This window comes from Papaver somniferum, chromosome 7 (assembly GCF_003573695.1).
Source record: "Papaver somniferum cultivar HN1 chromosome 7, ASM357369v1, whole genome shotgun sequence".
Lineage (NCBI taxonomy): Eukaryota > Viridiplantae > Streptophyta > Magnoliopsida > Ranunculales > Papaveraceae > Papaver > Papaver somniferum.
The window spans coordinates 74,022,328-74,094,416 of NC_039364.1; the positions used below are offsets into that span (position 1 = coordinate 74,022,328).

The following is a 72,089-nucleotide window of genomic DNA, read 5'->3' on the forward strand; positions in this document are numbered from 1 at the left end:
GTGAGATAACAATACCCCAAACCCAGTAAACTGGGTTAGCTCTGGCTGGGCAAGTTTTAGCTGGTTCCTGCCTCATCCCACAGTTTTCTTTGCCTTGCTCTTCTCCCTTTCAGCAGCACAACAGCAGGTGCAGAAGGCAGTAGCAGCAGCAACACATGAGGTACCTGGACTCAGAAGAGGAGTGTTCAGTTCACATAATTGGAGGAGTGAAAGAACACAACAAGTGAAGGATAAAATATGCATCTAAGATGCACAGCAAGATGAACAGCAGCAAATCTCAGACATTCACATCAATAAATTTCAGGCATTCAAATTTCAGTTGTCAGTGACCCAATGGCCAATATGCAGTAGCAGCTGACTTAATGCTCAAGTACTCCAAGCAAATGCAGTAACAGATGCAATTGGCAAGGCCAAGACAGGGGAGCAGCCAGTTACAGGGCAGGGAAAAGCTACAGATTATGACAAAATGAGCAACTAAGCAGACAATGAGCAAAGACACAGAGCAAAGCTACAGATGCAGTGATGCTTTGCAGGTATTCAGAGCAAAAACAAAGATGCAATATGCAAGATGAAGATGCAGATAATGATGCAGAAGATGATGCAAACTAAAGATGCAATATGCTAATGATGCAGATGCTTACACTAAGATGCTTATCAGAACTACACAGCAGGTTATCCAAGAAAAGATGATGCAAGTGACAGCAAACTAAGCTACATTAAGTTACACTAAGTTACATCTAATCTACACTAAGTTACACTAAAACAGCAAAACAGAACAGTAAAAGGAACAACTTCACTACACAGCAGCCGAGTCCCCGGCAGCGGCGCCAAAAACTTGGTAGGTTTCTAAAAAGACCTACAAACTAATACCGCAAGTGCACGGTGTCGATTGAAGCTAATGTGCAAATACGGGTCGAATCCACAGGACTCGGGGGTGCAAATGTTGTTTTTCCTAATTTCCTAACCATTCCTAAACTAAATGACCTAACTAAACAAGGATATGAAAACTAACAGTGAATTGAACTAACAGAATTAAACAAGACACTAACAGGACATGAAACAGCAAATATTGAACAAACTAAACAGTGATGGATTTTTGGATGAAAGTGAGTTTTGGAAACTAGGGCTTGGATTCCCCTCTTCACCTAAGCTAAGTCCTCCAACTATGTTCTTATCCCTTGTTAGTTATCAGTGAGCTTCTAGGCTCACTGATTAACTAGATGACAGTTGCGGTTCAAAGCCGGCTGTTCATCTAAGGGTTGGTCTAGAAAGATTACTAAGAACACTAAGATGAATCTAATCCTAGTAGTAGTTGGGGCTCTCACACTGCAACTACCCGCAGAGAAGCTTGCTTAGTGTTTTAACAACCTAAAAGGATATTCAATCCTAGACAGTTCAAGCACAACAAGATCAGAGCATGGATGGGACAAATACAATTGAAATTTACAAAATAATTTAAACTAAGAACTAACCCTTGAGGCACTGGATTCCAGTCCTCTTGGGTGAAGCACTGGCTAGCCCAGGCATTCTTCAACACAACACCCACAACCCATATTTATACCCAAATTAATCAATTAGGGTTTACAGAGAAAATCCCCAAATCCCCAAATTACACAGTTGAAATTAGGGTTCGACTTTACCTAATTTGACGTGACAAATCACTCAAGAAGGTCGACCCATTTTCTCTGACTCTCCTGCTCCTCTCCATGCCTCAATTACGTTTCTAACTCGACCTATTCTATTGATTTCTTACCTAGGGTTTCAGAGAGAAATCAGGGAAGAAATCGAGAGAATAGATGGATAGAAGTTTAGGGAATATGGGTTTCGGTGAGGGATAGCCATGATGGATTTTGGTGGTTGATTGTGGTGGTTGAGGCAGTGGAGTTGGCGGAGTTGGTGGTGAAGGTGAGGCTGTTGCAGACGGAGTGGAGAAGATGGAGGTGGAGTCGATGGAATTAGGGATAGGGGTGTGTTTGGTTCTGCGGGTATAGGTGTTAGGTGTTTGGGTGTTGAGCATTGCATCAAGTCTCGATGATTCGCGAAGCTGAGCCGTGGGATGCGGAAATGATAGATTGATCTAACGTCTACAAGTGAAGAGGCTGTATCGACCGTCGGATGCCTGATACAACGAAACTGACGGCTCAAATGGATTAGGTGTTGTAGTGTTAGACAGGAGCTTCAGACTTTGATGTACTGGCGATGCTGCCACCATTGGATTCAGATGTGATCCAATCTGACGGCTGACGAAGGAGACGGGTATGGATATGGAAATGGGTTTGGATAAGGGTTTTGGGCCTTGGGTATGCCAAGCCCATATTATTTAAGAACAATTTCTTCCTTGTTAAGCCCATTTCTAGCCTTTTGGTCTTGCGCACAACATTCCTCGCGGCTTCCTTGCGTGATTCCTCCCGGCTTTTCACCACTTTTCTGCTCTTTTCGCTTCGCAATTCCATCTAAGATTTATTTAGAACCTAAAAATACAAAATTAATTAAGAAAAGTATTTATTCTTGAAAACAATGAAAATACAGAACATGGGATAAAATGGAGAATTAGAGCACAAAAGATGAGTTAATTGCCAAGAAAAAGATATAGAAATATGCACTTTTTAGCACTCATCAAATACCCCCAAACCTGAATTTTACTTATCCTCAAGTAAAACAAAACTAAGGAAATCCTACCTATGCCACTGTCGCTGGTCTCTCGATTGCATTTAGCGAATGCAATAAGCCTTTTAAACCACTAAGTGTCCCTAGTGGACGAGTTGAAGTCTCGTGAAGGTTTGCTTAGAACGTACCTACAAAGTTCTAGGACAAAATATAAGCTCAGATTCCATGAAATGTGACATGTGCAAGACAGTAGAAGCTACAGCAAAATGGAGATGTCAATCTAGCTATCAAAGGCACAATCCTAGCACTGATAACAACTAAAGACACATGATAAGAGTGTAAAGTGTATCTACACATGTTTCTAGAATGACCTGAAGTTATGACTACTAATCACCAAGACAAAGTTTTTAGGCTAAGAACCGAATTCTAAGTCAAGCTAGTTGTCCGGCTTTACGAGAATTGTGAATGTTCACCCAATGAGTTGGTGATATTTCAGTTTACCCGCGTTATACATCGATGGCTGCACCCTCCTTGCTTATTACAAGACTATTTACAACAAAAAGATGACTCTTTACATGACTCTTATTTACATTGATTACTCTCTTTTATTTTTGGAACAAGAGAGGATGGAATTGCTAAATACTTGTTTTTTTTTTTTTGATTTTTTTTTCTGATATTTTTCTAAATATATATATCGTTTTTTTTTTTTTAATAATTACAACATGGTAACTCTTTTGATACATAAGCAAAAAGAAACAAAAAATTACATGACACTTTGCAAGAGGTAGCCCTTTTTGATGCACCCAGTTAAATTCGATGGTTGTTTTTCTTAACGTAACCTCCACCTTCTATCCCAACCAACCAAAGAACAAGCTAGTCAAGTTTCGTTCAGTATTCTAAAGCGATTGGCAATCGTGACTTCCGATAGAACACCTCAAGGATGAGGCTATACATGTATTGGTAGATCGTGCGCGTGCAAGTTTCTTATCACTATGTGAATTGTGCTAGAATCAGGGGTGCCTAAATATCTAGACTAAGAATCCTTATATTTACATACATGCACAAGAGTCAACATTTCAAGGTAAATGAGCTCCATTTTTATGATTTTTTTCATTTTTTTTTTTTTCAAAAAGAAGGAGTTCTGTTTTTGATTATAGCATGTTATCTTGGTGTCTACTCTATACCCCCAAACCTAAACTAAACATTATCCTCAATGTTTCAAAAGATGGATAAAATTATATGACAGCATACGAATAGGACCATGCTGAGTAGACAAAAAGGAAAGAGAATACCCGATTTGACGAAAGAAAGAACCGAACTCCATTATTCATGGCTAGAATCCAACATTTTTCAGCTGAGATCACATTGGATTAGCACAATATATAAAAAAGAAACAAAAGATTCAACTAACACATTATCTACTGGATTATATACAAGAAAATTTCACCGTACACCAACAATCTAAAGAGTTGAGGATCAACCCAAAAGACGAAGTGTAGAGGTTTCAACAGCTTCACACAAATATAACAGGAAAGAAATGCAAGTGAGGTTGTGAAACAAAATGAGCTAGGTAACTATGTTACAAAGCCCACTATTTGGTTTTAATGGGTTTGTACTTTTCGGGAAAAATTTGGACTTGTCGGGAGACATTTGGTTTTGTTGGGAATGAAAAACATTTGGTTTTTGATGAGAAAGAGAAAATTTTGGTTTTTAGGAAAAAAGGAAAATTTTGGTTTTTAGGGAAAAAGGCCCGGCTGACAACTTATAGTTTGAGTACGAGGCCCAACTGTTCAGTAAACCAAGCCCAGAAGTTAAGTTTCAGTTGGGTTTTGGGCTAGCTGTTTAGCCAAAAGACTAAGCCCAACTGGGCTTTGAAAACTTTTTACAAATTTTTGTTTTGGGTTAAGCCCACAGTGTAGGGGTTTAAAGCTCAGTTGGGTCTAAGCCCACAATTCAGAAACAAAATTTAAACTTGGGCTTAAATCCGTAGTTCCATTGACAGGCCCACAATTTCAAAACTTTTTACAAGGCTCAGAAATTTAGTGTGAGATAACAATACCCCAAACCCAGTAAACTGGGTTAGCTCTGGCTGGGCAAGTTTTAGCTGGTTCCTGCCTCATCCCACAGTTTTCTTTGCCTCGCTCTTCTCCCTTTCAGCAGCACAACAGCAGGTGCAGAAGGCAGTAGCAGCAGCAACACATGAGGTACCTGGACTCAGAAGAGGAGTGTTCAGTTCACATAATTGGAGGAGTGAAAGAACACAACAAGTGAAGGATAAAATATGCATCTAAGATGCACAGCAAGATGAACAGCAGCAAATCTCAGACATTCACATCAATAAATTTCAGGCATTCAAATTTCAGTTGTCAGTGACCCAATGGCCAATATGCAGTAGCAGCTGACTTAATGCTCAAGTACTCCAAGCAAATGAAGTAACAGATGCAATTGGCAAGGCCAAGACAGGGGAGCAGCCAGTTACAGGGCAGGGCAAAGCTACAGATTATGACAAAATGAGCAACTAAGCAGACAATGAGCAAAGACACAGAGCAAAGCTACAGATGCAGTGATGCTTTGCAGGTATTCAGAGCAAAAACAAAGATGCAATATGCAAGATGAAGATGCAGATAATGATGCAGAAGATGATGCAAACTAAAGATGCAATATGCTAATGATGCAGATGCTTACACTAAGATGCTTATCAGAACTACACAGCAGGTTATCCAAGAAAAGATGATGCAAGTGACAGCAAACTAAGCTACATTAAGTTACACTAAGTTACATCTAATCTACACTAAGTTACACTAAAACAGCAAAACAGAACAGTAAAAGGAACAACTTCACTACACAGCAGCCGAGTCCCCGGCAGCGGCGCCAAAAACTTGGTAGGTTTCTAAAAAGACCTACAAACTAATACCGCAAGTGCACGGTGTCGATTGAAGCTAATGTGCAAATACGGGTCGAATCCACAGAGACTCGGGGGTGCAAATGTTGTTTTTCCTAATTTCCTAACCATTCCTAAACTAAATGACCTAACTAAACAAGGATATGAAAACTAACAGTGAATTGAACTAACAGAATTAAACAAGACACTAACAGGACATGAAACAGCAAATATTGAACAAACTAAACAGTGATGGATTTTTGGATGAAAGTGAGTTTTGGAAACTAGGGCTTGGATTCCCCTCTTCACCTAAGCTAAGTCCTCCAACTATGTTCTTATCCCTTGTTAGTTATCAGTGAGCTTCTAGGCTCACTGATTAACTAGATGACAGTTGCGGTTCAAAGCTGGCTGTTCATCTAAGGGTTGGTCTAGAAAGATTACTAAGAACACTAAGATGAATCTAATCCTAGTATTAGTTGGGGCTCTCACACTGCAAGTACCCGCAGAGAAGCTTGCTTAGTGTTTTAACAACCTAAAAGGATATTCAATCCTAGACAGTTCAAGCACAACAAGATCAGAGCATGGATGGGACAAATACAATTGAAATTTACAAAATAATTTAAACTAAGAACTAACCCTTGAGGCACTGGATATTCCAGTCCTCTTGGGTGAAGCACTGGCTAGCCCAGGCATGTCTTCAACACAACACCCACAACCCATATTTATACCCAAATTAATCAATTAGGGTTTACAGAGAAAATCCCCAAATCCCCAAATTACACAGTTGAAATTAGGGTTCGACTTTACCTAATTTAACGTGACAAATCACTCAAGAAGGTCGACCCATTTAATCTCTGACTCTCCTGCTCCTCTCCATGCCTCAATTACATTTCTAACTCGACCTATTCTATTGATTTCTTACCTAGGGTTTCAGAGAGAAATCAGGGAAGAAATCGAGAGAATAGATGGATAGAAGTTTAGGGAAATAATGGGTTTCGGTGAGGGATATCCATGATGGATTTTGGTGGTTGATTGTGGTGGTTGAGGCAGTGGAGTTGGCGGAGTTGGTGGTGAAGGTGAGGCTGTTGCAGACGGAGTGGAGAAGATGGAGGTGGAGTCGATGGAATTAGGGATAGGGGTGTGTTTGGTTCTACGGGTATATATGTTAGGTGTTTGGGTGTTGAGCAATTGCATCAAGTCTCGATGATTCGCGAAGCTGAGCCGTGGGATGCGGAAATGATAGATTGATCTAACGGCTACAAGTGAAGAGGCTGGTATCGACCGTCGGATGCGATACAACGAAACTGACGGCTCAAGATGGAGTTAGGTGCTGTAGTGTTAGACAGGAGCTTCAGACTTTGATGTACTGGCGATGCTGCCACCATTGGATTCAGATGTGATCCAATCTGACGGCTGAAGAAGGAGACGGGTATGGATATTGGAAATGGGTTTGGGTAAGGGTTTTGGGCCTTGGGTATGCCAAGCCCATATCTTCTTTAAGAACAATTTCTTCCTTGTTAAGACCATTTCTAGCCTTTTGGTCTTGCGCACAACATTCCTCGCGGCTTTCTTGCGTGATTCCTCCCGGCTTTTCACCACTTTTCTGCTCTTTTCGCTCCGCAATTCCATCCAAGCTTTATTTAGAACCTAAAAATACAAAATTAATTAAGAAAAATATTTATTCTTGAAAACAATGAAAATACAAAATATGGGATAAAATGGAGAATTAGAGCACAAAAGATGAGTTAATTGCCAAGAAAAAGATATAGAAATATGCACTTTTTAGCACTCATCAATCTGGAAGTCACTCCAATGGTCAATGCAAGGACACACCTTCTCTGGTAACCTTAGAATACTTCCTTTGGGTGGTTGTGATATAGTACTGGGTGCTGACTGGCTCAGGCAATTTGGTAATGTAATGTTTAACTTCACTACTTTGAGTGTTTCCTTTTTGCATCAGGGTATTGAGATTACTCTCACTGGTACTTCAAAACCTCATAGTCTTAAGTAGATCAGCAACAAGGGTATCCATAAATTCTTTCAAACCAACACTCATGGTTTTTGTGCTCAACTATCTTCTATCTCAGACACACCCACTACTGTATCACATTCTCCTGAAATTACTTCATTACTACAGGAATTTCAAGATGTTTTTGCAACACCCACTACATTATCACCTCACAGATGTCTTGATCACACTATTCCTTTACAACCCAATTCTACACCAGTCAATCAAAGACCTTATAAATGCCCTCATGTACAAAAGAGTGTTATTGAGGACTTAGTACAAGATATGTTGCAACAAGGCATTATCCATCCAAGCCATAGCCCTTTTGCCTCTCCAATTTTATTAGTCAAGAAGAAGGACAATATATGGAGATTTTGTGTTGATTATAGAAGATTAAATGATATTACCATTAAGGATAAGTTTCCAATTCCTATAATTGATGAGCTTCTGAATGAGTTACATAGCTCTGGAGTTTTCACCAAAATTGACCTCAGATCAGGGTACTACCAAATCAGAATATTTCCACCTGATATACCCAAAACAGCATTCAGATCACACCAAGGTCACTATGAGTTCCTTGTTATGCCTTTTGGCCTCACCAATGCCCCTGCCACTTTTCAAGCACTCATGAATGACATTTTCAAGCCATTCCTAAGGAAATTTGTCTTGGTTTTTTTTGATGATATACTTGTTTATAGTCCTGACATGGAATCCCATTTAGTTCATCTCCAACAAGAACTCTCTGTATTGAGACAACATAAATTACATGCCAAGCTGTCCAAATGTTGTTTTGCACAAACTGAATTGGAATATTTAGGCCACATTATCACATCTAAAGGTGTTGTAGATGACCCTTCCAAGATAAGCTGCATGACTTCTTGGCAAACTCCAACAACCATCAAGGCATTAAGAGGATTTGTGGGTTTAACTGGCTACTACAGAAAATTTTTCAAAGGATATGGCAACATTAGCAAGCCATTAACTGAACTCCTCAAGAAGAATGCTTTTCAATGGTCTCTTGCTGCTAAGGAAGCTTTCAACAAACTTAAAGTGAAAATGATATCTACTCCTGTTCTGGCACTTCCAGACTTCTCAAAGAAATTCATCTTGGAGACAGATGCTTCTGATAATGGAATTGGGGAAGTATTGATGCAAGAGGGCAGACCAATTACTTTTCATAGTAAGCCATTGGGTCCCAAGGCTATGGGATTATCAACTTATGAGAAGGAACTTATGGCATTGGGGTCAGCAGTAACTAAATGGATACATTATCTACAAGGACATCATTTTACCATCAAGATTGATCATGAGAGCTTAAAATTCTTTCTAGAATAGAGAATAACTACAGGTCTGCAACAGAAATGGCTGATGAAGCTATTAGGATTTACTTATGACATCCAATATAAAAAGGGGATTGATAACAAGGTGGCTGATGCTTTATCAAGGAGATCAACTCCAGAGATTTCACTCTAAGCCATCACTCTCTCATAACCTATCTGGATGCAAGAGGTCATTAGTATCTATGTTAATGATTCAAGGGCACAACAATTGATTTCTCAGCTGCTGCTCTCACCCTCTACCATTCCTAACTACACCTACATTGATGAGGTCATCAGGTACAAATCCAGACTATACATTGGCACTGGTAGCAATGCTAAATCTTCTATTTTATCTTCCTTGCATTCATCATCCATTAAAGGCCACTCTGGAATCCAAGAAACATACAACAGAGCCAAACTACATTTTTTTGGCCAAAAATACAGCAAGATATAATATACATGGTCACAGCTTGTGATTTATGTCAAAGAAATAAGCATGAACACACTCTCCCTGCTGGTCTGTTACAACCACTGCCAATTCCTGATCAGGCTTGGCAGCATATATCCATGGATTTCATTGAGGGTCTTCCCCAGAGTGAACACAAGGATGTTATTCTAGTAGTGGTTGATAGACTCACTAAGTACAACCATTTCATTGCCCTCAAACACCCTTACACTGCAGTCTCAGTAGCTAAAGCATTCCTTCATAACATCTTCAGACTGCATGGCTTTCCTGCTTCCATCATCTCTGACAGAGACAAGATATTCACTAGTAACTTCTGGCAAGATCTCTTTCACCATTTGGGTACTTCTCTCAAGTTAAGTATTTCCTATCACCCTCAAACAGATGGCCAAATAGATAAGGTCAATGCCTGTATGGAGAACTACCTCAGATGTATGACAGGTTTTCAACCAAAGAAATGGTCCCAATGGATGGGACTTGTAGAATGGTGGTACAATACTAGCTATCATACTAGTCTCAAGATGTCCCCTTTTAAAGCTCTCTATGGTTATGATGCTCCCCACTTGGCTTTTCCAACCACCATTACTACTTCTGTAGCTGCAGTTGAGGACTATCTTCAACAAAGATCTGTCATGCTAGACATTCTCAAGGACTCCTTGTCAGTTTCCCATGACATAATGAAGTTTTGTGCTGACCAAAAGAGGACTGAGAGTTCCTTTCAAGTGGGAGACTTGGTTTACCTCAAGTTACAACCCTACAGGCAAGCCTCTATCTCTCTCAGAAAAATTTTTAAACTCTCAGCTAAATATTGTGGCCCTTTCCCTATCATTGCCATAGTTGGTCAATTAGCCTACAAGTTACAGCTCCCTCCAGAAGCAAGAGTACATCCTGTTTTTCATGTGTCTCATCTGAAATTGAAGATTGGGTCTACTCATATTCCATCCCCAACTCTGCCATTGGTGGACCATGAAGGCCAAATTATTGTCACTCCTATTTCAGCTTTGGCTTACAGATCAGTTACCAAAGGGGACACCAATATTCCACAGGTCCTGATTTATTGGTCCAATGCCTCAGCAGAAGAAGCCACTTGGGAGGACTTGTCCAACATTGCAACTCATTTTCCTACTTTTTCCCTTGATGACAAGGACAATCTGGAGGAGTAGGTAGTGTCATGTGGTAGCCTAGTAAAAACAGGGATGCACTTATCTATTCTCTGGATGCCTCTATCCTTCCTTATCTTTTGTTCTTTTTAGCCATTAGGATTCCTACATGTGTCGTGTAAGGATTGTTTACTGTTTTGTTAGTTTTGCCCTATTAATGGTGTAGGAAGGGCGGTTGTGTAGTCAAGCAATTATTGAATGGGAAAATAATCGTTTGGTCCTTTTTTAGGTGGGCCCATGTCTGTTTAGTCCTTTGGTCAAACACCTTTACTGTTTGGTCCATAATTATTTAAAAATATTAAATGGACAAAAGTACCCTTTCGGGTTAATTTCTACTTATTTTTTAAGGCAGTTCATTTGTCAAAATGAACTCCTGTTAATTTCTACTTATTTTTTCAGAAATCACCTAAAAACCAGAGTTCATTCCAGAAATGAACTCCATATAAAAACCTTAGAAAACAGAGTTCATTCCAGAAATGAACTCCATATAAAAATTTAATAAAACAGAGTTCATTCCAGAAATGAACTCCATATAAAACATAAAGAAAACCAGAGTTCATTCTAGAAATGAACCCCATATAAAAACCTAAGAAAACAGAGTTCATTCCAGAAATGAACTCCATATAAAACATAAAAAAACCAGAGTTCATTCCAGAAATGAACTCCATATAAAAAACCTAAAAAACCAGAGTTCATTCCCAGAAATGAACTCCATATAAAACATAAAAAAACAGAGTTCATTCCAGAAATGAACTCCGTATAAAAACCTAAAAAAAAAGTTCATTCCAGAAATGAACTCCGTATAAAAACCTAAAAAAACAGAGTTCATTCTTTACATGAACACACACAAAAAAATCCATAAAAATCAGAGTTCATTCGTAGAAATGAACTGCAGTAGCATCATCTTCATTGTCTTCAAATAGCAGCAGCAGCAGCAGATCCAGCAGAAAAACATCAAATTCAAGATCTTCAACACGAGCAGCAAACATCAAAAAATCAAGATCTATCGTCTTCATCGTCATCTTCAACATAAATCTATCGTCGTCTTCATTATCTTCATCGTTTTCATCATCATCTTCAAAAAGAAAACAAAGTTCATTTCAAGAATGAACTTCATCAAAATTCATCATCTTCAAAAATAGCAGCAGCAGCGATGAAGAAAAACATAAATCTATCTTCATCAAGAAAAAACATTAAAATCTTCATCACAAACCAGAGTTCATTCCTGAAATGAACTCCGTCATCTTCATCTTCTTCATCAGCAGCAGCAACTCATCTTCATCATCTTCATCCTCTCCATCATCAGCAGCAACAACAGACGAAAAAACATCAAAATCTTCATCACAAACCAGAGTTCATTCCAGAAATGAACTCCATCATATTCATCTTCTTTTGTAGATCCGAAACTTACCCAAGCATGTAAGATGATAAAGGTTCATCATCATCATAAATAGCAGCAGAATCTTCATCTTCTTCGTTTCAATCTTCATCTTCTTTGACAGCAGCAGAAAAAGTTAAAATCAAATCTTGAAATCAATCTTTGTAAATCTTTGTAATCAAATCAATTTTCATCATCTTCGTTTTAAATCTTCATCATCTTCGTCTTCATCTTAAGAGGAAAAAAAACCCTAAAAATATTGCAATAGCAGGAAGAAAAAAAGAGACTGAGAGGAGAGAGAGAGGAGAGAAAAAGTAGATCTGAGAAATGATTTCTTTTCTTACCTTTTGACTATATATATGGTCCTTATCTAAAAGGATATTTTTTCCACTACAAGATGAAAATTACATCATCCATGACGTCATCTTAGGACCAAACTATAATTTTTAGGACCAAATAGGACCAAACAGACAATTGACTAGGTCAATTGGACTAGACTCTCTCTAATATATTATTTGTAGGACCAATTAGTATTTCCTACTTATTGAATTAAGAACTTTGTTCTCAGGCTGATTTTTCAAATCAGAGTTACTCTTTTTCTGATTCAACTGTTGTTCAATTTGTTCATTATAGAACATACAGTTACAGAGACAAATCTATTTTTTTTTAATGCGAAACCAACTTTTATTACTTAACTTGCAATACTACATAACTTAGATTGACAGGCTTGCTTATCTTCCCATATATCAAGATTAATATTTTCAGGGAAGTTAACAAAGTAGTCTAAACATAGCCTGTTTGATCTAGCTGTTTTGGCAATAACATGGGCAGCGTTGTTAGCTGTCCTATTAACATAGTTTAGTTTAAAACAAGGAAAGGAGATAAGAAAATGCCTTATTTAATCTACATGAGCTTGGTTCCTCCAATGAACCGAGCTATTGGCATTCTTGACTGCATTAACTACATTAAGATTATTTGATTCCAGCACCACATTCGTCAAGTTGCGTTGTCTAGCAAATAGTATGGCTTCTTTCAGGGCTAGACATTCCGCATGTTCAGAGTCTACTCCTCCATTGATGAACTTGCACCTGATTCCTTGGCAGAAACCTGTATAATCATGAATTAATAAACCAAGCCCAATTGTTTTGGTATTGTAATCAAAGGCAGCATCCATATTTATTTTAACTTCATTTTGTAGCGGTAGTTGCCAAACTTGCTTATTATTTCGTCTTTGAGGAGTTGTAATCTGACATTGCTTGAGCATGAAATTTATTGAGTGAGATGTGCTAAGGATGTTTTTGTCTATGTTTTGAAAGATCTTAGAGCACTTATTCTTCCATATAAACCAAGCAGTTAGCATGCATTTTAAGACAGCTTGTTTATCTGACTTGGAGCTAGAATCGACTGTTGACTGAAATCAAGTTGATATCCAGTCAGCCACCTTAATCCTTTGTTGTTGAAGGACAGAAACATTTATATTCATAGATAACCATATTCTTCTAGACCAATCACAGTCAATTAAGAGATGTTGTAAGGTTTCCTCTACTTGAGAGCATCTCGGACAAAGCTTATTTATTGATGGTTTATACCTACTGAGGATCTCCTTAGTTGGAAGTATTCCTTTTAGACACTTCCAGATAAATAATTTCACTTTGTGAGGTGCTGCAGATTTCCAAACTTCATTCCAGTTAAAAGTAACTGTGTGGTTTCCTGGTTGGTACGAATTTGATAAAGCTCTGTATGTGGATTTTACCGAAAATTGTCCATTCCTACTCGGTTCCCAGATGAGCCTATCATTACCTTGTTGAGACACATGCATTTCCAAAATTAATCTTCCAGTATCATCCTCGAACAAGTTTTTGATTAGTTGTTCATTCCATCTTCTAGGGTTGTCTAGGAACAAATCAGCTACATAAACTATTCTTGCTGGTTCTCTGAAAGTATCCTTTGGAGTGGGTGGTGAATCAAGGCCTAATACCCATTTATCATACCAAACTAATATTTTATTTCCTCTGCGGACATCCCAATGGTGAAATTTTCTGACATACTGAAGTCCTTCTTGTATACCTTTCCAAATCCATGAGGTGTTGGATGGATTATCTTGCAGATGAAGGAAACTGCCATATGGGGAGTATTTTTCCTTCATGAGTTTTACCCACTGTTCTCCTTCCTCTTTACATAATCTCCACGCTAGTTTGATGAGAAGATCCAGGTTAAATTGCTCAAGATTCCTAAATGCGAGACCTCCTTCCTTTTTTTCAATGTATAAAGACTTCCAAGAAATAAGGTTTAAACCTCTGTTAGTTTTATGCCCCCACCAAAACACTCTTTGAGCCGTATCCATTTTTTTTATCATGTTTTTGGGAATTCTGAAATTGCTCATATAGTGTGTTGGTAGAGAGTTTAACACTGACTTAACTAGAGTGGACCGAGCTGCTTGATTAAGAGTTTTCGAGCACCAGCCTTGAAGTCTGTTCTCATAAGAACTTTTAATTGCACTGAAAGATTGGTTCTTTGATTTGCCCAAAAGAATTGGTAAACCAAGGTATTTATCTGAAGTGCAAAGTTTCTTGACTCCTAGATCATGAGTGAGTTTCAACTTATCTTCATGAGAAAGATCACCTGTGACGTAAGCAGCAGATTTTGAAAAATTAATCAGTTGACCTGAGATCTTACTGAAATTTTCCAAGCATAACTTAACATTTTAAAAACTACGTTTGTCTCCCTGGAAGAAAAGAATGCAGTCATCTGCAAATAAAAGATGATCAATTGAAAGCGAATTTTTTGCTACCTGAATCCCTGATAGCAAATTCCTGCTTTCTGCTAAAGCTAGGGATATCGAAAGATACTCCATTGTGATAATGAAGAGATACGGGGATAGCGGATCCCCTTGCCTCGATCCACGAGAAGGATAATATGGACTTGAGATATTGCCATTTAAACGTATTGAAATAGATGTAGTTGAGATGCACTGATATATGATGCTGCACCAATCCTAAGAGAAACCCAGTGACAACATCATTTTTATTAAAAACTCCCACTCCACCCTATCAAACGCTTTTGACATATGTAGCTTAAGTGCCACTAATCCCTGCTTTCTTTTCGATTTTTTCATTGTGCGAATCAACTTATGTGCCATAACAATATTGTCATTTATGTATCTTTTTGGAACGAAAGCTGCCTGAGTTGGAGAAATTAGCTTTTCCATTAATGGCTTCACCTAGTGCCTATTAGCTTTGATATAATTTTGTAAGTGATATTACAGAGACCAATTGGTCTGTAATCATTCGGTGTAGAGGGGTTTTTTGTTTTTGGGATGAGGCAGGTAACTGTACTATTTATAGAGGAGGGAATTTCCTTTGTTAGGAAGAAATTTTGTATGAGATGCAGTATGTCATTACGAACTATATCCCAATGGGTTAAATAAAACCCTGCTTGGAAGCCGTCTGAACCGGGTGCATTCCAAGGTGGCATACTACGTAAAACACTAATGATCTCCTCTTCTAACGGCAAAACAGTTAAAGCATTGTTTTCTTGTTGGGTAATGATTGGCTTAATGATGTCAAAAGTGTTTTCTGAAAATGTTGGCCTAGTGGTTTTTGCTATAGTAAATAAATGATTAGTAAGAAGGTTTTGGAGATTCGTGTGTGAGTGAAACCAATTTCCATTTTCATCCCTAAGAGTTGTGATGCGGTTTCTAGATTTCCTTCTATTGGCTAATGTATGAAAATAGGTTGTATTGTTATCCGCATCCTTGAACCACTAATCTCCCGATTTTTTATGCCTGAAATCTGCTTCAACCTTTTTCCAATGATTTAACCGTAAGATAGTATGATGTATCTTCATAGATATATCATCACTATATGGCTGTGATTGGAGTGTAGCAAGTTGATCCTTCAAATGTCTGACATGAAAATCAATCCTACCAAAAGATTCTCTATTCCATTTAGACAGCTGTGTTCTAGTTTTATTGAGTTTTTGATCAAGGTTTAGATCAGTAGATTGGTTCCACGCACTAGCAACAACACCTATAACATTTTGATCCATAAGCCAGCATCTCTGAAATTTCCAAACATTCCTATGTTTTACCGACTTTGACTCTGTAAGTAATAGCAATGGACAGTGATCTGATCCTAGAAAGGGAAAATGAAGCATCCTAGAATCTGGATAATCTCTTATCCAATTTGAATTGTGCAAAGCCAAATCAATTCTATCTCTCTTCTGTCCCTTCCCATTAGTTTTATTTGTCCATGTATGTTTGGAACCAGTGAAACCCAAATCCATAAGCCCTGCATTGTTAATAATTTGACATATCCAATTGTCTAAACTAGCGAGGCTGGTAGAGGCATCCTCTTTTGAGATATGCACATTAAGATCCCCTAGAACTATCCAGGATTGAAAAACATTTTCACTGAGATCTTCCAAGAATTCCCATTGTTGTTTTTTCAACTCCCACTGGGTAGAACCATAAACACAATAAAGAAGGCAATCTTGTTTGGAAGCATCTGTTGTTAGAATAATATGTACCACATTATCCTTACTACAAATGATATCATATGGGAAACCATCTTTCCATAGAACTGCTATACCCCCTGACATTCCAATTGAGCTAACAAAATGAGAATTTGGGTATTGAAGAAATTGAGTTAGCACTTTTTCCTTTGATTCAAAACATTTAGTTTCCATGAGAAAAATGATATCTGGGTCATGCAGCCTTGCAATGTCTTTCAAGTGATCTCTAGTTTCTTTTCCTCCTAACCCTTGGACATTCCATGACACTATTTTCATTTTGTGAACTTGAAAACTGACTTGAAAATTAGACGATGAATAGAAATTATACTGAAACCAATTAGAGTGAGTAAATGAAAAGAAGTTACTAATTGAGATATGTACCTGGTCATCGGTGCTTGTAGAAGTTGCCTTGAGTCATTTGGAGTGGTTTTCTCTGAAACAGTTCCACTGAAAGAAGGATGTGAATCAGGTGATGGAGACAATATATCTAGACTAACACATTCATTTCCTGGTCCCTCCATAATATGGCTAGTTGAGTGACTAGCATGTAGATTTCCTTCAAAGTGCTTGATCAACTGTTCAAAGGTTCCTTTAAAAACTGCTCTTGTAAACAAGCATCTGGGTCTAGATTACTAGAATTGTAATCATCCAAGGAGACGTCTAGTTCACCCATAGCCAGATATGCTTTTAAGAGCTCCAAATTTGACCCGTATCCATCTATCTTACCCATAGGTGTATTAAATGCAGTCATATTCAATTCAATTTCAGTTTCAGACAGACCTCCTAATAATTTATTGTTCCCAATATTGTGATCCATATGTTTAAAATCATTTTTAGAATTACTTGGACCACCTTCCTCAAGTCTGATTCTCATGCCCTGTCTACATCCTAAACGGTTTGTCTGTTTGGCAGTATTAGTAAAAACCTCTAATATACCTTGAGAGTTGCAGCCAACCACCATTACTGAAGGAGAAGAAGACAAATGAATAATTCTGAGGTTGTTGTCTGCATCCTGTTCCTGTAGAATAACCGCATCCTTTGACAACTCCACATTAAATTGCACCACCGGAATGTTTGTTGGATCTGCATGCATACTTGAGGAGGTAATCATCATAGTTTGATCTCCACTCAAACCTTGATTCTCCACTAATTTAGTCAGATTTGTCTTATCGGTAGAAGCAGAAGAGGTACCATGCGGATCCACATTTGCATGTCTTTTTGATCTGTTATCCGGGTTTGTCCAAGAAGGGGGATCAAGTATTGAAACTGATGATAGATGTCCTCGTTGTTGCTGAAGCAAATAGGATGCAATGATCTCACACTCCGTCTCCTTATGATCAATGGTGTAGCAGAAACCACACAGATTAAAAGGTTGTTTTTCATAGAACAATCTTATCCATACATCCTCATCCGCAGCATTCTTAACCCAGAAGCCCCTTCTAAGAGGATCTCTAACATCCAACAATACCAGAGCTTTTTGAACTTTACCTTTTGCAAGAATACAGTCTGGTGGATCAAGTTCTTTCACATCACCCATTGGAGAAACAATGCTTCTAACTATGTTTGGGTAAGCAAATCCAGGTTGCAAGTTGTATAAACGAATCCACAGCAGAACTTTAGTTAAATCCACTAGACTTTTTGGAATCTTTGGGTTCCAAGGCTCAAGTGCAAACAAGTCACCTTCTAGAAACCAGGGTTTGAACTTAATAACAATATCATACTCCTCAGTTGTGTGAAACTTTACAAGGAAGCAGTCATTTTCTTCTCTTTTGATAAAGATGTCTTTGCTTTTCGGCCAGAGCTTTTTTAACTTTTTATCAAGTTCACTAACAAAATATGACTTTGTGCTGTAAAGCTTGCTTAAAAAACTATACTTAAATTGCTCAGCTCCCTGTAAAAGATCCTATGTTGATATCTGTGGTTCCCTTAAAGCTCACAATCTTTCAGTTATCGAAGTACCTTCCATTTTCTTTTGGACTAGAGTAAGCTCGTTGTCCATGAAGAAAAAGCATAGGGAATAAGATACTAAAAGGGAGGAAAGAACGAGGTGAAAACCCAACATTAATAAGCTTTTGCCTCTGGTTTGGGCTGGGAATGTTCTACACCTGTAAGTAGAGTTCTTACATGACCATAAAATAATGTTTTGATTAATTAAAACACTGCTGGTTTGCATCGAAACCCTAAAGCAATACCACGAGTAGATGATACCAAAGATGATTAATATAATTTGCAAGTATTTAAACCAAAAGGATGATAAAGAAAAACACGCGTGCCATGTTGTAATCGAGAGGAGAGCCATAGGAGCCATTTCGAAGAGATTGCAAGAAAATTAGGCAAAACCATTCCAATCCTCAGGCAATTCTTCCGCACTAAGACCAGTACCTAGTTGAAAAGAAAGAAAAGGTTATTAGATTAACCATTAAAATAAGTCGGGTAGTTAAAGAGGTTGTAATTAGAACATGCAGAGGGAGAAAAATAAGATCATATGAGGAAAATTCGAAAAGAAAGATGGTGAGTCAATCCGATTTAGTAACTGAGTAGTCCCCCGATTTAGATGAGATGGGGAAAATTCCTTTCTCGATCTTCGTCTCGAAAGCATTAATTTGGTGTGTTGTTAGGGACTCTCCCAGAGACAAATCTATAATATGCTTACTCACAAACGAATTATACATGGACAAATGATGCTTTGTAATCTAGAGAGTGAAATGGTTAAGTGTTTACATTTTAAAATACCAGTAAAGAAAGCTGAAACCGAAGAAAAGATAAAAGGCAAGCATTTCAATGCGCAAAACTTGTATCTGGAGACATTGATATCATCTGTAAGAGACTCGAATTCGAGAAAGTTTCATCAATTGCAGGTCCCCTCCTGGCACTTCCATCCAAACTGTCTTTTGTGATTTGAATGAGTTCCTTTGCTACATCCATCATACTTAGCCTTCCATCTCCACCAAACAACAAACATCTAGCTGCAATGTCTGCGATGGTTTCCATTTGTTCTCGACGAAATTGTGGCTGTTCATGATAATATAATGACTGATCAACGATTTCTTCTAACTTCCTACTTCTAATCTTTGATAAAGCCGCATTTGGAAGATCTCTATTTTTGGTTGAACCTGCAACTATCTCGAGCAAAAGAATACCAAAATCATACACATCAGTTCGGTAAAACGTACCTCCTTCCGAATTATGACACAAAGAAGACCCTTCCATGAAGTTCATTAGCCCAAAACCAGCAATCTTAATCGAGTAATCTTGGTCTAGATAGATATTCCCGGATTTGAGGTTGTGGTGATAAATCGGAGGAGATATTTCCTGCTGCAAATATGCAAGAGTGCTAGCCGTTTCAGCTGCGATGATTAGCCTTTGGTACCAGTCCAGACCACTTTTTCTGTCTCCCCCGTGATTCAAATGTTCTTCCAGGGTTCCATTTGTGGAGAACTGATAGATGACAAATGGTGTTCGGTCTGAATCAAAACAACAGCCTAGTATAGAAGCAACATGTTTATGTGGAACCGAAGATAAAATCTCGATTCGAGATAAGACTTGAGTAAGATCCTGTTCATTTTTGCAATGTACTTTCTGTATAGCTACGTGTGATCCATCACTAAGAATCCCTGCATGAACGGTTCCCCCATTAATTCCATCAACAAGTTTTTGCCCATCATCAAATCCTTTCGTGGCCAACTCCAATTCCTCATATGTAAAGAACCGCGGTTTAGAGGCTTTGCGGAATGATATGACATTCATGTCATCATTTCCTGGATCAGAGTCCCACTTTCCCAGAGTAATAGGTCTTCTTGAGATTCCGTAAAGTGCAGCTATGGATCCGACGATGAATGCAGAAATGAAAAACCCTGTCGTTAGAGGGAAAAGTTTGATCATTTTCTTGAATAAATATCTAGCAAAGTGAACTTATAGAAAAGTTGGCAATTAAGTGAAATTTATATACGTACCAGCTAGAATGATAGTTTTCTTCTTTTCATGTCGCTCGGTACTACAATTGCTCCCGTATACTTCACGCCCACCTTTGATACAAGCTGCAGTAATTGATTAGTAAGTGGAAGGATCCGTTGACATGGTTATAATGACATAATCTTGACATTTTAGCGTCATTTTCTTTACCACAGTACAAAAGGATTAAAGTGCACTATATCACTCAGCTAGGAAACACCATTTTAGTAATCAACAATACTAGCCAAAATCAAACCAAAGTGGCTTTACAAAGAATAAGAATCTACGGAAAACAAAAAAAGAACATGACAATTATTCTTAATTTTGAACACGAAAATGAAGTATACTGATAATTAAGCGAGGTTGAATAATCTAGATTCTAGACTCACATTTCAAGCAACCAACTCCATCGCGGAAGCCATCTCCGATAAACCCATCTTGGCATTTGCATCTAACTCCATCTTTAACTGTAGTAGCATTGACAAAGAAACCATTTTCAGCACAGACATTCTTTGAAAAATTTCTAGGAAGTGCCCATTCCAATTTAACACCGCGTTTGCCCTGCACCCAACTTGAAAATCCCCTGCATCCAAAACTCGAAAACCGGGAAAATCCATTGCCTATTCTCCAAATACTTCTATCCGAAAGCGGGTAACAACAAGTTGAAGAAATAGTATCATTGGATCTTTCACAGTCCAACACTGTAATTTTCTCACATCCTACTCTACAAACTGAAGAATCTTCACAGTCAGATAAACCAAGTACATTATCAAGAGATATACCATAAAATTCATTCCCACTGAACCCAAAGGAATTCACATCAAAGTAGCGGCGACAAGAGTAGATACCAGGAAAATCTACAACAATCCCACCATACAAAATATTAAGAACTTGATAACTTTGAGACCCCAAATCCAAATGAAGTTTAGTTGAATTTGAACAAGAAAGACGGAAAGTGTCCGGATGTGATAAACTGCCACAAGAAGTGTTCAAATGAAAAGGAAATGATATTTGTAAATGCCCACATTTTTCATTGCATTTATTTGGAGAAACCAAAACTTGTTCTTGTTGAAGCGAATAAGAAATGGTTATTTGGTTAAAGGCTCTGAAAATAACAATGAAAGTAAGGAGAAGTGGTGGAGAGTGGAATCTAGACATGGGTTGTTGTTCTGCAGATTAGAGAGTAACATACGACGAAGAAGAGCAGAGCAGAGAGAGGGAGGTCTGTTAGGGAAGGTAACTAGTCAGGCAGAGGCTAGTATGCTAGTAAACTAGCAAATATAAAAGCCCACGTGGCTGGAGACTTAGAATAGAGGGACTATTGGTTTGTAAATTACCCTACATCCGTACATAGAATTGAGTGAAGGGAAAGTGATGTGGGGTCTGAAGATACCTTCTAAGATTTGTTGATTTTGTAATGCGATCCGATTCGTTGACATGGTTATATTGACATAATCTTCAAATTTTAGCGTCATTTTTCTACTCAGCCCAACCGTCAATGAATTTGAAGCTAATTTTTTGATGACATGTTCCTCATATAAAACTCTATATTTCTACCAAAAATGAAAGTATTCCGAAATACGAAACTTCACCATTTACAAATTTTAATTTCAACAGTTAATCTTCAACGGCTGATATTCAAAACCGTAGACGGTGAATTTATACATCTCGGAATGTTCTCAATTTTTGGTTTGAATATTGAGACTTATAAGAAGAACATGTCACTAAAAAATTAGCTTCAAATTCATTGTCGGTTGAGCTCAGTAGAAAAAATGGCGCTAATATAGAGACTTATAAGAACATGGTAATATAGTATTATGTGAGGTAAAAATGATGGGGAGAGTCAATTTTATCGCTCGGGTATCATTTCAGTAATCCGACGGCTAGGATCGGCTTTAATTTTTTTATTAGCAGCAATGGTCACTAAAAATTTTCATTTTCCCTCGTGCGTACGCAGGTTGCAGAATTGTTTTTCAAATTTAAACCTGGAAAAACTTGGGTAAAATTGAATAACTTGAATTTCTGGGGTAGAGTTTTGGCTATTTGGATCGCACATATTCCAGTAATTTACTGTTGCCTGTTTGATAAACCTTGGGGAACGTTCATAGATGAGGAAATCTAGTAAATGTTTGTGTGTGTTTGCATGTCAACTCCCAAGGCTGGTGGGATGGTGCATCTACTTTTACTGGTTTTCGTGTCAGTTTTTTGGTTATCATAATCAATAAACTGTTTCATTAGTTCAATTACCAACTTAATGAGAGTTATTCAATATCTCAAAGTAATGAACACAACTAACTCAATTCACAGTTTTACGTAATTGCAAGTCAGAAATCAAATAATTGCAGTTCTTCTAAAATAATTGCAAGTCAGAAATCAAATTCTTCTAGCTAAATGAAAATTGAAAAGAAAATTTTTTCCGGATTTTATTTACTTAGTACTATTTTTGACGACCTCGTCTAAATGCCCCTACTGCAAGTCCGCAAGACTTCTCCGTGTATGACTTCATGGTCTTACAATTGGGACCTTGGTATGTTTTACTTCTTGGAGTACCATCTACGATTCAAACGAGCACTTGACTTACAGGAAGCTAGATGTTTTTCTGAGTAGTGCATGCTTATTCTGATTTGGTGGCTTTCGAGAGAATAAACAAAAGCCAGATTATTTCAGATGTTTGATACAGAAAAAGATAGACAACTCCATGCATGAAAAGCTCTGGTACAACCAGTATATGGCTATAAATCCAGTCATTATTTTCTTTGTCGACAACGCTTAAGAACAATCGTGATATTGTTCTTCTGTGTTTTTTTATTGTTCTAGTCAGTTGGACATGAGAGAGACTTTTTAGGGAAATTGTTATCCAAACCAAAAATAACAACAAGAAAAAAGCCTTGTCTCCTCTACATGTTATTTTTCCCTTGATATTGCAAATAAGGCGCAATACTAAAAACAAGTTGCTTCAATTGGATCTTGGAATCAACTTAACTGAAGTATCGGCAAGAAGGGGGGGAGGAGGGGGGGGGAACTGATTACAAAATTAGCCACCCACAGTTTGACGCATTAAGCAGAAGGAATGGAATTTCTTGAGTGGCTGAGAGTGCAGGGGTACACTCAAGAGTAAACAAACTTGATTTGCAACAAGAAAGCCAGTGGCAGTGAATCTCCGGGTCGCATAAAAACCAGTGTGGTTCTATTCCGGCAAAGTCCGTGCCTTGATGAAAGCGCCAAAACCTCTTGTTTCTTTAACTAGCTAGGTTTTTGGGCGGGAGAAAACGTCATGAGTTTAATAGTTCCTGAAAGAGAAATTTAGTTTCATCTGTATATTTCATGGTGCGGCAAAAACACATGATAATGTCTTCATAGGAGAGGTGAGCCTTCTTCTGTTAAGTAGCTTAAGGAATACCTGTTATCTTCTGAGAGGGATTCTGAATTGGAAGAAGTTGCTTTTCAGTCATCCATAGAAGAGATTAGCTTCTGTTTTTGTTTTGTTTCTATGCATGTGAACTTCTTGTGTTTTCTACTGTCTCTATAATGTATAACAAAAAAGAAGATATTCTTTGAAAAACTTGATTTTACTGATGCAACAATTTCTAGGGGAACCAAAGGCCGAACAGGGTTTTCTAGTACAGTAGACCCAGTAAAATACCATGGAGAAAAATGTGGAATATGATCATGGAACATGTTCTTTACATGCTCTTAATGCGTATCTGCAGTGTGTTGCAGCTTTCCATCAAATATATATGGGCTGTACAGCCCTTTTTAACCGACTGCAATTTGTGACGCTACATCCCATGTTCTAGCATACCGAGTGAAGAAAGGATAGGGCTAAAAGAGTAAGGTCAACAAAATGGGGGTATGCTATTCCATCTTGTCAAGTTCTGTTTTCAAGGCTATATACTATGTACCCATATGCTTGAAAAAGCTCGAAAAACTAAGATATATTTTGAGATAAGCAAAATGGTTTATTTGAAATATTAAGGCAATAAACAGAATGAAAACCTGCGATTCAAATCTCAAAATCAGTTTTCTTGTATAACAATATTGAAAGGTTTACAAAACAGATGCTCCTTTGGCACCCCTTTTTGTTTTGAGGGAGATTTACTGCAGTTTATACTACATTGTTGCATGGGGTCAAGATCTTCAGAATGTAGATCAGAGCAATGTGGAGTGAAAAGATAGTGTACACACGTAGTGACAGTGTCGTGACCTTTTGGAGCCTTCAAACTAATTAAACATAATAGGCTAAAAAACGACGAATAAGTAGGAGGGAGAATTAAAACAAATATTACTTGCAAAAGAAACAAGCAAAGGGTTTCCTTTGCAATGTACTATAACGTTGAAGCATCACCTTCTAAACGTATTCTCTTTGGACCTTTCTCCTCACAACATTGTCCACTTCCGCCGGTGATTCTGCTCTCTTTAGCCTCCACTGAACATCTTTTGTAGGGTTTAAATCCTGTTCTACGAGCTTTGAATTTTCCATGTCCAAGCCCCATGGATAAGAAACTACTTTCTGTGACATTGTTGTCTAACAAACTGGAGTGTTCAGGATTAACTCCCCATGAGTTACTACTACTGAGGTTTAATTGTAACATTTGTTCGTCATCATCATCTTTCACATCTGAAATCTGCTTCAATTCTTCCATAACAATGTTTTCAGCTGGTTGCTGCTGTTGCTGTTGTTGCTGTACAATGATCTTTGGATCAGGTGGTGGTGAAAAGCTCTGCGGGAGAACTTGTCTGGTGAAGAGTGCTTGGAAAGCTATCCGCCCCTGGAACGAAAATCAATGTTTAAATTCAGATCAAGCAATGAACACTACTGAATGCAATGTGAGATGTAATCATCTTATATGCAGGCAATGTTTGATTTATGACTTTAGACTGTTACATGCATCTCATGAAAACAATATGACACTAAAATGCTTATGGACAAAGTCATTTAGAAAGCGAGTGTCAGAAAATGTGCAATTTCAGAAACCAATGTGAAGACGAATTATCAAAAACCCACCATGAGTTCAAGTTTTTGTAATTCGAAAAAATAATTTTGAGTTTAGTGTTGGCAGTGAAATTGAGTTTTTGAAAACCTTTTTCAGATGCAAAAGGAGACCACATCATATGCTTTTTGAAAAGAAAATTGATCACAACCTCTTCTGAGACCTCCTTCCACGACTCGTTGGTGTTGGTGTTGGTGCTGGTGCTGCCGTTCGTGTTGGCGCTGGTGTTGCCATTTGTATTGCTTGTGCTACTTCTGCTTCGACGATTATGCTCACCAACTTGATGGTTTGAATCAGCTTCCTTTGATTCTTCTCTCTCTTTCTCGGCCTGGTCTTGCTCAGGTTCCTCCTCGTCCTGCTCTAAAGCATCTGTTTCAACTTCAGTGCTGGAAGCGGTGTTGGATCCACAAGAAGAACGATCAACTTTCTTCCGCATCTTTGATTTGTTAGAATCATGTACCAACTCGGTAGTCGTATCAGGATTCTGCTCCTCTCCAGCAGATTTAGGCTTATTGCAGTTTGACTGTGAGCCTCCCCCGCTTTCCGCAGAGTCTGATGATGACAAAGTTTGCCATTTGGATGTCCGATTTTGTGGTTTTGTAGCCTCGGAAACTTCTGGATCTATCTGTTCAGCTTCCCACGGAGAATTATTTGTGCTATTATCTTGACGCTCATTGTTATCGACTAGTGGAGCATGTGTAATATCCATTGGAGTTGCAGTTGTTGGTTGAGGTTGTGGATAAGAAAAGCCAGTGTGCATAGGAGGGCATAAGGGTAACATACCATGTGCCGCCCACCAGGCAGATGCAGCCGCCACTGTAGCAGCAGCAATCGCAGCCAAATTTGGAGTTGCACTCATTTGTTCCGATAGAAATCCTCCAAGTGGACCAGCAGACGAGTCTAAAGATGTTTCTCCATTAGGGGTGGGCCAGAAAGAAGCAGCAAGGCTTGCTGTGTGGGCTGCTGGATTTTGCAGCAGAGCTGACATAAGAAGGCCCCCAAATGCAGAAGAAATGTTCTGAGCTGATTTTTGAGTTTCTTGGTTGTGAAGTGGGGCAAAGGGAGGAGGAAAATTTGGCAATGTTTGGTGATGAAGTGAAGACCGTGAAGTGATATTGCTATTAGGTTGAGTAGCTGCAGAAACAGTTAGATTTGGAAATATGTAAGGATTTCCATGGGATCCTAAATGACAAATGTTTGGCGTAGGATATACACCAGGTGGCCGAGGTTGCACACATGCTCCTGAGCTCATGTTCACAATATGAACTGGCACATGCCTTGGATAGCTATGGTTGGCCTGTATCTCATCAGCAGTAGATAGTTGACCTACATTTTCTGGTTTCTTGAGTTTGTCTGTGTTATTTCCCCTGACCAGTTTATCCTGCGAGGAATGACAGCTGTTTTTCAAGCTCAGCATTTCACCAGTGCCATTAATATCCACATGCGACAAGTTAGCTTCAGTTCTATCAGATTTCAGAACGTCTTTGGTGTCCAATTTCGGATAATCACCCTTTCCAATATGGTCCTTACTTTCAATTATATCTTTTCTCGAAGGAACAAACTCCCTGAAGGTGCAGATCTTTTGAAGTACCATAGATGTTGATATGGAGCTTTGGCTTGCTGAAGGGACAGAAACACAAGAAGCCTCTTGGAACAGGTTGTCTTCCAAGCAGTTTTCCTCGTCAAGAGTTTCTTTCTCTCTTGCTGAATTTTCAGTTCCACCAGGGTTCTGAATCAACATATTGTACAAAAGGTATATGTAAAATGGAAACATGAATTTGATAGCTTTACTGGAAGGTAAAAATGTACCTGAGACGATGGATCATTCTTCAATTCTGATATTTCACTACCAGGGTACAAAGATGAGGTCAACGTTAATAACTTTCCATCCGTCACTGGCACAGATGAAGTGATAGAAGAAGCTCTGTAACTCTTTCTGGGATATGGATAGCTTGGCTTTCTTTTAGGGCGCGGAGGAGGAATCTCTATCTCTAGAGTTTGCCCCAGTGAAACGCCTTTAACAACAGCCTCCTTTTCCAGCTGAAAGTAAAGTCAATAAACAAAAAATAAGACGGTTTCAACTTGATACTTTTCCAAATAACAAATAACAACGGAGTAGAGACAAAAAGTTTTGATTTCAGAAGGAAATAGGAAGATATCACTGCAATCAGATAATACAAATTGACAATTCGTGATCATACATGTGCACACACCTAAAAACCTGAGCTTTGAAGAGAATGGGATTTTTTTTTTTTTTGAAAGAACAGAAATTACAGTTATTTTCACTCTCTTGACTCTCAATGCTAGGATGCTTGATATTGAACTTTCATAAGAGCCAAACTACTAAAATGAAACTACTAGAACACAGATGAAATGTTACTGGTACGAGCCAAATTATGAACCCATAAATGATGATTACAAGGTGGAGGTAAAATGCTATGAACATGTAGAACACAACAGAGGTTCATTGTCTTTGAACAGAGTTTATAAAATTTGACCAAACATATTGCACTAGACATGAAGTTTCCAAGCGATAGCAATACATAATTAGTAATGATATATGTCCCAAATTCGTGACTAAAGAAAAATGAAGAATTGAAGATAATGGGATAAATGTTGTAGCTCAATCGACGGTTTTATATTTGATCTTCTCGAGGATCAGGTTGCAACATTTGGACACATGCCTTTTCTGTTGAAATCCTAAGATAAAAGAGTTGGGACAGTTTTGGATCTACAAATTTACAGAGGTAAGGTAGAAGGTTCTTCTCTTTAGCTGGACGAGAAAGATATTTGCAATCAAGGTTCTCACTGAAATAACAAATCTGCTCAGTTATTATACGAATAATTTGCTTCACTGGATCAATAGGGGATGCAGTAGTCAAAACAGTTCGAAATGCAGACAGGGTATAGTCTCCCAGAAAAACAAATACACATCTAATAATTCCAAGCTAAACATTCTGTATCAAGAATTTGAAGAATGGAAACAACTCAAACAAACTCAAGTAGTGATCTGCCAGTTCTAAAGAGACATGTTAAATTGGGGCAAATAAGTACAATTTGAATCATTTATATCCATGATAAGAGTTTGATGGTACCAATAGACCTTTGAAAAGAACTTTTGTGCATGACTTCTAATCTGCACAGCGGTCTTTGTCCCAATATGTTCTGCAAAATTCGAAAAACGAAAAAGATGGGGACAAATAGATCTTCAACTACGAGAAAAATGTGTGTCACACAGTACCCTATTCCAAACACTAACTAACTTTAGATCATCAGAAAATCAAAAAGGTAGACCTCCTTAAGCAGGACTAACATACAGGCAACAAGTCCACTGCAGCTGTATGCAATCATGTATTTCAACTACACTATTAATAAACACTAAAATGTTGAATTGTAAAATTACTAATGTTAATAAGTATACTTAACACTGGATATTAATCTAGTTTAGAAATTGCAAGTTCCCATGAGGAAATGTAACCTTCGATTCGCTGCCAAGCTCGTCCATGCAATTTTAAAGCTTCTAAGAACCTATTATGCTCCTCTTCTGTCCACCTTTCACGTTGCTTAGTGATCGTATAGGGTTTCCTAGCCTGAAATTCCACGCAAAAAAACTCAATTTCATCTAAATATTTATATACTACATTGAAAATATTTATATACTACTAGGAATCGAATTCTTTTTTTTCTTTTCTTTTCATTTTCTTTTTCTCCCCAAAGTTCCACACCTTTAGAAACAAATCTTCTCCACAAGAATATGAGTCCATTGCTGATAAAAACTACTTTGTCAGAGATTCCCCGAACAGCATGGAATAATAACGAAACCTCCTCTTTCCATCTCTCTTGCTATTTGATTGTGGATCAGATCTTGTTCTCTTATCGAAACTATCATGCCTTAACTCTACATGAAGAAAACAACAAAGAAACCGAGACAGATATCTGTATCCGCAATAAAAACATACTGAATCTGTACTAAAATCAATCAAATCAATAGAAAAACAACAGAAATGTAAATTGCTCTTTTCAACTCTTTTTCACCGCAATAGTAGAGATTCTCTAATAAATTGTAAATTTTTGTTTCCTGTTTTCAGAATCCTCACCAAAACGAAGAGAGGACGCCGAAACCCTTAAGAATAAACAGCAGACAACAAAAGATCTAGAAAACTTTAGTTTCCCTCTTTCGAGATCGATAGAAGCAATTAAAACCCTAAAATAAAAGATCGATAGAAGCAATTAAAACACTAAAATAAAATAAAAAAAACAATAATTCCTCACCTAAGAAGTACTTCATAGCTTACTTTTCTTTTCTTAATCTGTACTTCCTTCAACACCACTAATAATTCTGGCTAGTTAACGACACCGAATTCCTGTAAAGCAATCAATCTAAGGAAAGAAGAACTCAACAGAGTAAGAAGAGCTTCTGGATAGAGAGTGGGAAGAGAAGAGAGAGGAGTGAGGTAAAGAAGAAGAGAAGAAGAAAAACCAGAACTTACTAAGAAAGGAATTCTCAGCCACTAGAAATTCTTCTGGATTTTAATTTTTCTAATGAAATTCTTGAGGCTAAGAATTATTGGAAAACTTTAATAACAGGGAAAAAAAAATGCAAAGAGGCTACCAAATGGTGACAAGTGTCGATACTGTAGTGGCTTTCAACTTGCACTTTTCTTTAAAGAAAGAGTGGAGTCTCATACGGGCCGGTGAATTATATTCTCATCCACATATCCACAAAAGCTCCAGGTGGGAGTATCTAAGGAAATTCGTGGCTTCAAAGAATTGCCGCAGAGTCGCAGACTAATCAATTTCCCCACTGATACCTTTTCGTACTAGCGGTTCCATTGCATTCGTGGTCAAAGTTGAGCTTGAGCCTAGCTATTTGGTGTCGTTTGGGAGGACAAGGACAAATTTGAGTTTCACTACGTGAAAACCTTACGTAGGCGGATTAGGACAAAACTATCGATCAAAGTTCATTTTGGGATCAATAAATCTTCACCGAGTGAAAAGTGTGGTCGGAGTTAACTTTGCGCAAGGCTATCTGCCAACTGAACGTTTTGGGCCACTACAACGAGGCAACCACAACACGGTTATACAAGAACCTTGATTTTGGGCATACCAAAATCTTCCTAGGCATACAAAGCACTAGTCCTAATTTAGGTGACCTTATAAGGGGTATCCTATGGGGTGGTTCAATTACCTATATGCCCTTAAATCCTTTAAATTACTAATCTATCCCTAACCCTAATACAAAAACATATAATCAATAAACCTAAAATCAGTTTGATAACCCCTTCTTCTTCCTCCTCCACAACAGCCGAACCCTTCTTCTTCTTCTTCTTCCTTTTTTTTTTCATCGTATCATCGGGGAAATTTAATCGTCGATTCGTGAAAATTTAGTCGACGATTAAACTCATCTATATAACAGGAAATGGGCTATATAGCCAAAAACACAAGTTTTCTGGGCCATATGGACTGGTAGAAGTTTCGTCTGGGTCAAATGGACAGTTCAACTTTTTAATTGAAACTGACCCAATTACCCTTTTGTAACTGCACGTTCTCCGTCTCCTCAACAAAACCACGTTCTCCTTCTCTCTTCAGATGAAAACCGCTAACATTCTTCTTCTTCATCTTCTCACAAACTAGAAGAGGAACAAATTCGTCCACTGTTTCCCTACACCAAAAACCATCAAAAATCGATTTCCTCCACCGTCTCCTAACCATCAACAGTAGCAGATTCATCAGAAACCATCCAAAAATAACTGCATCACCTGTTATGCATTGTTTAGAGTATCTGCATAACTTGTTATGCATATAAGAAGTGTTATTGTTTTTGTTAAGCATTCCCTGCGTCACTTATTGTTTTAATGCATAACATCTTATGCAGATCCAACATTGACAGCATGACAAGTTATGCATTGTTTAGGTTATCTGCATAAGTAGTTATGCATATAAAAGGGTTTTTACGCCTTCCCTGCGTCACTTATTGTTTTAATGCATAACATCTAAAAATACACTATGAAGCCAAAATAAATAATGCATGAATCATTATGCACATATATAAAAATTAACTGCATGATTTGTTATGCATTGTTTAGAGTATATGCATAACTTGTTATGCATAACTGGTTATGCAGTAAGAGCAGTTATGCATAACTGCGTAACTTGTTATGCATAACTGGTTAAGCAGTAAAAGCAACTATGCATAACTGCGTAGCTTATTATGCATAACTGCTTATGCAGTAAAAGCAACTATGCTGAACTGCGTAGCTTATTATGCATAACTGGTTATGCAGTAAAAGCAAACATGGTGAACTGCATAACTTATTATGCATAACTGCTTATGCAGTTAAACTCCAAACATTGTTTAACTGCATAACATCTTATGCAGGTCCAAAAATAATTGCATGACCTTTTATGCATTATTTAGAGTATCTGCATAACTTGTTATGCATATAAAAAGCCTTATTATATTGGTTAAGCATACCCTGCATCACACATTGTTTAACTGCATAACATCTTATGCAGATCCAACATTGACTGCATGACAAGTTATGCATTGTTTAGAGTATCTGCATAACCTGTTATGCATATAAAGTTATGCCTTCCCTGATAAGTGTTATTAAATCATGTTGCAGTTTTAGGAGAACTTTAGAGATGAGTACAGTGCAATGGAGTTGGAACTCTGTGAAATCGAAACTAAAAGATTGAATTGAAAAGATCTGCATTGATCGTAAATTCAAAAACAAGCTTAAAATATCAAAAAAATCCATTCGAAAACCTAAATTAAACTCTGTAACTTAAAATAATAGATCATAATCTTAAAGAAACTAAAACCTAGAATCGAATCAAGATTAAACAAGATCAGAATCAAAGTTAAACAAGATCAGAATCAAAGATAAAACGAACGAACCTGAGCTTGAATTTCAGATTATCTTTGCTGAGTAAATTGAATCTCTCAATCAGCTCCTTCGCAATGTGATAAAGTGCATAACAAGTTATGCAGTACAAAAATATGCAAAAAAAATATGCATAACTAGTTATGCAGTACAAAGAAAATGTGCATAACAAGTTATGCAGTACAAAAAAAATGTGCATAACCAGTTATGCAGATGCATAACTTGTTATGTGGCACAAAAATAAATGTGCATAACCAGTTATGCAGATGCATAACAAGTTATGCAGTACAAAGAAAATGTGCATAACTAGTTATGCAGTACATAGCTGAGATATCATCATCAGACATTGTCAAGGTCAATCCCAATGCTACACCAAGAGCTGCAAGGTGGGACTTTGCAGCAATGAAGAAAGCAATGCTCAAGAAGCATATTTCAAGCTTAGAGGTACTTGTTTTATGAACCTTAAGAATGAATGTATATTTCAAGCATATGAAAGCAAACATGCAGAACTGCATAACTTATTATGCATAACTTGATTAACTGCATAAAATTCGAACATTGTTTAACTGCATAACATCTTATGCAGATCCAAAAATAACTGCATGACCTGTTATGCATTGTTTAGAGTATCTGCATAACTTGTTATGCATATAAGAAGTGTTATTGTTTTTGTTAAGCATTCCCTGCGTCACTTATTGTTTTAATGCATAACATCTTATGCAGATCCAACACTGACAGCATGACAAGTTATGCATTGTTTAGGTTATCTGCATAAGTAGTTATGCAGTTAAAATGCAAACATTCAAATTTTACAGTGAAAAACTGAAGGGAATATACAATTAAACAATCAACATAAGACTAAAAGATATATACTATAAAAATGAAGAGAAATACTTGAAAAAATAATTCCATAAGATATATTTTTATGAACAAAAGAAATAATCCAAGATAAATACTAGTTGTGAAAATATAATTCAAGGTAAATGAATCTTAAATGTGCAACAAGAGGCTGCAGAGAAGAATAAACTAATAAAGATATCATGGTAAAAAGCTGCATAGAAGAAATGAAGGCTGGAGATGTTCTTAAGCAGGTACTTAACGTTACTTTTTCGCAGGAGGATGAGGACACGTCGTCTTGTTATGATGTGCCTGAGTATGGCAGTTACCGCACGTAATTGGTCTCTTGAAACTTGCACTACCTGTGTTAGGAATCCGCTTCTTCTTCGGCCTACCATGTTTTTTTCCTACGACAGTTGGTGGGTTCACGAGATCTCCAGTAGAAACATCAGTAGGCTTTTCATAATCAGGAATGGGCTTGATAGGACGATCATACGAAGCACGAAAGCTAGCAATGCTGAAATACAGATTAATGTACTCGTAAACATTGATGTTATTTGAATGCATACACGCAATAGCGTGATCACAAGGGAACTGCTCAGTAAACCAAACCCTACAGCTGCACTGAAACTTCGCAATATTAACAGCATGCGTGTGCTTTCCATCAAAAACTTCCCACTCCATGTCACCAGACTTGGTTATTCTCCACTGGACACCAGCACGAATGGAAGCCAACACTTTTTTCTCTAGCCTGAGACAAATGAATCCTTTATACGTCGCCCCCTTGCTCTTCCTTGTACTCATCTGTTCCATAATTTTAAGTCTGATCCAGTTAACAAGTGTTGCAATAGGCATACGTTTTGCTTCCTTGATCCAAGAGTTAAAGGACTCTGCGATGTTTGAACACATGTCGCCGTAACGACAGCCCAGACAATGTGCATTGGACGAACATTCCACTGGAATCTCACTCAAGAATTTTTGAAGACCATCACATCCCATATCCTTAAACTTTTGCATACCCTGATCAAAGCCTTCATGAGTCTATGAATAGAAACATTCTTTGAACAAACCCATCGCAGCACAATGCTCTCCCTTTTTCTTGTTGATCTTACTGCGGACATTATTCTTCAAATGCTGGTAATACCAAGCATGATAGAAAGTTGGGAAAACATCACGAATCCCTTGGATCAAACCCTCATGGCGATCCGAAATAAAAGTTAGTACACGAGGACCCAAGATAGATTCTAGTTTCTTCAAGAACCAATGCAAATTCTCAACAGTTTCAGATGATACGATACCATATGCCAGAGGAAATATTCCTACAGAAACAAAACAAACACAAAAAGAAAAAATCATATCAAACTGACTGAAACTGCTATTATACAGAATGAAACTAGTTTCATTCTCTAGTCTGAATTCACCAGTTAAGGATGAAACCGGTTTCATCCAGTGATAATCTGACATAAAAAAAATTATGACATCAAAAATAAAAGAAGACGTACCATTATTCGCATTCTTCCCGGTAGCCGCCATAAGACAACCCCTAAATTTTCCAGTTAGGAAAGTTGCATCCAAGAACAGTACCGGGCGACAATATTCGAAACCAGAGATGCAAGCATCGAAGGCTAAGAACAAACTCTTAAACTCGCCACCTTCAACAATTAAATCAGCCCTACTACCTGGATCGTGTTTCTTCACGGCTTCACACCACCATCTCAAGTCAGTGTATGATTTAATGTCCTCGCCATACAATTCCTTGAAACATAATTCTTTCCCGGCATGCGCCTGATCGTAGCTCACTTCCAACCCATAATCAATCTCTAACAATATCCCTGGATTTCTTGTTGGGATTCTGTTCAATCTGCTCAAATATCAAACTCTTGATAAGTTCGCGCGTAACCGGATCAGCCTTTGTTCCATCACTATAACCAGCACAACATTTATGTTCCCCGTTATAGGCCTTGAGGAATAAGTGACCCTTCACATTGGAAGTCTTGGGAGCTGCATGGAACATCCAGTCGCATTCCAATTTCTCCTTGTAATAACATTCGACCGTATATCGTTCTGGATTGCTCTTGACGACTCTCACCCTGCGACCAAAAAAATGGTTATATTTCTCAACAACAAGACGAGCTTCATCTCGTCCTCCATAAAAATATTGACCAACACGTTTTATAATAAACTCCCATTCAGCCGCCTTGCAAGATCTTTTAATTGCCAACTTTCCATTGTATATACGTTCTTGAGACATGGGGATATCTTGAGAAGAAACAAGCTCTTGAGAGGAAGGAAAAGGTGACTGAGCTAAAAGCAACTCCGTCATTTTAGGTGTAGGAGTAACTTTACTGCTTCTCGGAAGATGACAAGGATTAACCAACTGAGCTCTGCTAGGATCTGGTGTTAAACGAAACTCGCTCATTCTACTGCTGCTCGGAAGATGACAAGGATTAACCAACTGAGCTCTACTAGGGTCTGGTGTTAAACGAAACTCGCTCATTCTACTGCTGCTCGGAAGATGACAAGGATTAACCAACTGAGCTCTGCTAGGGTCTGGTGCTAAACTAAACTCGCTCGTAGTAGGTTCACGAACAAAATCAGGAGCACGAAGAGGAACATGTTCAAATAAACGAAGCTCCAAGAAATACAATTGGTTAACAATACACAATGACAAGAAAGAACAGAGCTTCACATCACTGTCAACAACATTGCTTCTCCCCTCATAGTCAAATACAAACTGAATTGAGTCTGATAAATGCTATTCCAATAAGAACAGACATGCGCCTTCAACTCATCAACTGTTGACTTCGTAGTAACTTGGTATGGACACGCATCGGTACCCCGGATAACCACACAGAGAAAATGACGATCCATCTACAGGGAATATATAAAACAAATATAAATGAATCTGGATGTATTCAAAATTAAAATATCAAATCAACAACAGCAAAGATCAAATTTAAAAAATCAAATCATATCTATCCTGCATAACATCTTAGGAAGATCCAAAATTAACTGCATGATTTGTTATGCATTGTTTAGAGTATCTGCGTAACTTGTTATGCATAACTGGTTATGCAGTAAAAACAGCTATGCATAACGTTATGCATAACTGTTTATGCAGTAAGAGCAGCTATGCATAACTGCGTAACTTGTTACGCATAACTGATTATGCAGTAAAAGCAACTATGCATAACTGCGTAGATTATTATGCATAACTGCTTATGCAGTAAAAGCAACTATGCTGAACTGCGTAGCTTATTATGCATAACTGGTTATGCAGTAAAAGCAAACATGGTGAACTGCATAACTTATTATGCATAATTGCTTATGCAGTTAAAATACAAACATTGTTTAAATGCATAACATCTTACTGCATTCATACAACCCATACTCCAACATCTCTTCCACTCTCTCAACAACCATTATAATCTCGCTACAGCAACATCTCCTAACGCAGATGTTCTCCTCCCTGGAATCCAGATTTTCTCATCACGAATAAACGAACATTTGTGTACAATGCCCTATAAATTAACTAAAACCAAAAATGGTTTGCATCTGTGTACCATCAAAGTACCATTTTGGCACAATGTACCACCAAATAAGCTGTCATAAATTACTATGTACTTCTACGACTACGAGTACTGCTCTAAACAGTTCCATATAATACTTTCTCCTTCAGCAAGTTACTATGTACTTACTATAAAAGTTCTATTTACCTTAAGCCTCTAACACTCAACCAAGTTATCATCAGTAAATACCCAAAAAAACAAGAACCAATCAATCAATCCAGAGTTCATCACCAATATTGAAAGTAACATAAGCATCAACAACTGCATGCATAATCTGTGGTCGTGTAAGGTATTTTTGATTCCAGTTGCTCACAATAACATCTCTAGGTCTTTCAATAACATCTCTGTGGTTGTGTAACGTAAAGGAGAAATCCTAATAATAACCTAAACCCAAAATTGGTTTGCATCTGTGTATATTGCATTGAAAATAAGATTACTAAACCCTAGAAAACATGATTCGAGACAAACCCAAATAATGTCACATAATCAACTAAACCCTGGATATTCCAAATCAACAACTAAAATTAAAAATTAACAAAGATTAATCTTCAAATTCATAAAAAATCATCAACAACTAAAAATTACTTCAAAATCGACAGAGAAACTTCAATTGGACAAAAACCAAATCAAAATTATTTCAATTGAAATTTACCGTTCGACGCTATTAGATGAAACTTCGATTCAACAGTTGAAACTCCAATTGAAACTTCGATTCAACAAACTATTCAACAATCATTAATCACCATGATTGATCAACCAGATATGAAAAAGACACGAGCTCTGAAACTTTGATCGAATTCTGCAGGTGAGGAATAAACGAGCTCTGCCGGGACGGGGAGGTTTTGAAAAGAGAAATAAATTCTCTTTGAAAAGAAGAGTTTAGAAGGTTAGGGGTATTTTAGGTAAGACATATTTTTTTATTTTAATTTTCATGGGACAAATATCCAAATTGGCTATATAAACAGTATATTTCTGATGTTTGGCTATATAAACAGTATCAAAAGCTAAGAATCTATTTCACCCAGGAATTTTGTGTTTTGGTCTTTTTGACCAATTTTGTGTCTATATAATGGGTCGTCGTAAGCCAGTATCTCGTTCAAATCGATCGATTGGACAATCTATTGACGAAGAAGAAGATTTAGAGAGTGAAGAACTAACTCAAAATCAACCACAAAATCAACCGGAAGAAGAGATTGAAGAAGAACCAACTCCGGGAATGAGAATAAGAAGGTTAGTTCTACAAACCCATCTCGTATTTGATGTTTTTAAATTGGTTTGTTCGATTTAATTCGTCAAAATCATGTTTCTGCGGCGGTGACAGTGTATAGTTTGGCACAAAACAAATCTTAGATGTGCGCCGAGCTGTTCTTGAAACTGAACCCTGAAAGTGCATATGAACGGCTCGGCGTAAATCTGAAATCCGTTTTGAGCCGAACTTAATGACACAGAGACTTATATTTAGGATCGGCTTATTCAATGGTGTTAGTTTTGTGTCGAATATGTTTTGTGAATTTCAGAAATTTTGCATGTGCGTAGGATCCGCTTGTATGGTAGTATTAGTTTTGTGCCGAATAAATGTTGTTTGAATTTCAAAAAATTTGCATGTGCTTAGGATCGGCTTGTATGGTTGTATTAGTTTTGCGCCGATTAATGTTGTTTGAAATTCATGATTCTTCATGTGTAGGATCGGCTTATATATAGTATTAGGGTTGCGCCGATTCATGTGTAGGATCGGCTTAAATGTTTCAATTCATAAGTCTAGATTCGGCTTATTCGATAGTATTAGGGTTGCGCCGAATATCATTGTTAAAATTCCATAAATTTTACAAGTGTATCGGATCGGCTTATTTATATGATATCATGTTGCGCCGAATACATGTTTGAGTTCATAATCATAGGTTCGGCTTATTCGATAGTATCGGTTGTGAGCCGAATATATAGGATCGGCTTATAATTGTTTTGTGGTATGAGCCGATCCACTCTCTGTGTAAGCTAATAAAAATTTCAAGACATGATTTGGCTCATATGTGTTATTTCGGGTAAGCCGAGCCTTCTTATTTGTTGACAAGTTTTTGGCTTTTCAAATCTATATTTCATATAGTTTGTATCCCTTTGTTGTTCAAAGCATACTTCTAACTTTCATACTTGTGGCAGGCCTAATGCATCTAATAAGAGGAAGAAGATGGAGGTAACACCTTCTACTTCTAAAACTCCAGATCCTCGAGGAGGAGGTAAGAAAAGATTGGGAGCGGGAGGTAGAGGAGACATTTTAGAAGAATAAGCTGAACAAGGAAGAGTTGGAAGACAAGAAGAAGTTGATGATAATCAAGAAGAACATGAAGAAGTTCATCAAGAAACACAACCCCAAGGAAAACCCAAGAAAGACAAGAAAGGTAAGAACGTGGCAGAACCCGAAAGAGAAGGACAATGATGATCGACGGATCACTAGTTTACACATTCCTGATGAAGATGACGTAATTACACATCGATCAGATGGTTTGCCTCATGATCTTCCGGAAGATGGAGGAAATGTGTTGATTGGTTATGACGATTCTTGGGCGAAGAAAATTTATGAGACTCCTGATCATAACCGTGCAGTCCGAGTATTGAGACACCGGAGGGAAACGGAATGGAGTCTTGATGAAGAGGTTCCTGAGGTGATTGCTTACGTACAACACAGTGCTTTATGACATATCATCAATTACGGACATAAGGAATATGATAGTGTGTCGGCCTCTGCCTTTACTGAGAGATTCTGTCCAGAAACTTACACATTTCAATTACCTTTTGGAGAGATGGCAATCACTCCTGATGAGGCTAGTAAGATTATATGCCTTAAATCAAGGGGTAGAAGTGTGGATGATGATTTTTATGACATGAGTTGGGATGAACTCTACAATTTGTACCGGGAATGCCTTGGTTGGGGTTCACACAAAACTGAGTTGGAGTTTTGTCGATCAGTTAAAGATGTCGATACCGTTTGCATACCAGGTGGCAGAAATAAGAAGAATAAGAAGATCAAGTTGACTAACTTGAAAAAGGAGTTTGAGAACACAAAGGAAAGAGTAACACAAGGTTTTTTGATAATGGATCCCGTCAAAGTGAAGCAAACCGGAACTTCCTACTTTCTTTATACTCTTGGTAGAGACATCTTTCCCGACACTACCGGAAACAAGGTAAATGCTAATTATCTCCAATTGGTAAAGAATCTTGAAACTTGTAACAAGTTTGCTTGGGGAACGGCTACGCTCGCTTACCTGCTGGACCAACTTTTCACCGCGTCTAGGTTGACAAGTACAAACATCGGAGGGAACTTCACTTTGCTCCAGGTAACTTTTGGGAGTTCAGAGTATGGTTCGGCTTATAACCATAAAATCTTTTAAGCCGAACTTTTTACTTACTTGGTTCGGCTTATAATACTTGCTCCATATAAGCCGAACAGTTCTCTGAGTTTGCAAACTTTATTCTTAATTTGATGTTTCCAAGTAAAACTTGTTTCTATCAGTTCAATTCCTTTGATTTTTTAATGTGGTTCTTTGGATGTAGGTGTGGATATATGACCATTTCCCAATTTTGAACTTGGCCAAAGTATTTGAGAAAGATGTCGATTATGTTGATACAGAGCCAACTGTAGCACGGTACGCGTACGAGGACTCCAAGAAAAGGAACAAAAAGAAGTTGGTGGCAAGTTTGAGAGAGACGTTAGACCGTATTGGTGTTGATGATGTCACTTTTCAACCATATGAGAAGAAAGATGAAGAAGATGAAGTTGTTGAAGATGAGGATATGTCGGTAGGTATGTATCATGGGCCATTTTGGTATCCCGGTGGTTATGTTATATACGATCCTAGGCGAGTACTCCGTCAATTAGGATGCGTCCAAAAGGTTCCTTTGTTTGACGAGAAATTCAGGTTGTTACCAAATAGTGGTAAGGGAACTAAAGCACCACTTCATCTTGGGAACCAAAGTATGATCCTGATCCCAACGTTGAGTTTTGGAATAATTTAGACAATCACACATTAGATGCGTCTAAGTTAACACCTTTACTTGATGATCCATGTGAAGAGGATCCGGGCTATATGGATTGGTATAACCAAATTTCTCATCCCTTCGTTATTCATAAGAAAAGGCAAAAGATAGCTGATAAGGGGAAGGCGAAGCCAATCAAGATCACCAACAAGTCTACTTCCGAAGATGTAGTCAAGGTTTTCAAGATTATGGTAAGAATGACTTCACTTTATACTATTTTCTTATATTAGTTATGGTAAAAATGTCTTCAACCTCACGGTTATAAGTTGTTGATAAATGAAAAAATAGGTTGCCGCGGGTAGGGAGATGTTGAAAAAAATGAAGTCCAAACTTGGTTGCAAAACGCCAATGACCGTGGAAGAACAAAAATACCTCATCAACAAGTGGGATGTAATCATCAACAAAGGACAAGGACCCGAGGAACCCGAACAAAGGCCTACCACTAAGAGGTTTCGACAAGTTGGTAAAGGTACAAGCCAAGGTGGTGCTACCGGCCAACCCGGTAATGATGTGTCGGAAGATGAAGACCAAGGTGGAAGAAGAGGTGGTCGTGCAACTAAGAAGAGGGGTCGTGGTTAAATGCCCTTTTATGTTTCCAAGTTCCTTTTAATGTTTTTCTTAAGTTTTAAGTACACTTTTATGGTATTGCAAACACCTTTGTTTTAGGTGCTGAACTTTGTTTTTAATGGTGCTGGGATTGGGTTATGGACACCTTCAATTTCATGTTTTAATGAATAGCTTAACAGTTAATTAGCTACTTATTACCTGGAATTTATAAAGTTCGGCTTATCTTGAAATTTGAGTTATGCGCCGAATTTATAGAGTTCGGCTTATCCTGTAATGTTAGTTACGCATCGAATCATTTGTCCTTCAGGTTCGGCTTTTTCTATAATTTGAGTTATAAGCCGAGCCTTAAAAATCATTATTGGTGTAATCCAGTATATAGTTCGGCTTAAATCTCACCAATATGGTGAGCCGAATCTGTAAAAATTTTCAATTTTTTTTAAAAGATAGCCGTTACTTATATAGGTTCGGCTTATGTTCTAAAATTTCTATAACCCGAACTTTTACTTTTTTTAACGAAAATCTAGGAACGACTCTTTTTTTGAAAGATATAGCCGTTGTAAAACTATATTTTATATATACCTACATGTTTTTCATATTCTTAACCACATATGCTCAAAAAATGGCACCCCCAACTCCTAAGTTTACTCTAGAAGAAGATTTATCTCTTTGCACTAATTATGTAGCATACTATCCAAAGAAGGGTGAAGAACGACGAGTAAATGGTCTGATGAGTATGTACTACTTGGTTAGAATTCATGAAGCCTTCAGCACGGAAACAGGTAATCCTCACAACCGGGATAGTGCGTCATTGTTTTGCCGAATTAAAAGTATTAAGAAAAAAGTCACAGACTTCATAGCTTTAGTTCGGATTGTGAGTCGATATCGACTCAAAGGTGAAACAAACTCTGAGATTGAAGTTCGAGCTCTAGAGGAATGGCGACGATGGAATGGAAAGAATTTCAAATACAAAGATTACTACCACATTCTTAGAAGGTTTCTCATTACCCGTTTAGGATATTAGAAATTAATTGCAAGCCTACTATGTAGCAGGGATGTAATCCAATATTTCTATGAATTTGAAAAGTCTATTTGGAATGATATAATGATTCTTGTGTTCATGAATCATGAAAGGTTCGACTTTCTTTAAAAATATACTACAAGCCGAACCTAGCAAAGTAATTATGGTTTTTTAAAGTTTTTAGGTTCGGCTTGCAGTGAAATAATATTATAAGTCGAACCTGACAAAAAATCTCTGGTATTTTTTTGTTGTCAGGTTCGGCTTATAATACTCGTTATGTGATAAACCGAACCTTCGCCTGTGTTCATGGTTCCAGTTTGCAGAAAATGACACGTTCCATAATTAAAAAGTAAATCATTCAAGTATTTCGTTTTGATGGGTACATGTAACTGCAATTCTAGTCAAAATATCATCCTCATCTTACACGAAAATCAAAAGACACAAAATAAACGGATAAATCCATGAAACATTTTTTATGGAGATCCTAAACGAATCTCATCCTCTTCACTGACCTCTTTCTCATCATCTTCACTGACCTCATTCTCATCATCTTCACTGACCTCTTGCTTATCATCTTCATCCTCATCACTTGAAAACGTAATTACTTGTCCACTTGGAGGCTGCACATGCAAAGATTTCCAAAGATCCATTTTCGTCGCATAATTTGCACACCAATCCATCGCAAAATTATTTTCAAATCTAGGCCAAAAGGCTGCACTCATCAAGGGTGGTAATGGGAAACCGGGTCTAAGTTTGAGGCCAATAAAATGACAATTTTGAACAAATCCAAGAACAAGTCTTCTATCCTTTACACCATCATTGCAAGGTTTTGTTGGAGGCGCGTAAGTAAAACTACTACCCGTCCATGCGAAACAATGTACGACGCAATTGAATGTCTCCGCTACTAAAAACCCACAAATGGGCATTGCCATCCAATGCTCTTCGGTAATGATAAAATCCCCATGCAAACGACGTTCGAATGCAACGTACTCCGCTGCCACCCCTGCATATTTTCTTGGACATGTTCTCATCATTGTCTTATAGAATTCTTTATTTTTAGGGTTTGTAACAATCGTTGCCGAATATAGTTCAGTTCATTTTCATAGGGCACCGGATTATTCCCTTCCATAAAAGGACCAAGTTGTCCGGTTGTGACGTAATAACCACAATTTCCATCACCTTGCACGTCGTCCATTGATATAATATGCTCATGAATTATTGGTGATAGATCTTCCAAGTAGTTATCGTATATAAAATTGATAGGTCTCATATACTTACCGGACTTATCTCTTTTGGGTCCTCTCATCCTACCAATTTCATGTACGGTCCTTTTCTCCTTTATCTTAGTTTGTGAAGGATACATCTTAGCCTTCCCCTTGACATACTCTTTACTATCCTTAGCTTGTGACGGACAATCATTATCATTCACCTCTTTGTTACTTGTTTCTGATTTTTGAATACTCGGACGACCTCATTTTTTTGGAACTTTGACTTCTTCCTCCTTCATCAACTTCTCAATTTCTTTCTTTGCCTTTTCAAACCTCGCATCATGGTAGTCAACGCCGGATGGATTCCTTTTATTATCCAATAGTTCCTTGTTGGCTTGTCTAGTTTGAAAATTATTCATTTTCTTACTCTTCCTACCTTTCGGGTCACTCTTCTCCGGTTCCAAAATATTTTCTTGGGTGAAAGGATACATGACCGGCATCATGTTGTCCCATAGGAATTTCTTTTGAGGTCTGGACATATTCCTATACATCTCCGCCAATTTTTTCCCATTTGTCGTGTCCCATATCTCTAGATCATCCTCGTCGTCATCGGTTGGGAGAGGATCGAAGCTTAATTGTTTCCAAAAATGATCAATATCCTCAAATGGTATGATACCATCCTTGTACCGAAGTAGGTCGTGGCGGCATGGAAGTCCCATAGATTTCTTCATTGTACAAACACACTCTTCCTCCAAGGTGGCGCCTAATGTCTTAATCAAATCCACTTATTTCATCAAGAAGTCGATGCATAGATGAGAGACTCTATAAGTTAATTCTCGTAGCCAATTAGTACCATAATTCTTGTGTCTAAACATAAGGTCATGCTCGAACGCGGCTTTAATTCTCACAACATCAATTTTGAAATATTCATCAATTGCATCAAAAATCGTGACAAAAGTGTCAACACAACCAAAAAGATTCTTCTTTAACCGATAATGAGCCGACTCTGCCATACTCGTGGCTTGGTTGTCGAAGTGTTTGTGCCGATTTGTGAAACAACTCACGAACCTTTCTTTATTAGGTTCCAACACATCTTTGACCAAGTAAGTAATGACACCGGGGTAGGCGGTCTTCCAATGCTTAATAAGCATTTTAAAATTTTCTTCATAGGCATCCTCGGTGATTGACCATATCAAAGCTTCTCATTCGCCTTGGAAAGAATCCCACAACATCTCATTATGTTCATATGCTTTCAAGAATTCCTTCTTTTTCTTTACTCGTGTCTCCAACGGTAGCTTAGCAATATTCTCTAATTCTTTCGACTTAAGTGGTTGAATTATCGGTTGGCATTTTTTCCTCACATTGCACCATATGTGAAACGTACAAAGAAAATTGAATGCATCCGGAAATACCTTCTTAATAGCATATATCAACGATGAATCTTGATTGGAAACGAACACTTTAGGAAGAGCACCCTCCCGGAAGATTAACTTCAATTTGTTATAACCCCCAAACATAACTCTCTTTCTTCTCGTTTTTCATAAAACAAAAAGCCACGGTAAACGGTGCATTTGTCGAAGTATGCCCTACAATGTTCATCAACGGCATCTCATACTTATTAGTCTTGTACGTGCAATCAAATATAATAACTTGTGGGAAGCATTGAGCCAATTGGGCGCATTCCAGGTGGGAAAGGAAAAGGTGTGTGACTTGACCGAAGTCATCCAATTTCTTTTGGAAAGCGTAGTTATTCTTCACCCCTAACCACATTACTTGTTGCATCACCATCCTACCTTTCAAATTGAGTCTTCTAATCTTTTGTCTTGCATTGTAGATAGTTTGCATAGTCGACTTGTTATTCTTGTTGTCCGCTTTCAATTTGCTAAGAATCCTAGAAGGTGGCAAACGTGCTCGTGTCATTTTATCCACTTCTAGCATCTCGTCGGGTTTGAGTCGCGCTACTTTCGCATTCCATGAAGGTCTTTGGGACGTGGGTGGTTATGACGACAATCCATATCTTTATTCATTATCCAATATTGATCTTCTTTCTTCATGGTCTTATTCTTGAGGTTGAAAACGATCTTGAAAGGGCAATTTATTTTCTTCGTCTTCGTCCTATTCTTTCTCCCGGTCTTCCCAACATATACGATACCCTTTTTAACCTTGCTAGCGCAGGTTCCACTACGCTCACAAATCGTTTCAAACCGATCCCATCGGCTTTGTTGTCCTTTAACTAGTACACAATTTACCTTCATCGCATGTTCCTCAAGCCAATCAAGAACTTCGGGTTTACGTTCATTCCAAAACAAATAATTTGTAAGAAAAACTTTGGAATATTCCGACAACATTAAGTTGCTCAAAAAGTTTTTACATATCAAATAATTTTGGAAGTGATCCTTGGTATCCTCGTGATCATGTCTACTGGATCAGGTTGATTTCCCATGGGTCCAACCACGATCTACAAAGAATATCACAAGGTTAAATACTAGAAAAGAATTATAATAGCAAGGTTCGGCTCATTCGACAATCATATTATGTGCCGAATCATGAACATTTACAGGTTTCGGCTTATACGATATTCTAAATATGTGCCGAACCACACTCAATATTTTAACCCAAAAATTAACAAATTTATGTTCGGCTCATATGATAATGAAATTATGTGTTGAACCTTAAACATTTAGAGGTTTCGGCTTATACGTTATTATCAATATAAGCCGAACCACTAATTTTCTTATTCCGGGCTATGCAGGATGTTGTTCGGCTTACTATGAAACTTTCATATAAGCCGAACTAGTGTGTAATAAAAGGGTGAGAATTGAAAATTATAGGTTCGGCGCATGCTGTAAACAATTCAGTGAGTCGAACCGTTCATCATTTGGTTGATTCGGCTCATAGATGTCAGACGAACCTAAACCTGGTTCGCCGAACCATGAAGCAAAAATCCAAACTTTTGATAATTTGTAGCTATAGAAGTGAGATTGAGCATAAGATAGAAGTGTACCTGTGTATAAGAAGCATTGGGTTCCTCATATATGTGCTCATCATCTGGATTTGGCTCATAAAAATCATCATCTTGAGTTTGTGTTTGAGTTTGAGCTTGAGTTTGAGTTTGTGTAAAATCATTCTCATAATCTAAGAAATCAGCCATTTGGGAATCGTTGTTGTAGTTGATATGTATTTTCCTAGGTTTTTTATATGAATTATGACCCTCCTCATCCTCCATTGAATCAAGAATAAAATTTTCTCACTTTCTCCTTCTCTTTCTCTCCTTCTTAACCAAAACTTTGATTTTTTTCCCACAATTTTTTTCATCTAAACAACCTTTATAATTCTGAAAATATCTTAATCACTAATCAAAATATTTAATCACCAATCCAGATTACTAACACTAATATGTAAAGGATAGATTTTTCATTTAAAAAAATTTGGGTTAAGGGGATATCTGATTTTGCTATTTCACAACCCTTTTTGTCTTTATTGAGTATGCCTTGAAAGATTTTGGCATGCCCAAAATCATAGTTCTTATACAATACCAAATCGAACGAGACCCGCCAACTGAACCAGTGAACCAGTCATATTTCTGGCCCAGTCCAGCAGCAACCTACTAATTTTTTTCTGGCCCAGTCTAGCAGCAACCTACTAATTTTTTCTTGTCAAAAAGTATTTTTAATCTTAAAAAGCTTTTTCTTTTTTGTTTTTTGGTAAACAGACTGATCTTATACTATTAGGTTAAAAAGTAGAAACATCTATTTACTTCTTTTTTCTTGAAGTCCTTTTGTTTTCTTGCAAGTCCTTTTGTTTCTCCTCACAATGACTAAAATGGGTTTTCTTCCGTATTTATTTGTATTGAAAATGGACAAACCAATAGTATTTTGTTTCCCAAGATTAAAGTTTGTTCCCCATTTTGAGCTTTTTACCAAGCTATCGATTTTGCTTTCTGAGATTTATGCTAGCAGCAGTAGAGGTTAGGTATACAATTTCATACCCGAAGAACCTTAAAGCTAAAACGAAGACGAAACATCATCCTTATGCATTATTTCCCTTTCGATTTCTAAGCCATGTTATTTGATAACATATGATTTCAATTTTCATTGCGCTATGATATATTTTGTTTTAGTGTTTCATTATATTTATCTGCCTCAATCCTCTCTTAAAACTTTCATGTAACAATCCTCTACGAAGTGTTAAGTAAATGGTACTACAACTAGTGTATATCGTATGATCTTAGCTTCCCTCCCTTTTATGTCTTTTTTTTTCTTCATTTTTTCATTAAACATATTTGCCCTAGTTTCAGTCATTCAGCTAAACATTTTACTGAATCACTATAGAAATTCCCATAACAACTATGTAACGGATATATAGTTATATTATTTGATTTTATTTGAACTATTTGTGTAGTAATTGCTCTAACTTTTGCTTTCTGTTTGATTGCAATCCCATAATTTCTGCTTTCTCAGTTTAGTATTGAATTTAGCTTCTTATATATTTAATCCAGTGAACCACCGGTTAGACTGATAATACCTGACATATGATTTTTCCGGTTCGACGTCCTGTCTGATTCTCAAAATATTGGTGTTATTTAGAGGTGTGACTTTTAAGCTAAGGATTTGCCCGCTAGTTCCTTAAACTACGAGCAGCTATAGTATCACTTTTTTAAGTTAATACTTTATATCAATAATTCCTCCAAAACAATACATGTATTTGGTCTCAAAGTTATTAATTTAAAGAAGTTATATTGCGTATTTGTAGTAGGAAAAGTATTGTAAATCAGTTGGAAGATGAGTCAGTTATTCGACTTGGTAGATACACCATAGTAGCTTTTGTTTTAAACGACCATATATGAGCGTTCGAAAAGTTAGGAAAACAACTTAAAGTAATTGGAAAATAAATCATTTATTCGACTTGGTAAAGTTTATGTGGTTGTTTTTGTTTTTGATGCTCATATTTGAGAGTTGGAAGAGTTACTTATAGTAGTTGGAAGATAAATCATCTATTCGACTTGGTGAAACTTGTATAGTATTTTTGTTTTTGATGCTCATATTTGAGAGTTTGAAGAGTTACTTAATAGTAGTTGGAAGATTGTTCATGTATTAGCTATTGCATAGTTGATTGATATTTCGGCCAACTAAACTGGGTGCTAGTAGAGGATGCTAAACTGCTTGTTATATCTAATCAACAATGTAGTTACCATCTAGTTGGATAAATAAGTAAGCCAACGACAAGCATTATTGAAGAGAAATCAATCTATGTGATTATTTGATTGACATTTTCTGATAATGAGGTGCATGTTACCAATACAATTATATTGTGTTGGGGTGAGATTTGTGTTTCTCACCACAAGTTACAGAGATAGTATCACGATGATTCATATTCCTGGAGGTATGCTCTTGATAATTTACAGGCACACAAGCAATTTTTCGTATTCTTTTCATGAAAATAATAACATGATTTTTCTAGATGATTGGTCAAACCACTAAATGTAATTTCATCTATCTTTTTAGTTATTTGTTTCCATTGCCTTTGTGAAGTATCAGATGAGGAAATTCTCTCTTTTACCAATTAATGGAACTGAATAAAAGAAATCCCATTTTCATTGGACCAAGATGAGGCATTGGTCATGCAGGTGTCTATTTTCTTAGATCCTCAGATTGAGTGAGTAACATGAATATGCATTAACATTTCAATTTCCAGTGTCTGAACTGTTTAATCAAAATATATTGATCATCTATTGATTGATATTTCAATATGTTTACAATCTTGACAAGTTGTATTTCTAGAGTTATTCCCATGTCGAGTTCATTTTGAAGTATTTGGATCTTGATTCTTGAATTATTCAGAGAGCGTGCGAGTCTTTTATACTCAAGAGGCTTTGCATTAAATTTCTTACGAAGTGAGTCTTCCCATTTTTGACTTATGAGAAGTTCATTTAGAATATAAAATGATTCCCTTGTAACCTTTAAGTTTTGAGACCTTCGATCAAACATAAGTTCAATAACATTATTAACTTTCCTGTGAGGTTTTCTTGTCCCTGAAAACATGGTTAACTTGTCCAGAAAATATTCATCCATCAAGATTCTATTATTCTTGATGACTAGATAAACTAGTGACCATGTCTGATGGACGTGATGAAGAAGGTGAAAATTCTATCATACATGTAGTATGACTGGGGATTTCTCTATGCTTCAATATTCCAGACTGTCTTGGGTATAGTAGTTTCTTCTGTGCATCATGAGTTTTTTCAAACTCATTGAAGAGGTTATCAGAGGCACACTATTCCTCAATTCGGATGAGGGGAGCTTTAATTTTTGGACATTTCACGTAATCAAATCCAAAGACTGAATTACAAAAACCTTCTAATACGTTGAATCTTGATTCTTGAATTATTCAGAGAGCGTGCGGGTCTTTTATACTCAATAGGATTTGCATTAAATTTCTTACGAAGTGAGTCTTCCCATTTTTGACTTATGAGAAGTTCATTTAGAATATCAAATGATTCCCTTGTAACCTTTAAGTTTTGAGACCTTCGATCAAACATAAGTTCTATGACATTATTAACTTTCCTGTGAGGTTTTCTTGTCCCTGAAAACATGGTTAACTTGTCCAGAAAATATTAATCTATCAAGATTCTCTTATTCTTGATGACTAGACAAACTAGTGACCATGTCTGATGGACATGATGAAGAAGGTGAAAATTCTATCATACATGTAGTATCACTGGGGATTTCTCTATGCTTCAATATTCCAGACACCTGTCTTGGGTATAGTAGTTTTCTTCTGTGCATCATGAGTTTTTTCAAACTCATTGAAGAGGTTATCAGAGGCACACTATTCCTCAATTCGGATGAGGGGAGCTTTAATCTTTGGACATTTCGCATAATCAGATCCAAAGACTGAATTACAAAAACCTTCTAATACGTTAATTGAGTCTTTTCCTATATTTCCCATAACCTTACTTTAACTCATATCTTATAGGTTGGATCGCTCTAAACACATATTGTAAGATTTTTTTGGGTTTGCCTGCTCAGATACCAATTGAAAAGACGAGGATATCGAGTATACCATAAAAAAAATCTATTTAACATATTAAGACACACCTTGAGTGATTTTTTTTGTACGTAAATATCAAAACATATGCAAGGAAACCTTAATATGATCTAAATTTAACAAGGATTAAATAATGAAATCAACCAAGGTATACTTAACTCACAAGTGCAATTCTTTAATTATAATAAACAATTATAATGCGGTGATAAATTAAAGGCATAACACACAAGATATTGTTAACGAGGCAAACTGCTTCGCAGAAAAACCCTGGGGCATAGTCTAGTTTTTAATACTCTCATAATTAAGCAGCTATATTATTGCCTACTATACGATTTCGGTCTAGTGCAGTTAAGACAGAATAATCTAACCCCCTAGTAATTATATTTCCTCATTGGCGCCTACAACCTATCTGTCCCATGCAAATGAAACCCTTAACAAAAGTATGTTACTGTCAATAGTTATTTCAAAACTTATCTTAAAGACCACTGCCATCCGCCATCCAACAAGACGATTAAGATTTCCTTTAGGATGTCAATCAGTCAAGGGAAACCGTATGATTCCAACTTTGTTTCAATTACAAAGAAAACTATTAATTTAACTAAGTGTATGTTCAAAAGTTTAATATTTGAACTACTTGAATCCAAAAGTTATGATAAGAGGTTAAACTCCTAGAATTAGATAATCAAGGCTTATGTTTACGGAAATAAACTACTTGAAGGTTTATGTTCACAAAGATAAAATATTTGTTCTACAAGGTTGTACGATTCAGAATAAAGAACTTAATGTTTTATTAAACAGCAGTTTTACCTATTGATTCTAAATCATTTAAATTCGTATAACCCGATCTTCAAAGTTCTTGAGCGACCATATTTTAAAAGAGAATACCATAGAATAAACAAGAACTTATCACATAAGAGAATTACTGGTAATTCATAATTACAATCAAAGAAAAACTAATTAACAATATGGTTTCCCACCAATGGTAATTCTAGCGCAAGTTAATCAAGCTTCACCTAAAATTAACCTAAGACTAAGAATAATCGACAATAATTTCCAGACAACTTGGTGTGTTCTGGGATGATTTTGTAAGAATGCAAGACTCCACTAATTATATTGTTCGGATAAAGGCTTGTTCAGTAAAAAAATAAATCCGAAATTAAAAGATAAACATTAATTAATGCACATTCTGAAAATAGTTTTATATTGATATTCTTGAATTAAATTATATTAGCACGAACAGTATGTCCCAAGATAAAGCTATTTTCAGAAATTAAAAGATAAAGCTAAATACAATAATAATCCTAGTGGGATAATTTAAGTTAAGTATTAATGTGGAAAATATTTCATATTATATTGCAAGAAAACTCATTTGCAATTAAGACAAATATATTATTATTCACAAAATATAATATGGAATATATTCCCCCTAATATTTAAAATATCCCACCGGATTATTATTGTGTTTAATTATCTAGTTGCAAATCTTGTATTTTGTTGAACAAGTAAACTGGTTATGTGAAACCTACTGGGAAACGAAAGCACATAAGTACAACCGCTAAGAATACCAAATGAAATCATTCTCAAATATTAATCTCTTAATAAGTTAGCAAATCACAACTATAGCTTTAATATTTTATCACCAATTCCTAAACTTACACACTTGACATAACCAAGATGTAAACATGATGTCAACATGATGTGATCAAGATGAACACCTTGGATGGAAGTAAGATCATGTTCAAACACTTTCTACATTAGTCGAAATGATAATGTAACGTAAGTCAGGTGGAACATCCATCCCTGATTACCAAAGGAAATAATAATAAAGTTATATACTCGTGTTCACGTTTGGTATTTGAACTTTCAAACTCAACTTGCACAAACTTCGAAATATGTTAATCAAAAAATTAAAAAAATAATTCAAAAATGCAAATCTAATTCGGATCTGGATTCAAAATCAAATCTACTTTTAGGAAAGCATATTTACGGTTATATCAGGTTCCCGAACTCCTTGTGATTGTAAAAGAAAAAGATATAAACTCTTTGTACAATTTTGTTCAATAATCATTAAGTTGGTCTTTTGGGAATTGTATTAAGGTTTTCTCCATACAGGTTGCCGAAAGAAAAAGTTGGTGATTGTGAGAGCACTGCTTGGTCGAACTCGCATGCGTTGCTATCTCAAGCATGTTTGTCAATATTAGTGATCAAACTATATGTCTTGATTTCTAGTTTACTTATGACTAAGTCTCGGTCTAGGATAGTTAAGTGTAGTTGAGCTCCAGACTCCATGGCGATCATCTTACGAAGACGAAGAACTACTCGAGGAACCAGTGGAACTTCATCCGACTAAAAGGTATGTGGAGACTTGAACTTATCTATCACTCAAAAGTCTACTATATCTCTTATTCTTGAGACAATAGTCATATAAGTATGATAGTTTTCATACATACACATTTGCTATTTCGAGCCGAGCTTACTCGCCAATCTTTTTCTCGAAATATATGTTGGTAAGCTTTTGTTTCAACCACTCTTATCTTTACTCGTGACGAAAGTCATAATGACGTTTCAATCTTGAAAATAGCTTTGATGACGATAGTCATGAATAACGATTGTTATAACATTATAGAAGAATGTTTCAATGATTGAAATGTAGAGTTGAGATTACCAACTATGAATATAAGCATATATAGTATGTCCGCACATTAGTATATAAATTCATGTGCCGGAAACCAAGTGTGTGCATATGTGTGCATACGGTATTGGTGAAGGAGACAGGTTGGGTACACGTACACGTACGCGTACCAGCGAAAGTTTTCCAACCGAAAATTTCTGCTGAGTTTGTGGTTTGCAAACTAGTAAACCAGTCACCTTAGGAACGGATACCCGTACGCGTACCCACAAAAGTTTTCGAACCGAAAATTTCTGCTGAGTAAACTCAAATCCGGTAGCTAAGGTACGCGTACCCAAGCTAGTTATTTCTCAAATCGGTAGTTCATGAACTTAAAACAATAAATTATAAGGAATGCAATCTTTGCAAACCGTGGGTATATTGTTCATGAATTGATTCAAATGGATCAAACCGATTTTTTTTCAATTGTGTCTATGAATAAAGACCTAAGCAATTGAACAACTCTTCAACTAGTTCTTATGAGTTATTTGAACTAGTTATGAGAAAGATGAACACGGTTAATATGAAAGTGCTCATATGGCTAACCATTGGTTAACTATTTGTGAACCAACTAAGTGTACACGTTTAGGTACGGTTACTCAAACCTAAATGAATACATTTCATTGGTGTATGACAAGCTAAGTTTCGATCTAATGGTTGAAAGATATTAGCTTGGTTGAATCAGGTTTTTCATCTAACAGTGAATATTGAATACTTTGTTACCAAGGTAACTTAGATTGCAAACCCTGATTTGAAAACTATATAAAGGAGACGTCTAGCAACTGGAAAAACTAATCTCCACACCTCCTGTGTGATACTAGTTGGTTTTGCTAGAGTCGATTCTCCTTTAACCTTAGGTTTCTTCTCGAGACCCTGTACGTTAACGACTGAAAGACTTCATTGGGATTGTGAAGCCAGACGAAACTACTTCTCTTGTAGTTGAGCGATCTGATCTTGCCATTTTCTATCGTACGAGTTCAATTGAACAATTGGCTTGAGATTATATCTTTGATAGGGGAAGCTAAAAAAAATCACAAACATCTTCGTCTCATCGTTTGTGATTCCGCAATATCTAGTTTCGCTACCATACGATTTAGATTATTGTGAGGTGATTGATAATACTAGGCTGTTCTTTGGGAATATAAGTTCGGGTTATCAATTAGTTCCTGTTCACCTTGATTTATCAAAAGAAGGAAAAAAAACTCATAGGTTTATATGTGGGAGACAGATTTATCTATTATCATAGACTTTTCTGTGTGATACAAATTTGTTTATTAAAGTCTTCGACTTTGGGTCATAGCAACTCTTAGTTCTGGGTGAGATCAGCTAAGGGAATCAAGTGCGTAGTATCCTGTTGGGATCAGAGATGTAAGGAGCGCAACTGTACTTTCAATCAGTGTGATATTGATTAGGGTTCAACTACAGTCCACACCGAAGTTAGTTTGTAGTAGGCTAGTGTCTATATCGGCTTAATATAGTGTGGTGTTCAATCTGGACTAGGTCCCGGGGTTTTTCTGCATTTGCGGTTTCCTCGTTAACAAAACTTCTGGTGTCTGTGTTATCTCTATTCCGCATTATATTTTGTTATATAATTTAAATATTACAGGTTGTGCGTTGTATCGATCAATTGTGAAATCCAACCTTTGGTTGTTGATTGGAAATTGATTGATCCTTGGATATTGGTCTTTGGTACCATCCAAGTTTATATCTCTTGTATTTGATAAAGAATCACAGATTTCTATTTGTTTGAGTATAGATCAAATCGAGAGATAGAGATATTAACTTCTTGATATACTTTTTATTAAGATTGAGTCTGACTGTCTAGTTGATTCTATTAAAAGTATATTAGAGTTAGTCCATACAAATTGCTAATCGAAATATTGGGTGAGGTTGTTGTACCCCCACATTTTTAGTGATGTACTTGGTACCCCCTCATTTTCAATTGGTTATGACCTAATAAGTCTGTTTTTGTGGCGATATGAATCTATGGACATAAGTGCAATTTCTATAAATGTACCGCCAGCCTTCGATGGCAGAAATTACTTATGGTGGAAAATTGTTAAGCGGTCCTTCTCACAAGCATGTGACTTTCAGACATGGATTCTTGTTGTAAAGGGATATAGTCCTCGAACGATTGTAAGAGATGGTGCAACTGTTGTGAAAGGCATAACTGACTATAGTGATATCGGAACCAGTGCTGCAAAGCATAATTGTGATGGGTTAAATACTATTATCTATGCCATAAGCAAAGATATTCAACACCATGTGTGTAGTGTACTAGGTCGAAAAATGATTGGGATATCTTATAAATCGTATTTGAAGGGAATACCTCAGAGAAAGAAGCCAGGCTTCGAAATCTAAATTCTGACTAGGAATACCTTCGTATGGATTATGGCGATTCGTTTATAGAATTTAATCACAAAGTATCTGAAATTGTAATGCATCTCATGTGTTGGGTAAGACTATACCCGAAAAGGATACTGTGATAAAAGTTCTGAGATCTTTGCCATCTCGATACGAGTCTAAGAAACATGCCATTGTAGATGGAAATGATCTTGATACATTTTCTAGAAACACCCTCATTAGAAAGTTAAATATCTCTGATCATGAACTGCATTTCAAAGATATAAAGGACATTGCATTCTAAGAACTAAAAAACACTGAAACACTTGATAAAAGTGAAAGTTTTCGTAATTCTGGAAAAGATCTTGTTGATCCTGGATTATAAAATAAAATATCTTGACAATTCGGTTTCCCTGATAACAAGGCAGCTTATAAAACTTCTTAGGAAGAAAAATAAACGTTTATCTAGAGAAAAATCCTTTTCGTCAGATAAGCTGCGTAATCGTGTTCCTCATAAAAACAAGGATTATAAGGACATTGATAATAATGATATGCCACAATGCTTCAAGTATAGAGGTTTCGGTCACTTTGCTAATGAGTATCCAAATCAGAAGAAATATACTGGCAACAAGGGTTTTGCTGCAACTCTTGATGAAACCTCTGATCATTATGATTCTGCAGAGGAAGATGTTCAAAGTGTAGCACTCTTTGCTGAAGTTATCGATTTTGATGAATGTATCAATACTCATATCAATCTTGACAACTTCCTTGATGATTCTTCATTAAAATCAAAGGAGGATATGATGAATTTTTCATTTACTAATAACATTTCGATTGACAATATTTTAGGACTGCAACTATGTCTAAATGCTGGTACTTACACGGTTCATGAACCGACCTCCAAGCAAACATGTCCTTACTGTGTCACTAAAGGTCAACACTCAAACAGTTTTCCAAGTACAATCAAAATATAAGGTATGTCAACAAACTGCAATAAGGGCTACTCGTTTGACAAACATGCTTCAACTTGTTCGAAAGTCCAATCCATCCAAGGTATGTAAAGTTATTCCTTCTTCTCCTGAAAGGTTGAATGATTCTAAGGGAAATGTTAAATCTAAGGGTAAAAAGAAAGTTTGATCTAAGCGATCTATGAAAGAGAATGTTGACAAATCTGTGCAGGAACCTAGTGGCGAGCTTGCTGATGCGTACCTCAACACAACCTAATTTTGTTGAAAATTACATTCTTATCTCATGTGCCCTTAAAAGAGACAAAAATTGTGCACGATAAGGGCTTTGGGTCAAACTATTCTTAGTTTGTGTCTTGAATTTTTATTGATGTGTGTGGAAAACCTTGTAACAAGTACTGCCATTAAAATAGAGAATAATTATGTTTCTTGTCGAGCCTCGCTCCAGTGAAACAGTCCAAAATATGTTTCATATCTAACCTAGATTTTGATTCAGTTATATAACTGGAATATCAAAACTTATTCTCTTTGCATCATAAGGGAGTTTATGACTCGGTGCTACAATATTTATAAGTCCATAATGACTTGATATGGGTATCAATTAAGTTTTATGTCCTCGATATACTATTCTCCCTGCCTACCTGACTCCTAAGAAAGAAACGAGAACATGATCCATGGGAATGTGTACTTGACTAGCTAAGATTTCGTGTATTCTCTTAGAAATCTAATCATACAAATTGATATGTTAAACTTGAATTGGCATGAATTAACAAAGTGTTTCACTATTTCAAGCAAACGATTTCACCTTGAACTATCATTCAAGTAAAGGTATTGAAAAGACTATACAAACTTAACAGAAGGATAAAAGTGACTTTTCATCTTTCTAGTTTGAATTATCTTTAGTGTGTGAACTGGTTATAGGTTCTAAAACCTTGTACGGATAGTTAGTTACCTCTTTATAGACTCACACCTACTTTGGAATTATTCCAAAAGAAGATTGCTTGTTGAGCATCATATATTTGTGTTTATTCAAATCCATATCATTCATAAGAATTATGGAGACTCCAAGCAGAACCTATTCTGGTAGGCCTATGTTCCTATGAAATCCTACCCTACGGAGAAAGATTCGCTCTTTACAAGGAAAAAGAAGAATATAAAGAAACCTAGGGCCAAAATCTCTAATCAACAAAGGTTTGTAACTATTCTGGAAGAACTTAAGAAGACCAAGATGAAAGTGCAGGGACTTAAAGATATTCTGCAAAAATCTCTCGAGATTCAAGAAGCACTTGTCAAACAATATCCAAACAGGTTTTTAGGAGTTTACTCTTATTCGTGAACCGTATATATGTTCCTAAGCATGTTGAAGACAAAGAGTTTGGATATGATAGGGAATTCTTTAAGGATCTATTTACTAGGTAACTTCTTATGTTCGAGAAGGAAAACTAGGGTTTGAGATAACATATTATGTGAGTACACAAGTTATTTCAAACAATTTTCATCTTGCATGTTTAAGATTTATTTAGCTAAATTTTAGTTTCAGAAGATGAAGTAGCAGTACCTAATCTTTATCAATTATATGTATATATACGTATTGCATTACTTTATGAGATTTATGTGTTATTTGCTATCATATTTCTGGTGATTAGAACTAAAGTCTCATATATGATCAAAAGTTAAGCTCTTAACTCTTTTTTTTCGTCACTAGCTAAAGAGAAGTAAACTTTTTGAGAACCGCAATATTGATCTCTCCACAATTACACTTATTGTGAAATTACTGCACCAGGATTCCGTAAGATGGTCTATAGAAATCCTTTTATCTCCTTGAATGCATAACCGCCAGGGAATGAGGAGTGAACTTCAATCTCTAGGTTCATACATGTCTAGGGAAGATATATTCTTATGTTGAGTCATGTCGCTTAAATTGTCTATTTGTTCGTAACAGGCCTAGATATTAGTTTTTGTCTTTGATATATTTCTCTCACGAAAATTTTGATCTTGGTGCCTTTAACATTAAGATTGTTATTTTAACTTTCTTGTCCATAACTATTAATTGGCGAGAATAGAGAAAAATATATTCGGATACAAGTCTACTCAATTTTTTGATGTCAAAGAAAATCCTTCTCTTATGATTAGAGTAAGGTCGGTCATGTTGTTCTCTTGGTAATGACATCTAATTGGGAGAGTTATTTTGAACTGGTGCTTACTTGTCATATATCTGTGGGGAGTGGCGGATGTGGAATTTGTAGGAGATAGCTTGTACCTATACGTCTCCTTGATGGAATTGTTAAGTTACTTAGTGATATCGTCTAAACTAAAATTTCGTATGTGTTTCTTTAGTCTTGAATACTCTTTTGTTAAGATTCATTACGATCCTGAGTTTTCACTTTTGCTAATTTTTTGACAAAAGGTGGAAGAAGTATTAAATAGTATCTTACTACATACATCATTATGTAAAAGGGAATGAATTTAATCTATCGGTTTTACCTATTATGTAAAAGATGTAAGTATTGACTAAAGGGTAGAAACACATTGACTAAAGGGGAGAAATATATCACTGTAGTATTACTTAGAAATTATGGTAAAATTGAACTTTGAGGAAGGTAATAATACTATGAATCTGTATAACAACCAGTGAGTTGAGTGATGTTATCATTCTAAGAAGGCTCGCAAGAGTATCCTCATAAGTTGTTATCACTACGGATCTTCAACAATAGTGTTGAGTTGAACACGCACAGAACTATTGAAGAACTTGAATTACGAAGAATTCAACATGATGTTGAAGAATCAAGGAAATCAAGCATGATGGACTTTTGAGCTGAAATTTTTTATTTTGAATCCATATATATTGATATTTTTGTTACTAAAATTGACAAATGGAGAGATTGTTAAAGCACTGCTCGGTCGAACTCGCAAGTTTTGATATCTCAAGCTTGTTGTCAAATTTAGATGCACAAAACTATATCTTGATATTTAATCTACATATTAGTCAGGTCTTGCATTAGGATAAGAATTGTGTAATTGAGTATCAGACATCACTAAAACATCTATTGAAGATGGAGGACAACTGAAGTCATTTGGAGAACTTCATCAACAAAAGGTATGTGACGTCCGAACCAACCTATTACTCAAATATTCACTTTTTTTTTTTAATCTTTGAGACTAAATCGTATGACTATCGTAGACTTTAACATTGCATAAAAGAAGTTTCGAGTCAAGCTTGTCTTGTTAAACATCTCGAAATATGATTCAAAGTAATAGTCATTCATATACTTGATGAATTTAGTTAACAACAATTTATTGTTATGAACTAAGTTATGATTCAAGTTAATCATTTGAAAAGTGCCCGAGCGATGATAATCGTTATTGATGTCATTTGGGAATGTTGCGAATTGATTAGAAGATAGTAATACAACCACTGAAAATTTTGATATAGGGACGGTACACGTCAGCGTAACTGTATTGATTCTGGATCAGTGGTACTCATACCCAGTTTGCGTACCGACATGTACTCTGTACGCATACCAAAACAACCCGAGTTCGTGAATTTTCTTATGGTACACGTACCCAGTACGCATACCAAAACGACCCGAGCTCATAAACTGACTTACGATAGACATACCCAGTATGTATACCAAAATACTATGTCCAAGAATTCCTTAGGGTTACACGTATCTTGGCAGTCTAAGTTCACGAATTGGGTCTAGTACACGTACTTACACTGCTGAATATTTTCAGATGCATTCAACTATTTCTACGACATGTTTGGCATTTGATTAAAGCACCTCTATGTCATATTTGATCACTTAATCACTTGTGATGTGCATCGAGATTAAAGTTTAAAGTGTTACATGAATATTTTTATGATGTTTTCATATCAATTAAGTGACGTGTTTGCATTGAAGATTAGTCTATATCATTTCATAATTTAAGTTTAATTACCAAGTTACTATCTTTTTACAAAGATGTGCTCTTTTGTCTCAATCTTTTACTGCATCTTTTTAATGTTTTTTTTCTTCAAAAAAAAAAAATCATTCGTTTTAACTAGCCAGTTTTGCTAGTTTCATATTTAAATACAGCCAAGTCTGACATCCTTAATATCAATTGGCTTTCCGCAATTTATATGTCTACATATATACATTTAAAGAACTATGTTGGATACAATCATGTTCTTATAATTTGGTGTAGCCCACTATTAAACCAAGAAAATACTTATTCAAACCCATTTTAGAGCCAATTAGGCAATCAAGTCGATCTTCAACATAAGACACTAAGAGTTATTTTTTGTTTCACTTTTATCCAAGTGTTGGTATGAATGAAGATAAAACGATCGTGGTCAAAAATAGAATATTATGTTTGTTAGAGCACTGCTCGGTCGAACTCGCAAGCATTGCTATCTCAAGCTTGTTTGTCAAGTTTAGGTGATCAAAACTATAATTCTTGATTTCTAGTCTACTTATAGCTATGTTTCAGATTAGGATAGAATGTGTAGTTGAGCTTTAGACTTCACGACGTTCATAGATTGAAGACAAAGATCTACTAAGGAGAGCTTGGAGGAACTTCATCAACAAAAGGTATGTGGATACTAAAACTTATCTATCACTCAGAAGTCTATTCTATTTTATCTCCTATTGAGACTAAGTCGTATAGCTATATAGACTTTTATATTATACACATTTGATATCTCGAGCCGAGTTTATCTCGCTTATCTGTTTCTCGAAATATGTGTTGGAAGCTTTTTGCTTTAGCTACGTTCATCATTATTCTTGACGAGTTTAGTTGGAAACAATATATTTGTTGGAAACTAAATAATAAGTCAAAATATGTTCATGTGAAAATTGTCTTGAAACATCTTACATGATTTGTGAGACAATCATTTGATGTCGACTCTGAAAGTTTCGTATTGATCATTCGATCACTTGAAAATTACTTATAAGCTAATGGTATGTGTGAGACAACCATTTTCATCTTCTAAGGATGTTTTAATGATTGAAATGGGAGTTTAGAACAATTAACCGTTGTTTGGATACAACACAGTATGCAAACTGTTGTGGTATGATTCAGGTCCGAAAACCTTGTTTGCATACCAGTATGCGAACATTTTTAACTGAAAATATGGGAACCAAATTTGCATGCCAGTATGCGAACGGTTCTACCTGAGTTAATGTCAAGGACAGCAGTATGCATACTGGTTTGCAAACTGCTGGACATGACCAATGCCCGGAACTATAGTTTGCGTACCAGTTTGCAAACTTAGTTGGTTAAGTTCTAAAATCGGTCAAGTATGTTTTCATACTCATGAAAAAATACATTAGTAAATTAAGGAATGCAATCTTTGCAAACCGTGGCTTAATGTTCATGAATTGATTTCAGTATAAGTACTTTGTACGATTACGAATCAATCTGATTTTGTTTCAATTGGTTCTTATATATTTCTATGAGATATATACAATTGAACAACTCTATGAGTAATACAATTAGATTCATTTGATTATCTTTCATGTTTGATTCATCATCATATTTGATCTTGAAGTGTTAGATGAATGTGGTTAAGACAAAAGTGTTCATATGGCTAACTTCGGTTAACTGTTATTGAGCCAACTCAATATACACGTTTAGGTACGCTTACCCATATCTAAATGAATGTATATTTCATTTGTGTGTAACAATCTAAGACCATATAACGGTGGAGAGATATTGCTTTGGTTTTAAGCAAACTTAGCTTGAATCTTAAATCAGGTTTTCATCTATAGGTGAATATTGATTGCTTTGTTACTAAGCTATCTTAGAAATCAAACCCTGATTTGAATGACTATATAAGGGAGAACTTTAGAAACTGAAAAACCTAATCCCGACACTTTCCTGTGTCCTAGTTGCGACTAGAGCCGATTCTCCTTTAACCTAGGTTTTTCCAAAACCGTTGTAGTTTAATGACTTGAAGACTTCATTTGGGATTCGTGAAGCCAGACCCAACTATTTTCTCTGTAGTTGCGTTTTCTAATCTTACTTGTTCTACCGTATTGAGTACTATCTTCTCTAAGATTTGCTCGAGATTTATCTCCGATTGGTAAGATATAAAAAGTAATCACAAAGCTCTTTGTCTCATTCTTTGCGATTCCACAATAACTTCTTCTACTACCATATAGTTAAGTTATTATGAGGTGATTGATATTTCTAGGCTGTTCTTCGGGAATATAAGACCGGATTATCAATTGGTTCCTATTCACCTTGATTTATCAAAAGACGAAACAAAAACTTCGTAGGTATTTCTGTGGGAGACATATTTATCTATCAGAATAGACTTTTTTTTGGGAGACAGATTTGTTTATAAGTCTTCGACTTTGTATCGTAGCAACTCTTAGTTTTGGGTGAGATTAGTTAAGGGAATCAAGTGTGTAGAGTCCTGCTGGGATTCAGAGGCGTAAGGAACACAACTATACCTTAATCGGTGTGAGACTTGGTTAGGGATTAACCACATTCCAGTCCGAAGTTAACTTGTAGTAGGCTAGTGTCTGTAGCAGCTTAATATAGTGTGGTGTTCAAATATGGACTAAGGTCCCGAGGTTTTTCTGCATTTGCAGTTTCCTCGTTAACAAAACTTCTGGTGTCTGTGTTTTTTTTTCCGCATTATATTTGTTTATATAATTGAAATATCTCAGGTTGTTCGTAGTTCAATCAATTGGTAAAATCTGACCTTTGGTTGTTGGATAGAAATTGATTGACGCTTGGACATTGGTTTTTTATACCGTCCAAGTTATTCTCATACCAATCAGTTCACGGATTCCATCCTGTTAATTTGTTTATTGATTTGAGAAAGAGATATAACTTTTGGATATCTTTCCTTGATTGAGTCTGACTGTCTAGTCGATCCTGTTGGAATTATACTAGAGTCAATCCATACAGATTTCCGGACGGAATATTGGGTGTGATTGTAAGACCCCCGCTCTAACAATAATTTGTTTCAAGTGTCAATCAATTTCAATCAACAACCAAAGGTTGGATCTACCAATTGATTGAACTGCGCACAACCTATGATATTTCAATTATATAAATATAATGCGGAAAAGAAATAACACAGACACCGTAAGTTTTGTTAACGAGGAAACCGCAAATGCAGAAAAACCCCGGGACCTAGTCCAGATTTGAACACCACACTGTATTAAGCCGCTACATACACTAGCCTAATACAAGTTACCTTCAGACTAGAAAGTAGTTGAACCCTAACCAAGTCTCATACCGATTAAGGTACAGTCGCGTTCCTTATGACTCTGAATCCCATGCACTTGATTCTCTTAGATGATCTCACCCACAACTAAGAGTTGCTACGACCCAAAAGTCGAAGACTTTATAAACAAATCTGTCTCCCATAGAAAAGTCTATTCTGATAGATAAATTTGTCTCCCACAGAAATACCTACGAAGTTTTTGTTCCGTCTTTTAATAAATCAAGGTGAACAGGAACCAATTGATAATCTTGTCTTATATTCCCGAAGAACAACCTAGAAATATCAATCACCTACAAATAACTTAACTATATGGTAGTAGAACAAGTTATTGTGGAATCACAAAGAATGAGACGAAGAGCTTTGTGATTACTTTTTATATCTTACCTATCGGAGATAATTCTCGAGCCAATCTTAGAGAAGATAGTAATCAATACGATAGAAAAAGTAAGATCGTAACATGCGGTGTGGGGATTAGGTTTTCTAGTTGCTAGAGTTCTCCCTTATATATTCTTTCTAATCAGGATTTGATAGCTTAGAAACAAACCAATCAATATTCACCGTTAGATGAAAACCTGATTTAAGATTCAAGCTAAGTTTTCTTAAAACCAAATCTATATCTCTCCACCATTAGATGTTCTTAGCTTGTTACGCACAAATGAAATATACCTTCATTTAGATATGGGTAACCGTACCTAAACGTGTATATTGAGTTGGCTCAATAACAGTTAACCAAAGTTAGACATATGAACACTTTTTTTATTAACCACATTCATCTAACACTTCTAGATCAAATGATAATCAAATGAATCTAATAATTTTAATCATAGAGTTGTTCAATTGTTTATATTCTCATAGAAGTATACAAGACATAACTGAAGCAAAATCGGATTTGGTTCAAGAGAATCAATTCATGAACATTTAGCCACTGTTTGCAAAGATTACATTCCTTAGTATATGAATGTATATGTTCATGAGTATGAAATCATACTTAACCGATTTTAGAACTTAACCACCTAAGTTTGCAAACGGGTACACAAACTTAAGTTCCGGACTTTGGTCATGTACGATAGTTCGCAAACATGTATGCATACTGTCGTTCCGGACCTAACTCAGTTAAAACCGTTCGCAAACTGGTATGCAAAATTGGTTTCCAGACTTTGAAAGTTAAAACCGTTTGCATACTGGTATGCTAACTTAGTTCCCGGACCTGAATCATACTACAACAGTTTGCATGTTGGTATGCATATTGTGTTATATCCAGATAATGGTTAATTGTTTTAAACTCCCATTTCAATCATTGAAACATCCTGTTGATGGTGGATTTTAGTTCAGGGCTAAAATTGTAAAATCCAAAATTATGCGCTGACATCCTGTAAAGGATAAAGCCACTAATGAGTGATGAATACTTCTTCACTTTACTAATTCACCTAGAATGGAGCATGTAGCAACAAATCCCATATACCCTATGAATTTATAGCATTATCAATTAATGCATGACCATCCTTGTATTTCCTGTGTTGTTCCCGCAGAACTCTCATTATTAGTGCGACATGACGACCGAGTGTTACTCTCAGCAGAGTAACACGAATCTCCAAGTATTAATAGTGAGGCATGCACGAAATACGCGTACATGCTACATCTCTCGGTGTGTTATACTAACCCGATTGAGCATATTTGAATCTGAACTGTCCATATCAGTCTCAGAAACAATCATGACCACGCAAGTTGGCCGCACGATTTAACCAGCCTAGAAGATCCTCAACAGGAGAAGGCTACTACATTAATGACCACCAGCGGGCCCACTTATGCCCTGGTCGGTCGAATACCTACCATGCCTCCCAAACTACCACCGAACACCAGCCTGAAGTTGGATGTCCAGATTGGTATGGAGCAGCTTGGAGGAATCGTACAAACAAAGGCCGCCTATGGCAGTCTCAAGTTCATCACGTCCGTCCAACTTCAGCGGCGTGGTTGGACGGCGTGGATCAGTCCAAAGCCGGTCGAACAAGCGTCATGGTGTACACCGGCGGACCTTCTTCCTACCTGCATGACCGACTCTTCCTTAACCTGACCAGATTCCAATATACGATTGTCCAAAGTTGTGTCAGCGTGAAGAATTGAGGGTCGCAGGAAATTCCACTAAAGGTCCCAAATTGATCACGACCATCCAATTTCACCGGCATGATTGGATGGCTTAGATCGAACCCATAGCCACCAGGAAGGTATTGACGCGTTCACCACCGGCCCAACGTGGGCCCCATATGGTCGACATCCCCAAAGGAGAAGCGTGGCTTGCCAATTCGTCCAGCCAAAGCAGCGTGGACGTGAAACCCTAATTAGGGTTTGCGGCACATCACATGTGTCGCAAATCAGTCTCAACCATCCATCTTCGCAGGTATAGACGGAGGGTGTAGATGTAGATTCAAAGGGCCCAGAGCATGTCAACACAATCACCGTGGGCCCGCCTACATACATGACTAATCGGTCAAGACCAACTATGGTTGGTCGTCTCGATTTGTGCGCCCAAACTAGGCATGGCCGCGCGTTTTCAATAGCAAATCGATCTCGACCACTCAACTTTGCCGGACAAATTGAGTGGCTTAGATCACATCTTCACGGGACAGTGAGGTACAGTACACTGGCCTGCCGACTGCACGCCTGACTGATCGGCCAAGACCGACCATGGTTGGTCGTCTCGAAACGCGCGCCCGAAGTAGGCACGACGTGCGGTCTTCAATTCCTTTGCGGCATGGGATTTCTGTCGCAAATCGATCTCAACCACTCCTCTTTGCCAGAAAATTGAGTGGCTTAGATCGCATCTCCATGGGACAGTGAGGTACAGACACCTACACCAGCATGCCGTCTACACGCATGCCCAATCGGCCCTGCCAAAAACGTGTCCCATGCTTGGATTCGACCAAGCTAAAGGTTGGTGTTCGAGCACCTCCTAAACCCTAATCCGACGGTCGCAGGTGGGTCGCAAGCCATCTCGTCCGTCCAACTTCACCAGCCTGGACGGACACCTAAGACAGGAGTTAGGCGACCAGTGAGGTATCACCACGATCACCGTCCACCACTCTTCCACACAGAGTGATCGCCAAGTCAGGGCTTACCTGTACAGCCTCCAAACGATCACTCGAAGATGGTGGACGTGATGCTATTTCCGCGACTTACTCCGTTAAGCCTTAAAACAGCGATGCTTCATACACGCTGAATATATTCGATGCATTACATGCATAGAATGCACACGATATTTCAAATATCGACTTCCTAAATAACTTAGTTATTTAATCTAGCATCACATGTGCTTTCTGGGTCCCACGATCCACACTCGAGACATTAATCATGTCACAAACTGGGGGATACATATGGGGTATTGGTCTGGCGGTTTAGCGTCAGCGCACAACGCGCCATCACAAGAACGTGTCAGGAAGACATGGACGGTTAGTGATGATGGGAGAAGTGGGCAAGACTGATCGTGTGACACTAACACACGCAACTCCACTACTCCATCACTCCACTTTCTCCACTTCCCACGAGAGACGTGGGTAAGGCTCAATGACTTGTATAAATAGGTTCTCCTCCCTATTTCCAAAAAAGAACAGAAACCAAGTGTTGATACAACCGTATCCAAACCCAGAACTGATAGCTTACATTCTGCAAGCCAGTTCAGCTTTCTGATACAAGTCATACAAGCCAACACCTCACAATCTCAACACCTTCTTCGCTTCCCTCCCTAAGATCAACCCCATCTCCTTCACTTTGTGACCGAAGCAAGTCTGGAACGGCCATTTCTTGGTTTAGGCCGGAGTTGTACATTGATTTCTCGAATCACAAGCACTCCCGTGCAGTGCATTTGTTTAGGGTTTAGATTCATTTCTCATCCACACCCCAAATTACCAAAACCGCAGAAATAGTTTTCACCCATAAACAATTGGCGACCACAGTGGGAGGTTAATCTCTCGGTCGTAAAGTCAATTTCTTCAAAATCCGATTCAACTTTATCAATTTCGAAAAGGGTAGATCTTAGGACCAATTCAATCATCAATCCATTTCAAGATGGTAGAACTCAGGTCTGGATCAGCAATCAATTCTGATGGAGCTAGTGTGGATAACACTCTCGGTATTGATGTACCTGTCAGTGGAGCTACTGTGGTCAATACATCTCTTGGAGCCGTCACTTCTACCACCAACGCCAGCGGAGCAGGAGATGTTCCAGTAAGTGTAACGCCTCCCATCACCAGAGCCAGAGCCGCGAATCCCGACATCTCCTCAAGTGTAACGCCTCCGGTGGTCACCAGAGCAACAGATTCCACTCCTTCGTCAGGACGAGGAGCCGGAGGGACGAGAGGAGGACCATCTCCCATTACCATCGACTTGATGGAGAGGCAGGAAGTTCTTGCTAAGACTCAAACGGATATGGCTACAACTCAGAAAGAGGTACTCACTTTTCAAAACATTAACTGATCGATTCCACAAGAGCCGCGACACCCCTGGAGCCAACAAGGAACGCATTCAACGCACCCGGAGAAGGTACTTCAGCGGCGCGGGCCTACATGGACCTGATCAAAGAAGCAACATCAGATATGAGCGGTCCTGTCATGGAGACTCCTACACCGGGGACTGATCCTCACAACGATCCTCCTCAAGTCAATAGTTTCACTATGAACCAGAGGCCGGATCAGGAAGCAGTTTCTCTAGGAAAGTTTATGCGAACTTTTACACCTCTCGAAGAATCAGCGGGCGGAGACGTTTTGCTGCAATCAACCAGAGGAAGGTCACAACCGTCCCTACATGTCACCGCACGCATCAAGGATTCAGAGTTCAAGAGGGCCCTTATCGACACAGGAGCGTCTTCGAATGTGATTACTCTCAAGACTCTCAGGACATCCAAGGTTCGCCAAGGAAAGGTCGTACGGAAGCTACTACAACGACGAGCCACGAGGAAGTAGATGCTCACCAGCTGCAGGACGGTACCAATTCCACAACTGATGAGCTCGAAGTGGTCAACATCGGGGATGAGGAATATCCTAGGCCTATCTCCATCATTTCGACCTTGTCTGTGGAGGAACACACGATACTTGTGCAACTTCTCAAGGAATACCAGGACATATTTTCCTGGACGTATGAAGAAATGCCAGATTTATATTGGTCACCCATCATCTACATGTCATACCCGGATCCAAGCCGGTTGCAGTTCAGACACGAGGAAAATGGACAGATCAGGTGTTGCATGGATTTCAGATACTTAAACAGATGCCGCCCCAAAAACGATTCTCCTCTACCTAACATCGACATGTTAGCAGATGCAACCAGCGGACACGGCATGTTCTCCTCCATGGATGGATGTAGCGGCTACAATCAGATAAGGATATACGAGCATGAAGAAAGTAAGATAGCTTTTCGAACTCCTCTCGGAAATTTTTGTTATACTGTACTGCCATTTGGTTTAAAGAATGCCGGTGCAACGTATCAACTCTCTATGACGGCAATCTTCCACTGGAGTCGATACCTCAAGAGAGCCTCCTCAAGAAGATAACGATGTCCACGCGTCATGTCGAGCAAAATCCGGGCGAGTCACTCTATCATACGATGGTGCATGTCTATCGTGCTATGTTGGAGAATCTGCGCTTTTGGTCATCCTCTGGACTTCGTGAAGCTGTTGAACGCTCATCTACAACAGCATCTGCCCTGCTAGAAAGAACCAGTTTCGCTGAAGCAGTAAAAGGAAAACCACCGAGATACAACATCCTGCGCGTCCAAAATTGCCAACTTCAACTCTAGTACCACATGCATGACTACCGCAATAATGAAACAACGTCCAAGATATTCCATATCTGGATCGACGGTAACTACATCAATGAGAGACGCTTTCAGAATTTGTCTCTCGTGGAAAACGTAGTTCTGTTACCAAAGGAGATTGCACCTAGGACTTAAGAGGATGCCAAGTTCGTACAACTTGTCACCACGCCTCTCCCTGCCAGTCTCTTCCGATCACAGCTACTGCCAAGAATTGTTGTTGCTTGTCGATTGATACCATCCAGAGCTTCACCATATCAACGACCATGACGTACAAAAGACCCATCGGGCATACAAGATAGAACCATGTAAACCACGCTTGGGGACTGAGGCTCAACACGAAGTTCCTTCACCGTCAGTCAAGGATTTCTTCAACACGAGAGAGATGGTCAATCAAGAAGCATGGAATTCACAAAAGTAAATCAAACTGAAGAGGAAGCCACTTCAACTCTCCCTCCAGCAGAAGCTGCTTCAATGGTATATTCAAGAGCCGCCTCAACGCTCTCTCCGGGACCCACGTTCGCTTCAGAATCCTGCTTCAATGCTCTCTCCAGGAGCCATCTCCACATTTGCTTCAGAAGCTGCTTCAATGGTCTATTCAAGAGCCGCCTTAACGCTCTCTCCGGGACCCACGTTCGCTTCAGAATCCTGCTTCAACACTCTCTCCAGGAGCCGGTTCAACGTTCGCACCAGAATCCACTTTAACATCCTCTTGAGCCGTTTCAACACGCAAGCTACATCAATAATCTGCGCTTTGGTCAAGTTATATTTGATGTACTCATTGCTCAACATATGTCTCATCCATCCTTCATAAGGGCCCAGCGGAGCATGACAAACCTTGAAGTCAATAAGAGAAGGGTTATCTTGTGGAACGACTATTTTCAGATAGTTGAAAGGGCACGGTGAACAACTCATCATCGATGTTCGGCATATCTTTGAAGCTGTCAGCACTCCCTGACTTGGCATCAGCATTATCCCCAGAAGACATCTTAGCAGGACCCCTTTTGTTCATCCTACAATAAAATAAAAGCGGGGGAGTCAGTACTTGTATGAAAATGCATGGGATGTGTAGTCACGCACGAAAGGACATACATTCACGTTAAAATACACCAGGCTGGGCAAAGCAAACAAGGATGGTATTGGGACACGTCAGCAAACGAGGCCGGTGTTAGTCAAGTCCGCGAAGCCGGTGTTGGTCGAGATCGCAAGGCTAATATCCCGTCACGCAAGCAAGACTGATATCACGTCACGCAAGTAGGACGGTATTGAGTCACGTCAGGCCGGTATTGGTCAAGGCTGATCAAGGTCACAAGGGTGGTACTGGTCCACGTCAGCAAACAAGGCTGGTATTGAGCCACGTTAGCAAACAAAGCCGGTGTTGGTCAATTTCACGAAGCCGGTGTTGATCAAGGTCACAAGGCCGAACGAAACAAGACAACAAGGTTGGTGTCGATCGAAGCAGCGATGTCCGTCAGCAAGGTCATGGTTCGTCAAATCAGCAAGGCCGGTGTTGGTCAAGGGGCAAGTCTGGTGTTGGGGTGAGGCAACAGGTATGGTGCTTGGTCGAAGCAGGCACAGCCGGCCCCAAGCAAAGCAGACATGCGGCGGGTCCCACGTTCGAGCAAGGCAGGCATAACAAGCCCACGTTCGAGCAAGGCAGGCATAACGATCCCACGTTCGAGCAAGCAGGCGCATGATGAGTCCCACGATCGAGCGAAGCAGGCGCAACAGTCCGTTGAGCAGGCACATCAGCCCCACGCTCGAGCGGAAAAATCACGAAGCAGGCTCTCGACCGAAGCAGGCATAACAAGGTCGATCGAAGCAGGAAAGACCGACATCATGCTAGGGGAACGCTCGCCTAGACGCCTCTTGAACGTGACATGCTCCAAGGACAGGACGACTCGTCTCTCCTGGTAACATCTAACTTTGTCTCATAAGTTTTATCTGTATATGTCACCATCTAATGCCTACCCCACAATAGTGTAACCATTATGTGCTAGGTATGGGACTTAATGTTGATGGTGGACTTTAGTTCAGGGCTAAAATTGTAAAAGCCAAAATTATGCGCTGACATCCTGTAAAGGATAAAGCCATTAATGAGTGATGAATACTTCTTCACTTTACTAATTCACCTAGAACGGAGCATGTAACAACAGATCCCATATACCCTATGAATTTATAGCATTATCAATTAATGCATGACCAGCCTTGTATTTCATGTGTTGTTCCCGCAGAACTCTCATTATTAGTGCGACATGACGACCGAGTGTTACTCTCAGCAGAGTAACACGAATCTCCAAGTATTAATAGTGAGGCATGCACGAAATACGCGTACATGCTACATCTCTCGGTGTGTTATACTAACCCGATTGAGCATATTTGAAATTGAACTGTCCATATCAGTCTCAGAAACAATCATGACCGCGCAAGTTGGCCGCACGATTTAACCAGCCTAGACGATCCTCAGCAGGAGCAGGCTACTACATTAATGACCACAAGCGGGCCCACTTATGCCCTGGTCGGTCGAATACCTACCATGCCTCCCAAACTACCACCGAACACCAGCCTGAAGTTGGATGTCCAGATTGGTATGGAGCAGCTTGGAGGAATCGTACAAACAAAGGCCGCCTATGGCAGTCTCAAGTTCATCACGTCCGTCC

At 37.7% G+C, this 72,089-nt stretch overlaps 3 protein-coding genes across 8 annotated transcripts; all 3 read right to left on the reverse strand.

The window, feature by feature from the left end:
• Positions 1-19,069: 19,069 nt before the first annotated feature.
• On the reverse strand, positions 19,070-21,754 carry LOC113294770 (probably inactive receptor-like protein kinase At2g46850). Its single transcript, XM_026543147.1, has 4 exons — positions 21,673-21,754; positions 20,669-21,448; positions 20,282-20,365; positions 19,070-20,182 (listed from the first exon to the last, which is right to left on the reverse strand). Exons 1-4 carry the CDS (start codon positions 21,752-21,754, stop codon positions 19,107-19,109), a joined length of 2,022 nt encoding a protein of 673 aa, XP_026398932.1. The 3' UTR covers positions 19,070-19,106.
• A 2,522-nt stretch (positions 21,755-24,276) lies between these two features.
• Positions 24,277-29,810, reverse strand: LOC113297638 (protein LHY-like). Of its 6 annotated transcripts, none has more exons than XM_026546178.1 (8): positions 29,543-29,810; positions 29,368-29,393; positions 28,996-29,168; positions 28,749-28,860; positions 28,374-28,435; positions 27,080-27,310; positions 25,422-26,999; positions 24,277-25,048 (listed from the first exon to the last, which is right to left on the reverse strand). In XM_026546178.1, exons 3-8 carry the CDS (start codon positions 29,032-29,034, stop codon positions 24,605-24,607), a joined length of 2,466 nt encoding a protein of 821 aa, XP_026401963.1. In that variant the 5' UTR covers positions 29,035-29,168; positions 29,368-29,393; positions 29,543-29,810; the 3' UTR covers positions 24,277-24,604. The 6 variants fall into 6 exon arrangements, with proteins under 6 accessions (XP_026401963.1, XP_026401966.1, XP_026401965.1 ...); XM_026546181.1 differs by having other exon boundaries at positions 29,368-29,474; positions 29,566-29,798; XM_026546180.1 differs by having other exon boundaries at positions 29,368-29,423; positions 29,543-29,798.
• Positions 29,811-33,258: 3,448 nt separating this feature from the next.
• LOC113294772 lies at positions 33,259-33,993 on the reverse strand. Its single transcript, XM_026543149.1, has one exon. It carries the CDS (start codon positions 33,991-33,993, stop codon positions 33,259-33,261), a length of 735 nt encoding a protein of 244 aa, XP_026398934.1.
• Between the last annotated feature and the right edge of the window lie 38,096 nt (positions 33,994-72,089).

Coding starts and splice junctions, on each gene's coding strand:
- LOC113294772 (XM_026543149.1), bottom strand. CDS start 33,993: ATGGGATGTGATGGTCTTCAAAAATTCTTGAGTGAGATTCCAGTGGAA.
- LOC113294770 (XM_026543147.1), bottom strand. CDS start 21,754: ATGACGCTAAAATTTGAAGATTATGTCAATATAACCATGTCAACGAAT. Junction 20,366..20,668: donor TGGAGTTGGTTGCTTGAAAT/GTGAGTCTAGAA, acceptor CAATTACTGCAG/CTTGTATCAAAGGTGGGCGT. Junction 20,183..20,281: donor GAAAACTATCATTCTAGCTG/GTACGTATATAA, acceptor CTCTAACGACAG/GGTTTTTCATTTCTGCATTC.
- LOC113297638 (XM_026546178.1), bottom strand. CDS start 29,034: ATGGACTCATATTCTTGTGGAGAAGATTTGTTTCTAAAG. Junction 27,311..28,373: donor CACAAAAGTTCTTTTCAAAG/GTCTATTGGTAC, acceptor CTTTACTTTCAG/CTGGAAAAGGAGGCTGTTGT. Junction 25,049..25,421: donor GGAAGGAGGTCTCAGAAGAG/GTTGTGATCAAT, acceptor TTTTCGTTCCAG/GGGCGGATAGCTTTCCAAGC.